Source organism: Theropithecus gelada, chromosome 8 (genome assembly GCF_003255815.1).
Source record: "Theropithecus gelada isolate Dixy chromosome 8, Tgel_1.0, whole genome shotgun sequence".
NCBI lineage: Eukaryota > Metazoa > Chordata > Mammalia > Primates > Cercopithecidae > Theropithecus > Theropithecus gelada.
In genome coordinates, this window is record NC_037676.1 from 56,396,167 (window position 1) to 56,468,255 (window position 72,089).

The following is a 72,089-nucleotide window of genomic DNA, read 5'->3' on the forward strand; positions in this document are numbered from 1 at the left end:
TTTTCACGATGGTTTTGACTCCTCTGGGCCCCTTGAATTTCCATACAAATTTGAGAATCACCTTGCCAATTTCTGCAAAAATGACAGCTTGCATTTTGATAAAAATTGCTTTAAATTTGTAGATCAATTCAGAGAATATGGCTATTTTAACAATACTAAGTCTTCTAGCCAGACATGGTGGCTCACTTCTGTAATTTCAGCACTTTGGGAGGCCAAAGTGGGAGGATCACTTGAACCCAGGGGTTTGAGACCAGCCTAGGTAACGTAGTGAAACCCTATCTTTACGAAAAAGTAAAAAATTAAAAATTAGCTGGTGGAACATGCCTATAGTCCCAGGTACCCAAGGGACAGGCGGAGGCTAAGGTGGATCCCTTGAGCCCTGGAGGTTGAGGCTGCAGTGAGCCATGATTGTGCCACTGCACTCCAGCTTGAGTGACAAAGTGAGACCATGTCTCAAAAAAAAAAAGTCTTCTAATCCGTGAACATGGGCTATCTCTTATCAGCATGTGGTTTTGTCTTTTATTCTAGTAATTTGGTGTATTACATTGATAGATTTTCAGATATTAAACCAACCTTGCATACCTGGGATAAATTCTACTTGGTCATAGTATATAATCCTCTTTTATATGTTGCTGAATTTGGATTGCTTGTATTTCGTTGAGTTTTGCATGTATCATTTAAAATATATTTGTAGTTTTTTGTGATGTCTTTGGTATCAGTGTTATACTAGGCAAATAGAATGATTTCAAAGTGTTTCCTCTTTTTTTTTTTGAAGAATTTTTGAAGAATTGGCATTAATTCTTCTTTAAATAGTTGGTATAATTCACCAGTGAAGTCATCTGATCCTTGGCTATTCTTTATTTGAAGTTTTGGATTAATAATTCTCTTTACTTGTTATACATCTTTTCAGATTTTCTATTCTTTTTTATTTCTTTTTTCTGTGATTTTCTACTCTTCTTGAGTCTATTTTTGTAGTTTGTGTCTTTCAAGTAATTTATCCATTTCAACTAGGTTATCTAATTTGTTGGCACACAGTTTTTCACAGTGTCCTCTTTATTTTTATTATTTTATTTGATTTTTGAGACAGAAATATGCTGTGTCACCCAGGCTGGAGTGCAGTGGCATGCATCTGGGATCACTGCAACCTCTGCCTCCTGGGTTCCAGCAATCCTTCTGCCTCAGCCTCCCGAGTAGCTGGGACTGCATGCATGCACCACCATGCCCAGATAATTTTTTGTATTTTTAGTAGAGATAGAGTTTCACTATGTTGGTTAGGCTGGTCACAGTGTTCTCTTAAACTCCTTTTATTTATTTTTTGTATTTCTTGAGACAGAGTCTCACTCTGGTTGCCCAGGCTGGAGTGCAGTGGTGCCATCTCAGCTCACTGCAGCCTCAACCTCCTGGACTCAGGTGATCCTCCCACTTTAGCTTCTCAAGTAGCTGGGACTACAGGCAAGCACTACCATGCCTTGCTAATTTTTTGTATTTTTAATAGAGGTGAGGTTTCACAGTGTGGCCCAGGCTGGTCTCAAACTCCTGGACTTAAGCAATCCACCAGCCTCGGCCTCTCATAGTGCTGGGATTACAGGTGTGAGCCACCATGCCAGGCCTCTTATAAGCCTTTTTTATTTTGGGTTGGGACTGTTATCTCATTCATTTCTGATTTAGTCGTTTGCTCTGGATGTGGTAAAAGATACCTTTTATATTACCATAAGAATATTTATAAACCAAAATTTAAAATATTTAAATTTTTTAAAATTTGAGAGAGAGTCTCGCTCTGTCACCCAAGCTGGAGTGCAGTGGTGTAATCTTGGCTCACTGCAACCTCTGCTTCCTGGGTTCAAGCGATTCTCCCGCCTTAGCTTCTCGAGTAGCTGGGATTGCAGGCACATGCCACCACCCCTGGCTAACTTTAGTATTTTTAGTAGAGACGGGGTTTCTCCATGTTAGCCAGGCTGGTCTTGAACTTCTGGCCTCAAGCAATCCGCCTGTCTCGGCCTTCCACAGTGCTGGAATTATAGGCATGAGTCACCATGCTCTCCCCAAAACATTTTTTTTTTGATGTAAAGAAACTTATATTTAAAATAAAAGTAGAATAGTAGATATACTATGTGCAAATGCCATAAATTGACATCTAGTCTGCCAACATAAGGATTCTATACTTTTTTCTTGTGTACTTTCTATAAGTCCTAAACCTTTTCCTTCACAGTGCCTTCTCATATCAAGTAGAGGTTTATGGTTATCTCTCTTCCCTGACTTCAATATTACATTGACATCAAATCATCACTCAACTGATTTTAAGATGAAAGACCACTGGTTTGGAGGGCTAAGATTTATAATGTAGCAGGTGTTATAAACTGCTGACTGTCTTAAATATAACGAGTGACTCTGGCCCAGAGAAATTCCTGGGGAGGCTAGGTCTCCCCAGGTTTATTGCTGCTTCCATGTGTAGGTGGAACAATTCTCAGGAGGGACTGGGTTATTGTTCTGTGTACAGAAGTTGCTGAAGGCAGAGGTAGAAATTTGCTGTCTTGTACAGGGAGATGTGACAGAGAATTTTAGGCCATAGCCCAGTCCAGCCAGCTGTAGCTCAGTGTTGCTGATAGTGAGCCTAGTTCCTCTCTGGAATCGCAGTGGTCAGAATAAAACGAACTCTCTGGCACTGGGAAGGGAGTTATTCTAATGCACACTTATTGCTTCTTATTAATGCCATATGTAGCATCTCTGCAATTTTATTGCATTAACCGGAGAATCAGAAAGTGTTAGCTGCTGCTGGATATTGTCTGAAGTTAGAGAAGCTGCCATTAATATTCCCCTTATGACTCCCCGCTGGCCCCTGCTGTCGAAGCTTCACTGTGGCTTCATTCTCAGGGCATGTGTCTGCCATTGCTGCCTGAGAGCTGATAGCCTGGGACACACTATTGCACACCAAGCGCCTTTGAGCGGGCACTTGTGTTTTTTTCAGAGCCTGACCCAATGGATCAGGCCAGTTCTCAAATGCTGAGTTGAAGGGGTGTCCAAGCCTTTTCCCTCATTGAGCCAGTAGTCTCTTGGTTACTTGTATGCAATAGTTATCGGGAGTGAAATGCTGACTTCTGCTTTGACAGACTAGAGTGAGGGACCCACGGAAGTCATGAGCAATGATCCCTGAGAAGCCTTCCAGCTCTGGAGCGCTCCAAATCATCCTCCTTTTCCCTCCAGTGGAAAAGTAGGTTTTGTTATCACAAAGTGAATGTAGCCGACTCAAAATAGGCAAGACTGCCACCTACTGACCAAATGGGAACATTTCTCAGGGTATTTCTAGTTTTGATCTTTGTTCTACAATTAATTGGGATAATTAGTTATTCATGAATTTATAATTCAACAGACCTGAAATACACACAGGACACAATGCTGGACACTGGAGATATTAAAGAAAAAATTTTTTTGAGACAGAGTCTCGCTCTTGCCCAGGCTGGAGTGCAATGGCACCATCTTGGCTCACTGCAACCTCCATCTCCGGGTTCAAGCGATTCTCTGGCCTCAGCCTCTTGAGTAGCTGGGATTACAGGCACGTGCCACCACGCCTGGCTAATTTTTGTATTTTTGTAGAGACGGGGTTTCTCCATGTTGGCCAGGCTTGTCTTGAACTTCTGACCTTGTGATCTGTTCACCTCGGCCTCCCAAAGTGCTGGGGTTACAGGAGTGAGCCACCGCACCTGGCCAGAAGATACGAAAATTAGAAGGGTAGAGTTATTGCCCCGTGGGCATACAGAGACCGGGAGAAGGGAACAGATAATTAACAGAACAAATCATTAAAATACAGTGTGGTGTTATTCTATAAGTAATCTGCCTCCCAACACTCTGGTTCACCCTCAATTTTAAAGGTATTGGAACCTAAATCTGGGTACCACAAACCCAAGTTCTTTATTGGTAGAAGTTGGTGACCAAAATAGAAAAAAAACAAAAAGAAAACACAACCAAACCAAAAGCAGTAACACTGCCTTTTACTATGATGTTCACTTGACCCTCTCAGAAACACTTTAAAGTTGGATCCCATCTGAAACCCCCCTCTCGGTTTTTAGATGTCGACTTTCCTAAGTCTCCTAAACTTGCATTTATAGTACCTCCTAGCATCTTAAGAATACAGAATAGGCAACCTCTTAAAAAGTCCCTTGCGACTATATATTATACATATGTATCTGAAAGCTGCATATAATTTAATAAAGAGAAGCCCAAAGAGGTGTGCACTCACAAGCTAGCATGGTAGCAAAGTGGTTTACAGTAAGAGTTTTGGAATGAGCTGGTCCTGGGTTTATGTTGCAAACTGGCCACTTACCCAAGAGGGCTATTAACACTCTAAGCCACAATGAGATACCATCTCACACCAGTCAGAATGGCTATGATTAAAATAAAAAAATAGGCCGGGTGCGGTGGCTCACACCTGTAATCCCAGCACTTTGGGAGGCCAAGGCAGTAGGATCACTTGAGGTCAGGAGTTTGACAGCAGCCTGGTCAACATAGTGAAACCCCATCTTTACTAAAAATACAACAATTTAGCCTGGTGTGATACCCTGCGCCTGTAATCCCAGCTACTCGAGAGGCTGAGGCAGGAGAATCGCTTGAACCCGGGAGGCAGAGGTTGCAGTGAGTCAAGATCGTGCCACTGCACTCCAGCCTGGGCGACAGAGCGAGACTCTGTCTGAAAAAAAACAAAAAAACCCCAAAAAACCACACACACACACACACACGAAAAAATTAGATGCTGGCAAGGTTGTGAAGAAAAGGGAATGCTTCTACACTGCTGGTGGGAATGTAAATTACTTCAGCCACTGTGGAAAGCAGTTTGGAGATTTCTCAAATAACTTAAAATAGAACTACCATTCAACCTAGCAATCCCATTACTGGGATACATAAATATCCCAAAGGAATATAAATCGTTCTATCATAAAGAAACACACACACATATGTTCATAGCAGCACTATTCACAACATCAAAGACATGAAATTAACCTAAGTGCCCATCAACGGTAGACTGCTTAAAGAAAATGTGGTTCATATACACCATGGAATACTATGCAGTCATAAAAAAAAAAAAGAATAGGCTGGGCACAGTGGGCAGATTACCTGGGTCCAGGGGTTGGAGACCAGCCTGGGCAACATGGCGAAACCCTGTCTCTACAAAAAAATACAGAAGTTAACTGGGTGTGGTGGAGCATGCCTGTAGTCCCAGCTACTTGGGAGGCTGAGGCAGGAGGATTGCCTGAACCGAGGAGGTTGCAGTGAACCATGATTGCACCACTGCACTCAAGCCTGGGTGACAGAGACACTGTCTCAAATAAATTAAAAAAAAAAAAAGAAAGGAAATCTATTTTTTTTCAGCAACATGGATAGAGCTAGAGGCCATTATCTTCAGCAAATTAATGCAGGAACAGGAAACCAAATACCGCATGTTCTCACTTATATGTGGGAGCTAAACATTGAGTACATGTGGACACAAAGAAGGGAACAGACACTGGTGTCTACTTGAGGCTGGAGGGTGAGAGGAAGGAGAAGATAGGAAAACTACCTATAGGGGATTATGCTGATGATCTGGGTGACAAAATTGTCTGTATACCAAACCCTCACAATACAGCAACATGTAATTTACCCACGTAACAAACCTGCATATGCACCCCTTGAACCTAAAATGAATGTCATAGGCCGGGTTTGGTGGCTCACGCCTGTAATCCCAGCACTTTGGGAGGCCGAGGTGGGTGGATTACCTGAGGTCAGGAGTTCAAGACCAGCCTGGGCAACATGATGAAACCCCATCTCTACTAAAAATACAAAAATTAGCTGGGTGTGGTGGCAGGCGCCTGTAATGCCAGGTACTTGGGAGGCTGAGGCAGGAGAATTGCTTGAACCTGGGAAACGGACGTTGCAGTGAGCCGAGGTCGCACCACTGTACTCCAGCCTGGGTGACAGAGACTCTGTCTAAAAAAAAAAAAGACTAAGGGTTGAACATTCAAGTAGATTGATTTTGGGCAATTGTTTTTTTAATAATAGTTAATCCAACATCACCAATTCATCTCAAGTAATCCCTTGTAGAAAGGGATAAAGTGAGTTTAATTTATGGATTGTCAGCATCTAACATGATCTTTACACATAACAAAAACTTTCTAATTCTTTTTAGGCAATTAGGCTTAATAGTCAAACTCACTACAATTTGCTACATATATATAAACTAAGTCCATGTTACTCAGAGTGGTTTATGAAAAGCAGCATTGGCACCTCCTGGGAGCTTGTTAGAAGTTAGAATTTCAGTTCTCACCCTTCAATTTCTGAACGAAGTTCTGCATTTTAACAAGATCCCCAGATGATTTCTGTGCAAAAGGTTGAAAAACTGATACAAGTCAAGGAGCCCATATTATTATTGCAGTACCACAACCAGAACACTAGGTGGAGTTATTGCTCCAAATTTTGGCTACTTCTTAAGGGTGTTTAGAACAGCCGCTGTAAGTTGTTTTGGAATTCTTTTTTTCCCATTGACATGACATTTTGCTATTTAAAGGAAGAGAAAACAAAGTTCAAAAAATGCTATTCTGGGCTGGGCGCGGTGGCTCACGCCTGTAATCCCAGCACTTTGGGAGGCCAAGGCGGGTGGATCAGCTGAGGTCAGGAGTTTGAGACCAGCCTGGCCAAGATAGTGAAACCCCATCTCTACTAAAAATACTAAAATTAGCTGGGCGTGGTGGCACGAGCCTGTTGTCCCAGCTACTCGGGAGGCTGACGCAGGAGAATCGCTTGAATCCGGGAAGTGGAGGTTGCAGTGAGCCGAGATTGTGACACTGCCCTCCAGCCTGGGCAATAAGAGTGAGATTCCGTCAAAAAAAGAAAGGAAAAAAAAAGCTCTTCTGATATATAGCTTATACCTGATGAATGATTGTGGAGAAAAAAATTAAAAATTTATTACAGTCTAAAAAGTTTTAGAAAGACTCAAACAATTATTTTAAAAGTCCAGGTAAATATTGAAGAATTAGATCACATTACTTGTATTGTAGATTGTGATGGAGCTGCAATAAAACTAAGTAAATTAAGTTGAAAAACTTTTGCTTTAAACTATGGACATGATGTGTGTGTGTGTGTGTGTGTGTATACTTTATTTCAGGAAGTACACTCATTAAAGAAATGTGAAAAATATAACAACAAGGATGGCGTCATGTTATAATGACATAAATAAACGATGTTGAATCTTTAACCTATTAAACATGATCATCAAAGACATCTAGTCAAGGTCATGGTAAAAATGAACTTCCTGCTTCTTTACTTTAGAATAAACAAAGAAATCTATAAATTGAGACTTCAAGCTTACAGCTACGGGAACTCCAAGGCGAGGGGCTAAGTGACAGGAGGGAGAACTGGCCACAGCTGCTCACCCTGCACTTTTGGGCTGCACCAAATCGCCACAGGCCTCACCCTCCTGGCTTTGTCTCCACACAGTGACAGCCCACTGACTCTTTTCACGGAGGGTGAAACCCAGTAAGCGTTCCTTGGAGCACTTTTATCCTCTCCGGCTGCAGGTTTTGGGAGCAGGCTTCGGGGAGAGGGTCCCAGCTTGTGTTGGGCCTAATGACCTTGGGAATTGGAGTTCCCTTTTTTCCACTGCACCAGCTTATAAGCTCGTGGTTCTCTTGAGTCTGCGTGGATGTCCGCCTGTTAGGTTACGGCTGTAAGGTGCAAAGACTGTGGATGCATGAAACACCCCAACAGGGAAATGAGAAATCTGGGAAAGTAGTCCATAATCATACAGAGTCTGCACAACCTTACCAAGAATGAAATCATAATTGCAGAATCCAGTGTGAGCGAGCGTGTGTGGAACTGGGTGCCCTCTTACACCATCGTTGGGACTATACTTGGCATATCCTTTTTGAGGGCAACTTTACAGTGTTTGTCAAAGTAAAAAATCCTTATATTTTGGCCCAAAATCATGTTCTAAGCTAACAATTGTTTTCTAAGGTTGGAAGTCTGACAAAATGGCCTGCAAATGGGGAGAGTTGGCAAGTGCCCCAAACTAATGCTCCCCCTGTGCACCTGACACCTGGGTCTATGCTATTCATTAGTTGATTATTTTTTTTTTTTTTTGAGATGGAGTTTCACTCTGGAAGTGCAGTGGCACGATCTTGGCTCACTGCAACCTCTGTCTCCTGGATTCAAGCAATTACCCTGTCTCAGCCTCTTGAGTAGCTGGGATTACAGGCACATGCCACCACGCCAGGCTAATTTTTGTATTTTTATTAGAGACGGTGTTTCACCATGTTGGCCAGGCTGGTCTTGAACTCCTGAACGCAAGGGATCTGCCCTGCTTGGCCTTCCAAAGTGCTGGGATTACAGGTGTGAGCCACCACCATGCCCAGCCATTTAAGTTGATTCTAACTGGAAATCAGTCACAGACATTGGCAGCTCAAGAGATAACTTTTTTTTCTTTTTTTTGCTCATGAGGCAACAGTGTTTTCTTTTAAAATTGAGACAGGGTCTTGCTATGTTGCCCAGGCTGGTCTTGAACTCCTGTGCTCAAGCAATCCTCCTGCCTTAGCTTTCTGAGTAGCTGGGATTACAGGCATGTGCCACTGCACCCAGTTATTTATTCTCATTTTATAGGTAAATCCAAAGGTAGCAGAACTTTGATCCCTATAGCCAGTGAGTTGCCAAATCCAGATTTCAAATAGTCTTAGAAATACCAAATTGTACTGAAAATAAACGCATGGACAAATGACTGATGGTGTTTAAGGGTTAAAATATTTTCTATTACTCAAAAAGGATTGTGAAATAAAGGCTTTTCCAGTTGAGCACACCAGCCTGGGCCAGCTGAGCCACACTGCCTTCTGTGGCTTTCTGATTACTCATGCAGCAGGAACTGGGAGACGGTGTCCTGGTCTTTGTTCCCACTCCCTATTCTGACAGCTCCTCCACGGGAAGAATCTTTTCCATCTCTAAATGAGCTCTTGCAGGGCGAGGACTGTGTACTGGGTGGCAAGGTCAGAAGCAGAACCCAGTGTTCCAAATCAGAACACAAAGAAAACTAACAAGGCTGTTTTTAGTTCCTAAGTACACTACATGATAACTGAGATAAATTTAAATCATTGGAAGTGGAGAAAATTGGGGAAAAAGTTATTTATTTATTTATTTATTTTCTATATGGAGTTTTGCTCTTGTTGCCCAGGCTGGAGTGCAACGGCGTGATCTCAGCTCACTGCAACCTACGCCTCCCGGGTTCAAGCGATTCTCCTGCCTCAGCCTCCTGAGTAGCTGGGATTACTGGTGCCCACCACCATGCTTGGCTAATTTTTGTATTTTTAGTAGAGACGGGGTTTCACCATGTTAGCCAGGCTGGTCTCAAACTCCTGACCTCAGGTGATCCACCCGCCTTGGCCTCTCAAAGTGCTGGGATTACAGGCATGAGTCACCGCGCATGGCTGGAAAGGTTATTTAGACACTTGCACTGAACCATAAGGAATATCCCTGTGTGCTGTGACTTCTTCGAGCTGGTCTGAATCCTAGCTATGTGGTTATGTACATTTCACTTTCATCAAGAGGACAGCCTGGCTGTCTGGCAGAACTAAAGAAAGATTATTTTGCTTATCTATTCCTCTCCCTCATAGCCCTCCCCAAATTATAAATTGCTTTTGAAAGCATGTAAATGGTGGAGTAGTTGAGCTCATTTTCCTTATCTTGCAGGTATGCATAAGCCCCGCTCATTCTACAAAAAAAAACGAAAATCTCAACTTTATAAAACACTCATAATTTACTACAGTATTTCTTCCAACACACACACATAACTGACATTTATTGAGTGCTTTCTGTGTGCCAGGCCTACGTCTAAGTTATTTATGTAAATTAACTCACCCCTTGCAGCCCTCTTCCTGGGGCTGGTAGGAATGCCTGTCTGTAGTCAGTGCTGAGATGGGGCTCAGTTCCAGGGAGCATCTTGTGGTCCTCCTGTGTGATCAGATGGCCGTCAGTCCCACGGTCATCCTTGTCCATGATGCACGCACTTAGTTTTCTTCTTGTTGGCATAAAAGGATGCCAGTCTCCGCTGTTTCAGATAACAGCCCCAGAAGGATCATTTGGAAGGGACTGTGGCTGTGTTCGGAAAGCTTCTTGACACCCCAGGTAAGGTCAAGGAAACAGCACACCAGAACTTGCAGAAGAGGTATCTTGAGGTTTGATGAAGGTCCAGGAGACAATGCTGCCGGTGTCCTGATGGCACAGACAGCAATGACGTTTCAGTGGAAACTCATGGACCACAATGACCAGACCGCAGGTGGTAGAATTTGGAATGCTGGATTCTGCTTCTGACCTTGACACCTAATACACGGTTCTCTCCCCATGAGACTTGGACTCTGAATTGAAAAAGATCTAGAACTATCCTAACTGGTTTTAAAAATTGTATGCTCCTTTTTGTGTGTATATAAGAATGACATTATTAGATACAGGTATCTAATAAAGTCTAATTAAAGTCTGTATCTAAATAAAGTCTAATTAAGGCTTTTTTTTTTTTTTTTTTAAGATAGAGTCTTGCTCTGTTGCCCAGGCTGGAGTGCAGTGGCGTGATCTTGGCTCACTGCAGCCTCAACCTCCTAGGCTCAGGTGATCTTCCCACCTCAGCCTCTTGAGTAGCTGGGGTTACAGGTGTGCACTACCATGCCCGGCTACTTTTTGTATTTTTAGTAGAGACGGGGGTTTCACCAAGTTGGCCAGGCTGGTCTTGAACTCCTGACCTCAAGTGATTTGTCTGCCTCGGCCTCTCAAAGTGCTGGTATTACAGGTGTGAGCCACCGTGCCCCGCCTAATTAAGGATTTTTAATGATATATAAGATAAAAATTTGAAGTGATGTGAAAGCATGTGTCATAGTTTAACTGGCAGTGTTTTTCTTCTTAGTGGCTCATAAAGTATTAGAACATCATAAAATTGACAGCACTTTAGATTTGTTGAAATATGGCATTTTAAAAGGTTTGTTTTGGAGATGAGGAAACCAAGGCACAGAGAGGTTAATCAACTTGCTCAAGGTTGCACAGCTATTCATAGTAAGTGATAGAACTAAGAAGTGAAGGCTGGGCGCCGTGGCTCACGCCTGTAATCCCAGCACTTTGGGAGGCCGAGGCGGGAGGATCATTTGAGGCGAGGAGTTCCAGACTAGCCTGGCCAACGTGGTGAAACCCCTTTTCTAGTAAAAATACAAAACTTAGCCTAGTGTGGTGGCGTGAGCCTGTAATCCCAGCTATTCGGGAGGTTGAGGCAAGAGAATCGTTTGAATCCAGGAGGCGGAGGTTGCCGTGGGCTAAGATCTTGCCACTGCACTCCAGCCTAAGTGACAGAGCGAGACTCCGTATAAAAAGAAAAGAAAAGAAAAGAAAAAAAAAAAGAACTAAGAAGTGAAGGAAACAGGCTGACCCTGGGGCCTGCACGCTGAGCTCGTGGGGGTGGGGGGAGGGAAGGGGGGGGGCCCGCGAGCATTACTCACTGGCTTCCGCTTCTGCTGTGATTTTGGCTGGACTCCTCCCACCTGGGCCACCGCGTTTCTTGCAGTTTTCTGAGTGCAATTCTCGCCTCTCTCCAGGTAGTCTGAGAAATGCAGGGCATACTTTTCTGCTTACATTCTCCAGGATCAGTTTTGCTGCTGCTGCGGAAGATACCAGGCGTACTGAATGGTGGCAGCAGGCAGGGCTGCATCGACTTCACCAGGACGGGGGTGAGAGCCGGGGCCTAAGCGGCGCCTCCGCGCTTGCGTTTTCCCGGAGCCTGTGGGCAGTGTGATGCCCGGGCCTCCCGCAGCCCCGCTGCGCCCGCACCACGCTTCGGGGCGATTCCCCATAGGCACAACGGTGACACTTCCTTAACCAGGCTAAGCTCCCGGGCTGTTGGGAAAGTTCATGCCTTCACAATACCCAGGCCGTGTTATTTGCCTTTAGAGCCCGTTTGAGTTTTCCTCTGGAGCACTTCAGACCCTTTAAAGTTTATTTTTATAATTATTTGATTTCTGTCTGCCGTCCTCGTTATGCCAAGTCCACCAAGACCCGGATCTGGGCTATTTTATGCCTGGCACCAAGTAAGTGCTCAGAAGCCATCTTGTTGACCTGAAATTTTCGAAGATGAGGGCCTCAGAGGCCACTGAGGGTAGAGTACTTTTAGAAAGGTTTACAGGCTGAGACCTGGCGCTGCACCCTGGTTACTACACTCCAGTTCCCAGTTGCTCCTCCAGGCTTGGGGGCTGCCTGGGTCCCCTTGTCTAGATCCTTCCAGAACATTCTGTAGGGAATAGAGCAGTGCCGGTTTATTCTACCTAAAGCATGCGTTTGCAGATTTCAATGTGCAGCGGTTTGGCGGGGTTAGAAGGCTGGCTAGGAGGAAGCGAGACAATGGGTGAAAGTCAAGTTTGAATCCAGGAATCCGGGGAAAGGAGACACCATGAGTGAAAGAAAACGGGGAGCAGCTTGGGAGTGGAGCCCCCGGCGGAGCGCGAGGAGTACGCCCGGTGTAGCATGGAGCCGCAGCCAGTCGCTGCTGCGAAGCCTGGTAGCTCTTGGCTCAGCCCCAAAACCTACAGTCTGTGCTGTGTGCCTTCGCCACAGACGGCGCTGCCTGGGCCGGGAGAGTCCTGGGGCTGTGGTGTGGGATGCAGGGATGGGAACCACGTCATTTTTGAGGGCTCAAGCCACAATCTGGATGAAGAGGGGTCTGGAATCATGTGTCTGTGGTGCCCGCTACTTCCGTTTTCATCACCCTTGGTCGGACGCGTTCCATGGCCTGTACTTTCATGCCCGCCTGAGGTGGGGTTGGGTCACCCACACTTGTGGCCTTGAAAGAAGCCCCTGCCAAATCCTCAGCGGGAGGCAGTGGAAGCGACCGTCATTCAACCAAATCTGTATTTCACCCAGAAAAGGTGAAATCGGTGCCAGTGTTGTGTTGCAAAGCCCTGCCCGTGATCCCAGTTCCCGTAGAAACAGGTCAAAATCAAGATGGAGATGGTGAAGTTCACGCCTCATACGCGGAAGCCGTTAGGAGAACTGTGATGAATCCAGCCCAGGCTCTGTCAGGGATGGTGCCAAAGATGCGTGTAACTCTGTGTTTGCTGCTTATACCGCTGGTCTCCTACTCGACCCTTAAGGGAGAGAGGGCCTGTGGGGCTGCAAGGAACAGGAATGGCCCTGCGAAGGCAGCCGCCTGCTCCAACTGCAGCTGGTCCTAGCTGCTGTGCCTTTTTTTTTTTTTTTTTTTTTTAAGTGAAACTGAGTCTGGCTCTGTTGCCCAGGGTGGAGCACAGTGGCACCATCTCAGCCCATTGCAACCTCTACCTCCCAGGTTCAAGTGATTCTCATGCCTCAGCATCCCGACTAGCTGAGATTACAGGCGTGTGCCACCATGCCCCACTAATTTTTGTATTTTTAGTACAGATGTGGTTTCAACATGTTGGCCAGACTGCTCTGGAACTCCTAACCTCGGGTGATCAGCTCACCTCAGCCTCCCAAATTGCTGGGATTACAGGCGTGAGCCACCACACCCGGTCAGTCGTTAACTCTTTACAGAAAGCCTGGTGAGGGCTCTAGGCCCCCCACGGTGGTGTGTGTGTGAGAGAACACACATACGTAGACACACACATACAGACACACACACAGACACACACACGAGCCTGGGAAAACTCAAGCCTAACCAAAGCATTAGGTCCTGTTTTACAAAAGGGAGAGGAGCTTATTAGTTCCTTGGGGAGACTGATCATATGAATGGGAAACATTGACCAAAGGGGACAAGAGAAAGTCATGAGGTCAAAGCCATCAGCTAGGAAGAAGGGGCAACCAGGTGTACGGGCAAGAGTCCTTGCTTAGAATATAGATGAGTTTAAAGCTCCTCTTGGATGGATTCTTCCTCTATTATGCTAACGAGACAGTTTTTTAAAATGTGCAAATGATAATACTAGCAACTTCTAAGAATGAGATTCTGTGGGTGAGAATCTATGATACTATTAAAACACAGGATAGGCTGGGCACAGTGACTCAACGCCTGTAATCCCAGCACTTTGGGAGGTCGAGGCGGGCAGATCACCTGAGATCGGGAGTTCGAGATCAGCCTGATCAGCACGGAGAAACCCTGTCTCTAGTAAAAATACAAAATTAGCCGGGTGTGGTGGCGTGTGCCTGTAATCCCAGCTACTCAGGAGGCTGAGGCAGGAGAATCACTTGAACCCGAGAGGCAGAGGTTGTGGTGAGCTGAGGTTGCGCAATTGCACTCCAGCCTGGGAACAAGAGGGAAACTCCGTCTCAAAAAAACAAAAACAAAAACAAAAATAAACAAAAAACCTGATAAATTAAGGAGTAGAATGTTTTATTTGAAAGATCGAGGAGGAAAGTCAAAGTTTTGCCAGCTGTGCTGTCTTTCCTTTGGTAATGGTGTCTGTGCGTGTTGGTGCTGGCTCCTCTTCCCTGAGGATCACGCCCTTACCTGATGCGAGAGGACTGTAGGTGTCTTAAGTGTGCACCAGCTCTGACGGTTGATCACTATGTGGTCTGGCTTTTCTCTTCTTCTTCTTTTTTTTTTTTTTTTTTTTTGAGACAGAATCTTGCTCTGTTGCCCAGGCTGGAGTGAGCCACCGCGCCTAGCCTGGCTTCTCTCTTCAATGACTTTCTTCCAAATGGTGCCTTTTGGAATGACTGTTGGGGAAGTAAAGGGCTGAGTGCATCGGCTTCCCGTGGGGGTTCTGTGACTGAGAAGTCCGTGTGCTAGGGAGGGAGCACAGCCCCACTTTCCTCTCAAACATGTTGCAAGATGCCTCAAGAGGCTTAAGGGCCTTATAATCATTGGGCAGCCTCATCCTTCACTTAGAACTGTGAATTGGCTTGCTTATTTGCCTTGTAAAGCCCATATGTTTATTTTACTTTATTTTACTCTGTCGCCCAGGCTGGAGTGCAGTGGCGCGATCTCGGCTCACTGCAAGCTCCGCCTCCTGGGTTCACGCCATTCTCCTGCCTCAGCCTCCTGAGTAGCTGGGACTACAGTCACCCGCCACCACGCCCGGCTAATTTTTTGTATTTTTAGTAGAGATGGGGTTTCACCATGTTAGCCAGGATGGTCTTGATCTCCTGACCTTGTGATCCGCGATCCACCTGCCTCAGCCTCCCAAAGTGCTGGGATTACAGGCGTGAACCACCGCACCCGGCCCCTAAAAAGCCCATATGTTTTCTTAAAATCATTTTCAGGTAAGCTTTTTCCATGGCTTTTCGTGATGATATAACATACTCAGAACCCACAGGCAAGTTCATTTTAAAAAAAGATGACCTCTTACAAATGGTTCTATTTCTTTCTCTGGCTATTTGGTGTCAAGATGACAAGTGGCTGGGAGGTGTGGGGTCTGTGTAGGAAGTCTCCCACATGGCCACACTGAGAATGTTTATTGTAGAAAGGGAACTTTTGCCCTGTGAAGTCACCTCCTCCGAGTCACCAGTAGCTTTCTGATATTCTATCACAGGAAATTCCTGGTGGTCCACAAAAGCAGTCTTCTGAGTGCAGCTGCAGAGACAGAGACAGAAAATAATTGCTGAATTTGACAGTAAGGTCTGGGGACCTGTGTTCAGGGGTGGCTAGCATCTGGGCTCTGTGAGCTGCAAACTGGGAGGCTCTTTGAACAATGTCAGAATAATCCAGGGAACAAAGGTCAACTGACCTCTCATTGTAATGCATGTAATGCAGAGAAAAAGGTATTGGAGGATGTCTTTTATGTTTCAATAACGTAGCTAGAAATTATATTTATATTTGGTTGGTTTGAAGCTGTAGTAACTAAATACCACCCTGCCCCATCTTACCTAGCACTTAATTATCAAAACATCAGCTTAAAAGTTTGGATATGGCAGTGGCATGCTTGAAGTATCAGATTTTGAATGAAAAACCATCTTCCATCTGTGATTTAAACGAAAAACATTAGTACACTCCAGATATGTCTGCATCAACTTCAAATCCCTGTGTGGCATAGGTCAAACCCCTTAATACTCTGGGCCTTAGTTGTCTTATCTGTAAATAAGGGAATTTCCTGAATCTTTACTCTTACAGATTTAAGATCCTGGCATTCTACGTTTTTCCATGTCCCTACCTAGGGAGGAGCAGGCACCATCTGGCACCCTGACTGGGTGGGGGACCTGGACATTGTGTCTCCAGGCTGTGCCCAGGACTTGTGGATTTCATGGTGCAAGCATTCTTTCCCTAGAGTATCTGCTGCTCTGACTTTGTAGTATAAGAATTAGAATGAACAGTGCAGTCTGAAAGATCAGTAGAGGTTGAAATAGAGATGAACTTCTCTAAAATAATGATAACTCTTCATCTGAGATTGTAGACTTTTAAAAATCCACTTCAATAGGTTTTTTTTTCCCCCTATGGAGTCCCATTCAACAAATCTAGGCTTTGAGTTAAATCTTTAATGTTTTCGATCGATAGGTTTGGTTTTTTTTTGTTTTTTTTTTTTTTGAGTGCCTTTAATGCACCAAGTCGCTTGCATGAGTTGGTCCACTGACAGAGGGTCTCTCCCTGACCAGCTCAGCCTCCACTTGTTCTTATTCCTGATGACGCCTTGACTTTTGGACTTTTTGTCCATTTTCGCATCACCCAGCTTTAGAGAGAATACCTTGAAGTTGGTTTAGTCAGAATCCCCCGCCATCGATACCTGGTCGCTGTTGATATCTAATCATTCTCAGTATCTTATCAGCTTCCTCACGCCCTACTATCCCACTGATGGCTGATCACCCTGGCCTGCCTTCAGCCTCTCATGTTGGTTCAGCCAGATTCCCTCTTACCTCTGATATTTCCTCTTAATAATTTTCCATCCACTGACCCTCACCCTGGTCCTTGGCTATAAAATCCTCACTTTCTCTTGCTGTGTTTGGAGTTGAGCACAGTCCTATTTAACTATTCTCCGGCTCTGGTCTTCTGTGAACCACCTTGAGGGCAACAATCTCATCTGATGTTTTAGAACTGCTGCAGTGGGATTAGCCTGAAGAATCCTTCTATGTCCCCGTTATTCTCTCTGCAGTAAGGTGGAAGGCCCAGGAGGGGCATGAATTCACAGGGGCCACGGCAGCGATGAAATTGGGAAGAGAGATTCAGTAGTCTTCGTGGCCTTCTGTTGGCAGCCTGCGTGTTCTAGCCATACAACTGGCGGCTGCTGCATACCTCCCACCAGCCACAACAATTCATGGAAATTAATAAATGCATTTATTGGGAGAGGTCATGGGTAAAACAGGAAAATCAGTCCCCCAGCTTCCCAGACAAATACTCTAGAATTGAGTTTCAATAGAAACCAACAGCCTCTTTCACAGCACTGAGTATTTATAGCAAACAGAAGTGGTTCAAATTCTTATGTAGTTCAGCAAGGTTAAGTACAGTTCTTGTGTTTGTTTAGGTAACAAATGTGTTTGGAGGAGGTTTCTGTCACAAAACAGCAAGTGCTAGAAATTCTGGGATGTGAGAAGACTGAGTCAATGAGCCTGGTTATCCATCTCTCGGACTGCAGTCATAGAAAACAATCATTTTTTGCTTAAAATTGGCATGCAGTTCAATGAGGCAAAAATTAGCCTTTTCAATGTATGGTCCTGGAAGAAGTGGATACCCACATGCAAAAGAATAGAATTGAACTTCTTTCTTACATACAAAATCAACTCAAAATAGATCATAGACCTAGATGAAAGAGCAAAAATTATTACATTCTTAGAAGAAAACCTAAGAGTAAATGTGACCTTGGATTAGTCAATGCTTAGTAATCACATCAGAAGTGCAAGAAACCAAGTAAAACATAGAAAGATAAGACTATATAAAAATTGAAACCTTTTGTGCTGCAAATGGTACATCAGGAAAATGAAAAGATAACCCAAAGAATGGGAGAAAATATTTGGAAATCATATATCTGATAAGAAACTGATATCCAGAATATATAAAGAGCTCTTACAAGTCAACAACAAAAAGATAAGTCATCCAGTTAAACAATGGGAAACGATTTGAGCAGCCAATTATCCAAAGAAGATATACAAATGGCCAATAAGCACATGGAAAGATGCTGCCCATCATTAGTTACTAGAGAGATGCAAATCAAAACCACAATGAGATGCCACTGCAAGCCCACTGGGATGGCGATATTAAAGAAAGACAATAACAAGTGTTGACCAGGATATGGAGAAATTGGAACCCTTGCACACTTTTGGTCAGCTGCTGTGGAAGGCAGTTTGGTAGTTTCTCAAAATGTTAACCATAGAGTTACCACATGTGTCCTGCAATTTCGTGACTACATATATGCCAAAGAAAATTAAAAACACATGTCCACGCAAAGACTTATACAAGAACGTTCTTAGTAGCATTATTCATAGTAGCCGACAAGTGGAAATAGCTCAAATGTCTATCGAATGATGAATGAATAGACAAAATGTGGTATATCCACCAGTACAGTGGAGTACAATTCAGCAATGAAGAGGAATGAAGTACTGATACGTGCTGTGACATGGATAAACCTTGAAAACAAGCTAAGTAAGTGAAGCTAGGCACAGAAGACCACATATTATATGGTTCTCTTTATCTGAATGTCCAGAATAGGCAAATCTATAGACATAGAAAGTAGATGAATGGCGGGATATAGTGGCTCACACCTGTGATCCCAGCACTTTGAGAGGCTGAGGCGGGCAGATCACTTGAGGCCAGGAGTTCGAGACCAGCCTGGCCAACATGGCAAAACCCCATCTCTACTAAAAATACAAAAATTATCTTGGCCTGGTGGCACACGCCGATACTCCCAGCTACTAGGGAGACTGAGGCAGGAGAATTGCTTGAACCCGGGAGGCAGAGGATGTGGTGAGCTGAGATCATGTGACTGCCTTCCAGCCTGGGTGAGAGGGAGACCCTGTCTCAAAAAAAAAAAAAAAAAAGAAAAGAAAAGAAAGAACAAAAAAGTAGTGAATGGTTTTCTAGGGCTGGTGTGTGTGTGTTTGCATGTGTGTGTATGTAGTTGTTGAGGGAGTCATTACCAGTGGGATTCTATTTGGGATGATGTGAATATCCTAAACTCAGATTGTGGTGATGGTGTTATACAACCCTGTGAATATACTTTGGGAATAAATTGTATACTGTAAGGGGGTGTTTTTATATCTCAATACATCTTTTAGAAGAATTGACACTTGGGTAGGTGGGTGATAAGACATTATGATGCCCTTACTAGGCCTGCTGCAACTCCCACTCCCCTTTTCTCCCTCTCACCAGATCCCGGTTCCCGACAGTCAAAGGGAGGCCTCGTCCATCTGGGCTGTGAGATAGGAAGGGAGCTGTTTCTCTACTCCTTCCTCTTACTTGTCTGATTTCCACAGACAGAAAAGAGACCAACAACAAAAAGTCCTTCAGGCTGTTTTTAGTTACAGAGAAAAGAAAAAGATAATCCATACACTGAAAAAATTACATACCTTTTATTGTGCTTTTCTCTGCAGAGCTTTACAGATGTTTTTAATACCTTGAAGAATCTTTTTATAAATTATAAATATTTCTGTATTAGAAATTGACAGTACTTATGATACTCTGCTTAGTTCCTTTTACATATTTAAAATACTCATATATATATATATATAATGTCTGTTAGCACATTATACTAAATAGACTTATTCTAAATAAGACTCCAAAGAATCTCACTTCCTTTGTTCTTGTATTTTTACTTATTTATTTTTGAGACAGGGTCTCACTCTGTCGCCCAGTCTGGAGTGCAGTGGTGTGATCTTGGCTCACTGCAACCTCTCCTTTCTGGGCTCGAGTGATTCTCCTACCTCAGCCTCCAGAGTAGGTGGGACTACAGGCGTGTGCCAACACACCCGGCTAACTTTCGCATAAAATTTTGTATTTTTGGTAGAGACAGGGTTTCACCATGTTGGCCAGGCTGGACTCGAACTCCTAGACTCAACTGATCCACCTGCCACAGCCTCCCAAAGTGCTGGGATTACAGGTGTGAGCCATCATGCCTGCTTTGTTCTTTGTAATAGAATTTCTTTTTTTGTCTTTCTTTTCCTTCCTTCCTTCCTTCCCTCCCTCCTTCCTTCTTTGTTTGTTTTTGAGATGGAGTCTTACTCTGTCATCCAGGCTGGAGTGCAGTGGTGCCATCTCAGGGCTCACTGCAACCTCCATCTCCTGGGTTCAAGTGATTCTCCTGCCTCAGCCTCCCGAGTAGTTGGGATTACAGGTGCCCACCACCATGCCCAGCTAATTTTTTATTTATAGTGGAGATGGGGTTTTGGCATGTTGGCTAGGGTGGTCTCGAACTCCTGACCTCACGTGATCCACCTGCCTCGGCCTCCCAAAGTGCTGGGATTACAGGCGTGAGTCACCATCCCTGGCCTTTAATAGAATTTCTTATGGTATCTTTTTTTAAATTAAAAAAAAGTTTGTGACTGGGCATGGTGGCCCACACCTGTAATCCCAGCACTTTGGGAGACAGAGGTGGGTGGATCATGAGGTCAGGAGATCGAGACCATCCTGGCTAACATGGTGAAACCCTGTCTCTACTAAAAATACAAAAAATTAGCTGGGCGTGGTGGCGAGTGCCTGTAGTCCCAGCTACTCAGGAGGCTGAGGCAGGAGAATGGCGTGAACCCAGGAGGCGGAGCTTGTAGTGAGCCGAGATCGTGCCACTGCACTCCAGCCTGGGCGACAGAGCGAGACTCTGTCTCAAAAAAAAAAAAAAAAAAAAGTTTGTGGGTACATAGTAGGTGTATATGTTTATGAGGCACATGAGATGTTTTGATATAGGAATGCAATGTGCATTGTTCCTTTGAGTGGCACATAACCAATTACATTCTTTAAGTTATTTTAAAGTGTACAATTAAGCTGTTATTGACAATAGTCACCCTGTTGTGCTATCAAATAGTAGGTCTTATTATTCTTTCTATTTCTTTTGGTATCCATCTTATGGAATCCTTTTGTTAACCGTAGCTGGTTGTGGTGGCCATGAGAAGGAATCTTTTAGGTTTTCTACTTGCAGAGAGTGTGGCTGAACATGGTTCTAGATGGTGAGTTCTGATATCTATCACTATATGGATGTAGAGGACACACTGCTCATGGCTGCTCCCCGAGAATGGTTGAATACAGCAGGGATTCTAAGATCTGTTCTTGGATATCTCTAACAGGTCACTTTGGCTCTAGGACCCTCCATTACCCTTGCTGAAACTTTTTCAGAGCTACGCTGTAGTCTCCATACTCCAGCCATCCAACCTTCCTCCCCTCACAGAATGGGAGACTGTGTTGCATGGGACACTGCCCTTCACTGCTCCTGGTGGATTGACTACACTGGATCCCTGACCCCTCTGAGGGCTACCAGTGGTGCTTCACCATTGTTGACACTCCATCAGGCTACTGCGTTATTGTTCTAGTCTAATTAGCCAACTCCTGTCAGACCACTGTAGCCTGTGAAACTGATCCATATCATGTGTCTGGTTTTCTGGACCATTTGCATTCTGACAATGAGGAGCAGTTTTTCAAAGGGGAGTCAACCGTGGCCTAATAATCAAGGTATTTGATGGAGTATTTATGTGTTCCTGATATGGTTTGGATGTTTGTCCCCTCCAAATCTTATGTTAACACATAATCCCCGAAGTTAGAGGTAGGGTCTGGTGGGAAGTGTTTGGATCATGGGGGCAGATCCTTCATGAATGGCTTGGTGCCATCCTTGCAGTAATGAGTGAGTTCTTGCTCCATGAGTTCATGCAAGATTTGAGTGTTTAAAAGAGCCTGGAGCTTCCTGCTGTCTCTCTTGCTGTCTCTCACCATGTGATACATGGGCTCCCCCTTTGCCTTCTGCCATGTTTTTAAGTTTCCTGAGTCCTCACCAGAAGGAGATGCTGGTGCCATGCTTCCTGTACAGCCTGCAGAACCATGAGCCAAATAAACCTCTTTTCTTTATAAATTACTCAGTTTCAGGCATTCTTCTGTAGCAATGCAAATGGACCAGCACAGTTTCCTACCATTCACAAGCTTCCTGTGTTGAATATTGAAACTGCCTCCTCAAAAACTGACTGAAAAATATTTCTCACTCTACTCTCTCACCATGTCCTGGTCCATCCACCATAGCGAGGCCGTTTGGTCACTGAATTTGGTTGTCTCCAGAAAGGAATTATCTTCTCTTGGCTGCTTCCATGGTAATGATCAGGACAAAAAATGTGAGAGTGATCATCAAGAAGTGTGAAGTGGATGGGCACAGTGGCTCATGCCTGTAATCCCGGCACTTTGAGAGGCCAAGGTGGGTGGATCATCTGAGGTCAGGAGTTTGAGCCCAGCCTGGCCAACAAAGCAAAACCCCATCTTTACCAAAAATACAAAAATTGGCTGGGCCTGGTGGTGCATACCTGTATTCCCACCTACTCAGGAAGCTGAGGCAGGAGAATTGCTTGAACCTGGGAGGTAGAGGTTGCAGTGAGCCAAGATCACACCACTGCACTCCATCCCGGGTGACAGAGGGAGACTCTGTCAAAAAAGAAAAAAGAAGTGTGAAGCCCAGCCTGTGCAACATGGTAAGACTATCTCTACAAAAAATTAAAAAATTAGCTAGGCATGGTGACATGCCAGGACATACTCCCAGCTACTTAGGAGGCTGAGGTGGGAGGATCACTTGAGCCTGGGAGGTTGAGGCTACAGTGAGCTATGATTGCACCTCTGTTCTGCAGCCTAGATGACAGAGCAAGAGCTTGTCTCAAAAAAAAAAAAAAGGAATGTGAAAAGTCTGAGGTTTTATCCTACTTGCAAGCTAACAAGTGAGCTTGCCATAGTTTCATGGGTGTTGGTAGAAGACATGAGACACTTGGCTCAGAGACAAAGGACTTTATGTCTCATGGCAAGGCAATAGCGGTAGCCAGAGTTTAGTATATTTACACCAGTTCCCCAAGCCCAGTTCCCCTGGGGTAATGTGATGGGGGGCAGATGAAATCTGAGCATTCATTAGGTTGTGTACAAGAAAGGAACCTCAAGCTTAAGAATCCCAAATCTCCATTAGTGGGAAATGAGTGTGTCTGATCTTTGCTCTAGAATAAAACATTATTACACTGAAAATTTAACAACACTCTCTTTACTCTAGAGGGAGACATGATTATCTTCCAAGGCTGTTTGCCAGACAAACATTCTGGAAAAAAGAGTCTAGAACATAGGGAGTCAGTATCTTTGACCTTAAAATGTGCAGGGAGAAGCCCTGGGGGATGGTCTTGCAACAAACCTATTTTGAAAATTTGGATTTCTGCTCTTATGAAAACTGGGGACAATGCTCTCTTCTTTCCTCAAGTGGCAGTTCCGAGTTTGCTTTGTGGGGGCACCCTCTGGGTAACAGCCCAGCCAAAAGGGAACCCCAGAGAATTCAAACTTTATTCTGGTTTAGCCACCTAGATTTTCTTATTGGAGTAACATGGCCTTAGGTCCTAAGAATAATGAACACATATTTGAATAGACTGCTTACCAAGTCCTCCTATGGGGGCACGTACAGACCAAAGTGGAGAAATAAGTGTTGTTGTGAGTTGTATTGTGTTCCCCTAAAACTCACATGTTGAAGCCCTAATCCCCAATGTGACTGTATTTGGAAATAGAACCCTTAGAGAGGTAATTAGGAACCCTAATCCAATAAAACTGGTGTCCTTAAAAGAAGGGGGGCAGACACCAGAGATTTCTCTCTCTCTCCACTCAAGCACAGAGGAAAGGTCATGTGAAGACACAGCAAGAAGCCACCATTTACAAGCTAGGAAGAGAGGTCTCACCAGAAACAACCCATGGCACCTTGATCTTGGACCTCCAGCTGCCAGAACTGTGAGAAATGAAATTTCTGTTGTGTAAGCCACTCATTCAGTTTGTGGCACTTTGTTATGGCAGCACAAGCAAACTAATAGAAGTGTTCTCTGTCCATTTAATAAAAGTTTCTTGTCCCTCTTGTACTTGACCCTTCCAAAGAAAGGTCTTGGTATGGGTAAGGGAATAATTGGACAGAGGGTGACGTTATAGCTACTGAAATGGACCTCAATGATTTTATGGTAGTAGAGGAAGAGGAACAACCCTGGTACTTGGAAAGGGAACCCCTTAGACCTCAGGAGGTACAGGGGAGTGAGCGATATTAGTGATCTTTCTCTGCAGCCTTTCTCAAAAAGGAAAATGACCCAGAGTAGCTCTCTTAAGCTATTGCAAGTACCTGAAATTTAAGAATTCTAGGTCTGCCATCCTCCTCCAGATTACTTTCACTGTGATTTGATTGCCATTCTCTTACACTTGCTGACAAATCTGCTGGAAGTAGCAAAGGCAGACTCTCCTTTGTCCCCTGCCTTCTCCACACCCATTCTCACAGCTGTGGCTCCGTCGTTCTGTGGGGTAAATGAACGCTCCTCCTCTGGTGTACTAGTCCACGTACAGACAGGACAAGTGGACTGTCTGCCCTTTAGGCCATCATTCCAAATCAAGGTCTAGACTCAATTATTTAAACTGAACCAGGAACCCTAGGTATATCAGCGGCCAGGAGGACACAATGGCATTGTCAGGTTTTTTTCACACAGATCCCGCTGTGCTCCCTGCTGAATGATGTAGGCTTCATTTGATGGCTGCACACAATTGTAAGTTCTCTTTCCAGGGGCACCACGTGCACCTTAATATTTGCTTTTAGTCTGGAAGCCACGTGTTAATTAGCCTTTCTCATGGTGACTTGTACCCCCGGGATGGCCATGTCTCTGACCCATGAGTCTTGTGTCTTTTGCCAACATCCATGAAGCAAGCCGTAACAGGCCAATTTATCAGCTTCTAAGTAGGGTCAAATATCAGATCTGCCAGTTTCCTGTGAGTAGGTGAGTAGTAAATGACCATTAAGTATTCCATAAATCATGGATTGGAGAGAGGGAAGGAAACAATTAGTACATATCTACAAGGACTTTCTTCTCTCACATGAAAAAATTAAAACCCCTTGGTCCTTATTGAGCGTTTAACATATTTTTCTTAAATTTCCCAAAGTACTTGAAACAAGTACAGAAGGTACTTGTTTGGTTAACACAGCCTGTTTGCCTGTGTTGCTTATATTTTCCCTCTGCATCTTTCTATGTTCCCCATTATTTCTTTGTCTCCTTTATTTCTCAGCACATGAACAGGCTCAAGGGTGATTGATACTTGCAGGAAGATTTTATTTTCAGGCTAGAATAGCATTCATAAAAGAATAAGGCTTTGAGGCCAGGCGCGGTAGCTCACGCCTGTAATCCTAGCACTTTGGGAGGCCGAGGTAGGCTGATCACCTGAGGTTGGGAGTTCGAGACCAGCCTGACCAATATGGAGAAAGCCCGTCTCTACTAAAAATTCAAAATTAGCTGGGTGTGGTGGCAGGCACCTGTAATCCCAGCTACTTAGGGGGCTGAGGCAGGGGAATCGCTTGAACCCAGGAGGTGGAGGTTGTGATAAACCGAGATTGTGCCATTGCACTCCAGCCTGGGCAACAAGAGTGAAACTCCGTCTCAAAAAAAAAAAAAAAAAAATGAAAAAAAGAAAATAAGGCTCTGAAACCCAACTGAGCCATGGTTGATCCAGGAAAAATGCAGATATGGCCTCTGCTGAGGACTGAATTCCCTTTTAGAGTGTTTTATTTTATTGTGGTAAATAAACATAACAAAAATTTATCATTTGACCATTTGGAGAGTATGATTAATTCATTGATATTAAGTACATTCACAGTGTTGTGCACCCATCACCACTATTCATTTTAGAAGTTTTTCATCACATCAAACAGAAACTCTACCCATTACACAGTAACTCCTCATTCTCCCCTCTCCCTAGGTCCCTAGTAACCACTATTCTACTTTATGTCTCTATGAATTTGCCTATTCTATATACCTCATACAGGTGGAATCACACCATAGTTGTCTTTTTTTGTGTCTGCTGATTTCACTTACCATAATATTTTCAAGCGTTATCCATGTTGTGGCATGTATTGAAATTTCATTCCTGTCTGCCTTTTGGCTACTATGAATAGTACATTGTCTCTCAGTATTTGTGGGTTCTGCATCCATGGATTCAACCAATCATGGATTAAAAAATACTTGGAATGGCCAGGAGCAGTGGCTCATGCCTGTAATCCCAGCACTTTAGGAGGCCGAGGCAGGTGGATCACCTGAGGTCAGGAGTTCGGGACCAGTCTGGCCAACATGGTGAAACCCCGTCTCTATTAAAAATACAAAATTAGTTGGGCATGGTGGTGTGCGCCTGTAATCCCAGCTACTTGGGAGGCTAAGGCATGAGAATCACTTGAACTTGGGAGGCAGAGGTTGCAGTGAGCCAAGATCACACCACTATACTCCAGCCTGGTCTGTGAAGTGAGACTCTGTCTCAAAAAAAAAAAAAAAAAAATTGGAAAAAAAAATACAACAATAAAATAATACAAATTTAAAAATACAGTATTAACATTGATTTACATAGCATTTATAGTATATTAGGTATTATAAGTAATCTAGAGATGATTTAAGGTATGTGGGAGGATATGCATAGGTTTATATAAATACTACACCATTTTTTCCCTTATGTCTACTGATTGCTTTCTCAAAACTACACCATTTTATATATGGGACTTGAGCATCCGCAGATTTGGGTATCCAAGGGGGGTCCTGGAACCAGTCCCCTATGGATCCTGAGGGATATTGGTGTACAAGTATCTGTTTCAGTCCCTGCTTTCAGTTCTTTTGAGTATATATTGAGGAGTGGAATTGCTGGATTATATAGCAATTTTATGTTTTGAATTTTAGAGGAACTGCCAAACTGTTTTCCACGGCAGCTGAACAATCTTACATTCCACCAGCAATGCATGAGGGTTCCAATTTCTCCACATCATCACCAATGCTTGTTATTTTCATGAAAAATAGCCATTCTAATTTGTGTGAAGTGGTATCTCACTGTGGTTTTGATTTGTATTTTCCAAATGACTGAGGCATGTATTTATTGGCCATTTGTTTGTCTTCTAGAAAAATATTCATTTTCATGGAAGAAAATCACCTTATTCTAATTAACTCACAAGGAATAAAATTGTAACAGCCAGTTTAAGGAGGGCACACAAACATTTGCCCAGCCCCAAATTCTACACCATCTTAATGAAATTCTACACAGTTAGAACACCCTCTTCCATTTCGATTCTGAAGCAAGGAAGCTACAAATGACACACGAGAGGTTTAACTGATGGTTATACTTTATATCTTTACTATCAATTATATTTTAATAGTGAATTAACTTGGCTATGAGAGCTGCTTTTCCATTTCTCCAATTTGAACTTCTTGATTAGGCCAATCTGTTTGCAAGTCTGCACTGTTTGAGAACTTCATTGAAAGCCCCACAGAGCGTGTTGATGTCATCTTGGTTCTGGGCACACTCCAAAAACTGTTTCATCTCATGGAAAAAAGGCTGCTGCTGCTATGCTGGCCGGGTTGCCTGAGGCTGCTGGTAAGTGATGTCAGGTTTTGCAGGTTCACCATTACTTCCTCCACTGAAGCTCCCAGTAAGGGCATAACCCAGTGTGTGCCCCACAGCACAGCCTACAGCCATGCCAGCTGCACTGGTTGCCACTTGGGTCATCAGACTTGGCTGCCGGGGCGCAGCAGCAGGAGAGCCAACTGCAGATGGGGGTGCCACTGCTGGCGGCTGAGCTGCTGGTGCTGGCCTGGGTGTAGCTGTCATCTGAGGTGCCCGGCTGGTGAGAGGAGCCCTGCAGGAGGTGCGGCTTCAGCTTGCACGTGGCGTCCTAGCTGCACGGCGGCTCAGCGTGTGGTAATACTCATTTTTGAATTGAGTTGTTCGTTTTTGTCATTGAGTTTTAGGAGTTGCTTATTCTGGATTTGAATCCCTTATCAGATGTATCATTTGCAAATATTTTCTTCATTCTATGGGTTTTCTTTTCACTCTGTTGATTGCGTCCTTTGATGCAAAAAGTTTTAAACTTTCATGAAAAGAACGGTTCTTTAATTTTTACTTTTGTTGACTGTGTTGTTGGTGTTGTATCCAAGAAATCATTGTCAAATCCAATCTCATGAAGATCTTCCCTTGTTTTTTCTAAGAGTTTATAGTTTTAGCTTTTAACTTTAGATCTTTGACTCATTTTGAGTTTAAAAAAGTATGATGTAAGGATCCAGCTTTACTTGTTTGCATGTGAATATTCAGTTTTTCTAGCACCATCGGTTGAGGAGAATGTCCTTTCTCCATTAAGTGGTCTTGGCACTGTTGTTGAAGATCATTTGACCCCATATTTCTGTGATTATTTCTGGGCTTTCTGTTCTTTTCCACTGGCTTATATAGCTGTTTTTATGCCAGTATCACTTTTTTTTTTTTTTTTTGAATACTGTAGCTTTGTAGTAAGTTTTGAAATTAGGAAATGTGCATCTTCCAATTTTGTTATTTTTCAAGAATGTTTTGGTTATTTAGGATCTCCTGAGATTTCCTATAACTTTTAGAATTGATTTTTCTATTTCTGCAAAACATGCCGTTGGTATTTTGACAGGAGTTTCACTGAATCTGTAGACTGCTTTGGGTGATTTTGTCCTCTTCACAATATTAAGATAAAATGGAAATGTCTTTCCATTAATTTATCTTCTTTGGTTTCTTTCAGTCATGTTTTGTAGTTTTCAACGTACCAATCTTTTCCCTTCTTAGTTAAATCTATTCCTAAGTACAGTTTACCCTTAAACAACATGAATTTGAGTTGCAAGGTTGATTTATACTCAGTTTTTGCGATAAAAGTTACAGCAAGTGTGCCTGCCTCTCCTGCCTCCCCTTCCACCTCCTCTACCTTTTCTACCTCTGCTACCCCGAGACAGCAAGACCAATCTTTTCTCTTCCTCCTCCTCTTCAGCCTACTCAATGTGAAGATGACAAAGATATGACTTTTGTGATAATCCGTTCCACTGAATGAATTGCAAATATATTTTTTCTTCCTTGTGATTTTATTTTGTTCTTATTTTTTCTTTCCCTCTTTTTGTAATTATCCAGACATTGTTGAGACTCCTTCTGATTTTTAAAATATCACTTTCTTTTCTCTATCTTACTTTATCCTAAGAATATAGTATATAATACATATAACATAAAATATGCATTAATTGACAGGTTGTTATTGGTAAATTTTCTGGTCAACAGTAGGCAATTAGTACTTAAGCATTTGGGGAGTCAAATGTTGTATGTGGACTTTTGACTATGCAGGAAGTTAACTGTATTTTATTCTTTTGGATATTATTATAAATGGAATGTTTTTCTTAATTTTCTTTTCAGATTATTCATTGCCAGTATATAGAAATGCAACTGATTTTTATGTGTTGATTTTATATCCTGCAATGTTGCTGAGTTCATTAGCTCTAAAGTTGTGTGTGTGTGTGTGTGTGTGTATGTGCACTTGCACAATCTCTAGGGTTTTCTACATAAAAGATCTTGCCCTCTGTGAACAGTGAGAATTAATTATCCTTTTTCCTTTCCAATTTAGATGACTTTTGTTCTTTTTCTTGCCTAAATGCTCTGGCTAGAATTTCTAATCCTATGTTGAATTGAAATAGTGAAAGCAGGCAGCCTTGTCCTATTAATGATTGTAGAGGAAAAGGTTTCATACTGTCTTTTTTTTTTTTTTTTGAGACGGAGTCTCACTCTGTTGCCCAGGCTAGAGTGCAGTGGCTGGATCTCAGCTCACTGCAAGCTCCGCCTCCCGGGTTTACACCATTCTCCTGCCTCAGCCTCCCGAGTAGCTGGGACTACAGGCGCCCACCACCTCGCCTGTCTAGTTTTTTGTATTTTTTTTTTTTTTAGTAGAGACGGGGTTTCACCGTGTTAGCCAGGATGGTCTCGATCTCCTGACCTCGTGATCCGCCCGTCTCGGCCTCCCAAAGTGCTGGGATTACAGGCTTGAGCCACCGCGCCCGGCCATACTGTCTTTTCACCATTGAATGGTCTTGGCACTCTTGTCAAAAATCAGTTGACCGTATATGCAAAGGTGTTTGGAGTATGATGTTAGCTGTGGGTTTTTCATATACGACCTTTATCATTTTGAGGAAGTTTCCTTCTATTCCTAGTATATTGAGCGTTTTTATTGTGAAAGGTGGTTGAATTTTTGTCAGGTGTTTTTCTGCATCAATTGAGTTGATCATGTGCGTTTCTCCCCTGAATTCTATTAATGTAGTGTATTACATTGATTTTTTTGTTGAAGCATTCTTTTTTCATTGTTCTTATTTCATTTTTTGCTTTTCTTACTATTTTAAATTGATAGATAATTGTACATATTAATGAGGTAAATTGTGACATTTTGATACATGTATACAATGTGTAATGATCAAATCATAGTAATTAGTATATTCATCATCTCAAAAATTTCCTTTTTTTGGAGTTGGGAACATTCGAAATCTACTCCTCTGGCTACTTGAAAATATACAATAAATTTTTGTTAGTTTTCCTATAGCATTATAGAACACTAGAACTTATTACTCCTATGTATAGCTGTACTTTTGTGTTCATTAACTGACCTTTGCTATCTATCCTCTGCTCCCACCTACCCTTCCCAGTCACTGGTGACTACTATTCTACTCTCTACTTCTATGAGATCAACTTTTTTTAGCTTTCACGTATGAGTGAGAACATGCAGTACTTATCTTTCTATGCCTGGCTTATTTCACCTAATAGTTTCCAAGCTCTCTTATATAGCCACTAATGACAGAATTTCATTCTTTTTTTATGACTAAATAGTATTCCATTGTGTAAATATATCACATTTTCTTTACACATTCATCTGTTTTAAAACTTTTAACTTTTATGGATATGTAATAGTTGTATGTATTTACATATTTATGGGGGTGCATGTGATATTTTGATACAAGTATCACAGTGTGTAATGATTAAATCAGGGTAATTAGGATAGCCATCATCTCAAGCATTTATCTTATGTTTCTTTGTGCTAGAAACATTCTTTTTTTTTTCTTTTTTGAGACAAGGCCTCAATCTGTTGCCCAGGCTGGAGTGCAGTGGCATCATCTCAGCTCACTGTTCTCTCAACCTCCCAGCTCAAAGGATGCCCCCAGTCCAGACTTCTGAGTAGCTGGGACTACAGGTGCACACCCCCATGCTCAGCTAATTTTTGTAATTTTCTTTTGTAGAGATGAGGTTTCACCATGTTGCCCAGGCTGGTCTTGAACTTCTGGGCTCAAGCAATCTGCCCACCTTGGCCTCCCAAAGTGCTGGGATTACAGGTGTGAGCCACTGTGCCAAACTGCTAGAACATTCTAATGCCACTCTTCCACTTATTTTGAAACATACAATAAATTATTATTAGCTATAGTCTCCCTCTTCTGCTACTGAACACTAGATCTCATTGCCTCTGTCTAACTATATTTTTGTACCCATTAACCAACCTCTGTATATTTCCTTCTCCTGACCACCCTTCCTAGCTTCTGAGAGTCATCATTCTACTCTCTGTCTCCATGCGTTGTTTTTTTTTGAGCTCCCACATATGAGTGAGAAATGTGATATTTGTCTTTCTGTGCCTGGCTTATTTCACTCAGCATAATGTCCTCTAGTTCCATTCATGTCATTGCAAATGACAGGATTTCATTTTTTTTTGGCTGTATAATACTCCATTATGTATATGTACCACATTTTCTTTATCCACTCACCCACTGACTATCCATCCATCTGTTGATGGAACTTAGGTTGATTCTACATCTTGGCTGCATATCTTGTGAATAGTACTGTAGTAAACATGGGGGTACAGATATCTTTTTCACATACCTATTTCTTTTCCTTTGGATACATACCCAGCAGTGGGATTGCTAGGTCACATGGTAGTTCTATTTTTAGTTTTTTGAGAAACCTCCATACTGTTTTCCATAGTGGCTATAATAATTTACATTCCCACCAACAGTGCGTAAGAATTGTCCTTTTTCTCCATCCTCACCAGCGCCGGTTTTTTTTTTTTTTTCAAATGGTGTCTCACTCTGTCACCCAGGCTGGAGTATAGTGGTGTGATCTCAGCTCACTGCAACCTCTGCCTCCAGGGTTCAAGCAATTCTCCTGCCTCAGCCTCCCAAGTAGCTGGGATTACAGGTGTGCACCACTATGCCCAGCTCTGTGTGTGTGTGTGTGTGTGTGTGTGTGTGTGTGTGTGTATTTTTAGTAGAGATTGGGTTTCACATGTTGGTCAGGCTGGTCACTCCTGACTTCAAATGATCTGCCTGCCTTGGCCTCCCAAAGTGCTGGGATTACAGACGTGAGCTACTGTGCCTGGCCTTTTTCTTCTTTTTGGCAACAATTCGAGCACCTGGGTCTTGGGGTGCAAGTTTGCTCTTCGTGGCAGGGTTAGATGTAGGTTGCCCACAGAGCCAGGATCTGTGACTCTATGGGCATCCCCTAGTAGCTCAGGCCCAGGGGCGGAATTGTTGCTGAGATTATACTCCTGGAGGGTAGGGTACATCCCTGGCCTGAGTTTGGGGAAGAAGGGATGCTCTGGAGGTTTGAGCCTGGGAAGCAGGGTATGGCTGCAATTTGGGAGTAGGGCTCAGTGATAACTCAGGTTCCACTGGATGAGGTACTATGTAGTAGTGATGCTAGGCCTTGAGATGGTCAGGGTTGGACGTATCCCAGACTCAGTGAGGCCAAGTGCAGTGGCAGCAAGTACCCCAGAATGGCAGAGCACAGCTATCATTTGGGCCCTGAGGAGTAGGGCAGAAGAAAGCACAGTGATGACTGTACTCCCCAGGAAGAGGGGCGTTTCAGCAGCTAACACTTTAGTGGGCTAGTCCAGCTCCAGGGAAGCAGAATACTAGATCCGTGTGGCCTGTAGGGCTGCGTGTCTCAGCTCAGCCATTGCTCCATTTCTCTGGGACACAGGATACTATTTCAGCTCAACCCTGGGATGTGGAGCTGCTCAGCTCAGCCAGGGCACCAATTCCTTAGGGGGCAATGTGCTACTTCAGCTCAGGCCTGGAAAGGCATGACTGTTCTGGGTGGTCCAGGAACCATTTCCCTGGAATGCAGGATGCCCTGCGGCTTAAGTACTGGGGTGTGTGTGTGACTGCTTTGGGTGGTCAGGGCACCACTTCCTAGGATGCAGGATGCTACTTCGACTTAGGTACCAGAGAAGCATGAGTGCCATACGTGTCCAAGATACTCTTTTCCCAGGAGACAGGGTACCCCTTCAGCTCTGACCTGAGGGACTGGGGAGGAGTAGGTGGAGGACCTTGGCCTCTGCTTGGTTCCATGGGGAAGAGTGTAATAGCTGCTAACAGCTGAGCTTGGGGATGTTGGGCCACTGGGCTGGAGTGGCTCAGTGGTGGCTTAGCCTCAAGGATGAAGGTGAGCTGTAGCTACTCACTCCCTGGACAAGACATTCTCCATCCATAGTTTCAAATCCAAGATGGCACAGCACAGTAGTATTGCAGGCCCCAGGAGGTGAAGCACAGTGTTGGTGCCCTCTCTAGTGGGACCACAGCTATGTGGACTCCAGGCAGTTCCCTCACTGGGCTTAGTTCCTGTGAGGACTGCAGGGGACCCCAGTGGTGAGGCCTGTAGGTGTCCAAGGTGTTCATGAAGGTTGCTGGGATCCTCTTTCTTACCTCATTGCCAAAGGAGAAGGTCCCTCCTGGTTCCCAGCCCATCCTGGTTAGGGAAGGGGATGGTGGAGGCCCAGTGTTTCCTTTGGTTCTCTGTGTGGCCATGCCAATTTTCTGTGCTCACCCGGATTTCTGTTACTCCTCTGATGCACAATGGCACTCTCCTTCAGTTATTTTTGTTGCAATGTCATCTCGTTTATTCATTGTTCTGGATGTCTTTGGGAGGGGGACAAGCACTAAAGGCTTCTGGTCAGCCATCTTGCTCCATTGAACCATTCTTGCTTTCTGGGATTAAATCCCACTTAGTCATGGTGTTTACTCCTTTCAATATGTTGCTGAATTTGGTTTGCTAATTTTTTTTGAGGATTTTTGCATTACAGTTTTCTTTTTTTGGCAACATCTTTGTCTGGCTTCAGTATCAGGGTCATGCTGGCCTCAGAGAATGACTTAAGATGTGTTACCTCCTCTTCAAGTTTTTGGAAGAGTTTCAGAAGGATTGGTGTTAATTCGTCATTAAGTATTTGGTATAGGCCAGGCATGGTGGCTAATGCTTGTAATCTCAGCATTTTGAGAGGCTAAGGTAGGAGGATCGCCTGAGCTCAGGAGTTCAAGACTAGCCTGGGCAATGTAGGGAGACAGTGTCTCTACAAAAGTTTTTTTAGAAACATTGGCTGGGCATGGTGGCATGTGCCTGTAGTCCTAGCTACTTGGGAGACTGAAGTGGGAGGATTGCTTGGGCCCAGGAGGTAAAGGCTGCAGTGAGCTGTGATCACACCACTGCACTCCAGCCTGTGTGACAGAGCAAGACCCTATCTCAGGAAAAAAAAAAAAAAAAGCATTTAGTGTAATTCACCAGTAAAACCATCTGTTCCTCAGCTTTTTGTTGTTGATATTGTTGAGAGGTTTTGATTATTAATTAAATCTCCTTACTAGTTATGTCTATTCAGATTTTCTAATTATTTATCAGTCAATTTTGATAGATCATGTGTTTTCAGGAATGTGTCCATGTCATCTAGCTTATCCAATTTTGAAGACTATGCTTGTTTAGCATAGTTTTTAAAGATAGTGATGAATTACAATGACATAAAATTTACCATCTTACCCATACATATATATTTTTGGAGACAGAGCTTCATTCTTGTTGCCCAGGCTGGAGTGCAGTGGCACAATCTTGGCTCACTGCAACCTCCGCCTCCTGGGTTCAAGTTATTCTCCTGCCTCAGCCTCCCAAGTAGCTGGGATTACAGGTGCTCACCACCACACCTGGCTAATTTTTGTATTTTTAGTAGAAATAGGGTTTCACCATGTTGGCCAGGCTGGTCTTGAACTCCTGACCTCAGGCGATCCACCCACCTTGGCCTCCCAAAGTGTTGGGATTATAGGCGTGAGCCACCGCACCCGGCCCATCTTACCCATTTCTAAATGTACAGTTCAGTGGCATTAAGTATACTTACTTTGTTGTGAACCATTACACCGTCCATCTCCAGAAGTCCTTCATCCTGCAAAACTGAACCTCTGTACCCATTAAACAATAATTTCCCATTTTCCCCTATATCCCTGGCAACCACCATTCTACTTTCTATCTCTATGAATTTGACTACTCCAGGTACCTCATGTAAGTGGTATCATCCACTATTTGTCCTTTTGTGACTGGCTTATTTCACTTAGCATAATGTCCTCAAGATTCATCCATGTTATAGCAAGTATCAGCCTTTCCTTCCTCTTTATGGCTGAATAATATTCCTTTGTATGTATAGACCACTTTTTCTGTGTCCATTCATCCATCAATGGACACTTGTGTTGCTCCCACCTTTTGGATATTAGCACAGTGTTTTCAGTTAAAAAAACCGGATTTTGAGAACGGTCTCTGTACTTGTGAGCTTTCGGACCTTGGGTAATTTAATTTGTGTACTGCTCAGTTTCCTCATCCTCAATAGGGGGATAATAATAGTGCCTGCATTGTAGAGTTATTGAGTTAAATGACTGTATTTGAAGTACTTAACATACAATGCCTCCATAACCATTTGTTACCATCAGCACAGTGGTGCCGGAGAGTTTGTTTTTAGAGTCAAATAGCCCTGTGTTCATCTAGTTATGTGACTAAGGGAAGTTATTTGAGTTACAGTTTCCTTATTTAAAAAATGGAAATAATAACACATTAATTATTTTATTTGACAAATGTTTGTTGATATCTACTCTCAATATCTGCATTATCCTATGAGATAGGATACAGGTGAACAAAACAGAAAAAGTAATCCATGCCCTCGTGGAACTTACATTCTAGTGGTATGAGAACTGAAACAGAAATAATTCCCAATTCATGTGTTAAACAATACTAGGAAATGGTGCTTGTTTATCAAGACTAACGGTTTACGTATCAAACCCTACAAGACCCTCATCTCAATCCTCCCACCAGTTCAAAGCTGGTATGTCATAAATCCTCTGATTCTAGCCAATTCTCCTCCTTACAAGATCATCCTTGGCATCACCTAACTGAAGCCTTAACCCCCCACAAAGACTCTGCTCTAACTTCTCATTTTGAAACACTACTAAGATTCTGTCAAAGTGGTCTGCTGCCTTATTGCAGGAAATCTCATAAACCCAGTTTTGATTGACTTACAGGTTTTTCTGGTGGTTGTTTGGGTAGTCAACAACAATAAACAAGTGTGTTAGTCTGTTTTCACGCTGCTGATAAAGACAAACCCGAGACTGGGCAATTTACAAAAGAAAGAGGTTTATTGGACTTACAGTTCTACATGCTGGGGAGGCCTCACAATCATGGTGGACAGCAAGGAGAAGCAAGTCACATCTTACATGGATGGCAGCAGGCAAAAAGAAAGCTTGCACAGGGAAACACCCCCTTATAGAACCATCAGATCTCATGAGACTTATTCACTCTCATGGGAACAGCATGGGAAAGACCTGCCCCCATGATTCAATTACCTCTCCCTGGGTCCATCCCACAACACATGGGAATTCAAGATGAGATTTGGGTGAAGACACAGCCAAACCATATCAACAAGATACATAAATTACAGAGTTTTGATAACAAGATGAGGGGAGAGGGCTCATGGGGAGGAGGCTTTGCAGGGCAGATTGTTTTATTTATTTGACTTCACTCTGAGTAAGGATGAGAAGCAATTGGAAGCCTTGAGCCAGAGAAGTGGCATGATCTGCTTTATCGTTTAGCAGGATGACTCTGGCATCCACGTTGATAAATGACTGAAGAGAGGAAAGGTGGGGAACCAGGAGGAGGACATGGTGGTTCTTTCTCATAATCCCAGCACTTTGGGAGGCTGAGGCAAGTGGATCACTTGAGCTCAGGAGTTCGAGACCAGCCTGGGCAACATGGCGAAAACCTACCTCTACAAATAATACAAAAATTAGCTGGGCATGGTGGCACACGCCTGTAGTCTCTGCTACTGGAGAGGCTGAGGTAGGAGGATCATCTGAGCCTAGGGAGGTTGTGGCTGCACTGAACTGTGATCATGCCACTGCACTCCAGCCTGGGTGACAGAGTATAACCCTGTCTCAAAACCAAACTAAACTAAACTAAACTGAAAGTGGGAGCCAGGGACCATTTAGGAGACTCAGACTGGGGTGGTAGGGATGGATCTGGGGAGAGGTGGTTGGACTCTCTTACCTATTTTGAAGATGGAACCAATGGAATTTGTCGATGGATCAGATGGGAGTGTGTGAGGAAGAAGCTCACCTATCTTACAGGATGTCATGAGCTTTCAACCTCACGGTGTTTGTAACCTGTCAGTGCTCAGTAAACAGCAACAATTTGAAGATTCTCACATGTTTCTCCTCTGCCTAGATCTGGGTCTTCCCACCTCTGTCACTTGCTAAACTGCCAAAGATGCCTCTTTCCCCAGGGGCACCTTCCTGATGCTCTCACTCAAGCTTAGGTGTCCTCCTTGTGACTCCATCATCAACTCTCCTTTACAAGCACCACATGTGGCCCCAGTTCTGTGGACTCTTGCAGGCCCTTACTTGTTTCTGTTCCTCTGCAGACTGCCCTCTCCATTAGGCTGGCCTTGTCCACCCTGCTCACTACTGAATACTCTGCACCCAGGACAAAGCCTGCAACACAGCTGGTGTCCAGCCCATGCTTGTTGATTATTATTAACATCTTTTTTTTTTTTTTTTTTTGAGACAGGGTCTGGCTTTGTCACCCGGGCTCTGGAGTGCAATGGTGTGATCTCAGCTCACTGCAACCTCTGCCTCCTGGGCTCAAGCGATTCTCATGTCTCAGCCTCCCAAGTAGCTGGGATTACAGGTGTGCGCCACCATGCCTGGCTAATATTTGTATTTTTAGTAGAGAAGGGGTTTTGCCATGTTGGTCAGGCTGGTCTTTAACTCCTGGCCTCAAATGATCTGCCTGCCTCAGCCTCCCAAAGTGCTGGGATTACAAGTGTGAGCCACTGTGCCCGACCTTAACATCTTAATAATCTGTAATGAGGGAAAAAGGGTAGTTCCTTTATCTCAAGCATGGAGTTTGGGTTCCACTCACAGAGGCTGTACTTACATTGAAAAACAAGGGAGAAATAGCTATAAACCATGACTAGCTGTGGGCAAAATTATGACGTAGCCAAAGTCTTATGGAGTTTTTGCATTAATTTTGATTTTTTTTTTTTTTTTTTAGATGGAGTCGCGCTCTGTCACCAAGCTGGAGTGCAGTGGTGCGATCTTGACTCACTGCAACCTCTGCCTCCCAGGTTCACGCTGTTCACCTGCCTCAGCCTCCCAAGTAGCTGGGACTACAGGCGCACGCCAGCACACCCAGCTAATTTTTGTAATTTTAGTAGAGATGGGGTTTCACCGTGTTCGCCAGGATGGTCTCAATCTCTTGACCTCGTGATCTGCCTGCCTTGGCCTCCCAAAGTGCTGGGATTACAGGCGTGAGCCACCGCGCCCGGCCTAATTTTGATATTTTTAAAACATTTAATTAAAATGTCATTTAATTACTGAGTTTTTGGGATCCCTGTCATTTTTGTGCCCTAGGAAAGAAAGTACCTCCCCACCTTCCCAGACCTGGCCCTGCTGGAGAGGCAGTAAGGGTTAGGAAGGTGCTGTGGAATGTGGGATTAGGTAAGCATGGCATTTTTCTGAGTGTTATATGAGGTGTTTTGAAGAGAAAGTCTTAAAGGTACCAAGGTGGATGTACAAGTCTGCTCAAGCTGCCATCACAAAATCCCTAAGACTAGATAGCCCAAACAATAGACACTTATTGTCTCATAGCTCTGGAGGCTAGAAATCCAAGGCCAAGGTGCCTGCAAGGTCGGTTTCTGGTGAGGCCTCTCTCCCTGGCTTGCAGATGTCCACCTTCTCACTGGGTGCTCACATGAACTCTCTTGTGTCCGCTTGGAGAAACAGTCCTGGTGCCAGTTCCTTTTCTTTTCTGAGACAGAGCCTCACTCTGTCACCTAGGCTGGAGTGCAGTGGTGTGATCATGACTCACTGCAGCCTCAAACTCCTGAGCTCAAGCAATTCTCCTACCTCAGCCTCCCAAGTAGCCAGGATCACAGGTGTGTGCCACCATGGCTGGCAAATTTTTTTTTTATCTTATAGAAACAGGGTCTCACTGTGTTGCCCAGGCTTCCTTTGCTTATAAGAACATCAGTTCTATTGCTTTGGGCACCCCCTTATGACCTCATTGAACCATAACTACCTTCCTAAAAGCCTGACCTCTGAATGCAGTCACATTGGGGGTAATGGTTTCAACATACATTATTTTGTGCTGGGGGCACAATTCAGTCCGCACCAGTGGGTACCCAGCCCCCATTCAGATCATGCTGCCTGGGGTAGGAGCTCAGTGCTGAGAGACGAACAGGTCAGGTTTGGATTTGGGCTCTTCTTCTAATTAGTTGTGTGATCTTGAGCTAATCACTTAACTTCTCTGAACCTCAGCTTCTCCAACTCTACAATTAGTCCATATTTCTTATCTCACAGGGAGATGGAGGGACTAATCTGAGATGCATATAAAAACCTTGAAGACAATTCTCAGTAAACTTTAGATTTCCTCCCTTTAGCAAACTAATTGGAATTCAGGAAGCAGCCACTGGCACTGTAGGTAGAAGGCAGTTCTGTTCATTGACTTCGGGCAGCTGCAGGGCTCGAGGGTGACATTACACGGAGGCTGTCTATGATTTTTCTAAGTTTCAGTGGCTGCACACCCTTATCCCACATAAGATTAGATTTTCACGCAGACATTGGGCAAGAGTCCCAGGCCTCACAGATATTTTCGGGTCAACCAGGAACTCTCCATTGCTGTCGAGTATGAGGGAAAGTGCCGAGTCATGGATTTGTTTCCTTCAGATTCTGTGTGGTTCTTATCATGTTCTTCAGGAAACATTAGCACACCCAGCTATTAATAATGATGATGGAATGAAATTTCTGACTAAATCCGGGGTGGAGGTGAGGGTCACCTGCCTGGCTAACCTATACTTGTATCTATCCAGGAAGGAAGGGAGCTATCTGGAGGCAGGCTAAGGAGATAGGAATGTTCAACATGCTGGGAATCCCTCGACTTCACGCAACAGGGCAACCCAAGCCTCCGAAGGTCGGACTTGGGTGGGAGGGATCAGTGTTGTCATTGGCACGTTTTCCCAATCAAGTCCAAAATCCCTTAGTAGGCAAAGAGTTGAGATAGGGAAACAGTACCTGGGGCCCCACTGATAGTGGGATGATGGTCCTCATCACAGTGCAGGATGGAATCTTTGTTTAGATTACCAGAGGACTGTACATACACCCTCAAAACAGATGAGGTATTTTCCCTGGGAACTTGCTGTAATTCTTACTCCCTTTGTTCCTCTTTTCCATGAAAGCATGAGGTTTCACTGATGAAGGCTCCTCCCTTCCGGCACCCCTTCTTCGGCCCTTGCCGCTGCTATGCCCCTTCAATTGCCCTAACAGTGTTGATGAGCAGAAATAGTGTCAGATCATGATGTCAGAAGTCATGTCAGATATCTGTTTGGTGCCTAGGACCTTCCAAGATTTATGGCTACCAGTAAATCACAAGAGAGATTTTGATTCTGTTTTTCCTCCCAGAAAGTGAAGGACAGCTCTGGCCTTACTGAGTAGTCTCTTTTAGGCAATTGCTGGCATTACTGGGCGCAGAAGCTCATTTGCTTCCCCACAACCTGAGTGGAAAACTTCACTCAGGCGCTGGAATATATGCTATGCTCCCATTGCCCAACAAATCCAGACCTAACTGACATAAGGGAATGTTCATTTCAACTATTATTGGTCCTTTCCCCTTATAACATTCATCCTTGAGAAGTTGTCACAACAGAATTAAATTTCCAACATTTAAATCAGGTTGATGATTAACTCAAGGAACCCAGAAAAAATTTGTTGCAATCTGTTATTGGAAATAGAGGAGTAACACCCTGCAGCTGACTGCAGCCATGGACTTGGGCAAGTCCTCAACATCTACAAGTGCACCAGCAATACAGAACCACAGGCCACAGGTGGCTGCTTCTTTTTTTTTTTTTTTTTTTTTTTTTGAGATGGAGTCTCACTCTGTTGCCCAGGCTGCAGTGCAGTGGCATGATCCTGGCTCACTGCAACCTCTGCCTCCTGCGTTCAACTGTCTTTCTTGTCTCAGCCTCCTGAGTAGCTGGGACTATAGGGGCCCACGACCACACCCAGATAATTTTTATATTTTTTAGTAGAGACATGGTTTTGCCATGTTGGCTAGGTTGGCCTTGAACTCCTGACCTCAGGTGATCCATCTGCCTCAGCCTCCCAGAGTGCTGGGATTACAGGTGTGAGCCACCACGCCTGGCCCACAGGTGGCTTCTTAAATTAAAACTTAAATTAGTTAAAATTAAAAATTCAGTTCCTTAGTTGCACTAGTCACAGTCAAGTGCCCAATAGCTACATGTGGCTGTGGCTACGGCATAGAGCAAGCAGATATAGAATGTTTCCATCGGCGCCTATTTCATCATCTGAGAGGGGAGTGACAGGGACCTCAGATGTCGCATGAGATGGTGCATGTAGAGACACGTTGCATATTATGAAGTGAAACACACGTTTTATTGTCAGCCTTGACTTGTCATTTGGATGGATGCAAAGTGGATTCCAGGTTCCTAATGAAAAGCTTTATGAAATAATCTGAATCTTTTGGTGTATCTGTTGAACAGTTTTCTAAGTCAGCCCTATTTTTTTTCCATTATAATCAGCAGTGCTGAGAACCCACCTTTTCTGAGCAGAAAGAGGGTGAAATTCTTGTCCACTCTAAATGCTGGATTCCCACTGTCCTCAATCAATCAACACCTCTTCCTGGATAAGCTCAGGGACTCCTTTTGACCCCAACTCCCAGCCTCCAGTTCTACAGCAGCATAGTACCTTCGGGAGGGCGTAAAGCTATCCTCCCTCGGCCCCTGCTGTCATACATAGACGCTGTCCCCTTCTCTCCACATCCCAGCCGTGGCTGCCCTCTCAGCCCCTCCATTCTGATGATGGGCAACATGAAGATGTTAAGGACCCTTGGCAAACTCCAGGGTTTCTTTACAATTAGTAATCCTTTCTGATGATCTGAAAGTGTGTTAGCACACTTCTCCCAGTGCTCAACAGCATGAAAGGCTGTGTTCTCTCCTGCCCAGAACAACAGGATCTCCTTTCCCTCCCTTAACACCCCTCCATCACCATCACCACAAGTTCCTGCTCTCCGCACGCTTGTCCTGGGAATCAAGCAGTGGAGACGTATGCTGGAAGAGAAGGAGCTTGGGCCTGAGGTAGATGTGGGCTGGCTCTCACCTCTGTCATGGCTTAGCTTGTGACTTTGGCAAGTTACTCGACTTCCTTGAAGCAAGTGTTTGTCTGTTTTCTTTCATTTGCATAAATGAGGGTAATAGCATCCACTTTGCAAAACTGTGGTAAGAACAAAATGAGCTATGGGCTAAAATGCTTAGGGCAGTGCAGTGCCGGGCATGCGGCATTTGGCATACAGCTGGTGCCACAGAAATCAGTAGTTGTGTTTATTCAAGAGCCATCCTCAGTTCTGGCGGAACATGGTGTTTACCCTTTCCCTTGTAAGACAATGAAAGGATCTCAGACACTTCATTGTCTAAACATTGTTGGATGGGACTAAACAGCTTCAAGTGAATGTGCCAGCTACAACAAGCATATTGCAGCAAATACTCTTCTTTATCCCCATAAAGCCATTCCCTCTTCTTTACCTTTATAACAGAATCCAGATTTTGTTTAGGTGTCTGGTGTCCAGGGCTCCCTCTCCAGGTCCAAAGAAATGTTACTCTTTATTGGTCCAAACAATTGGGTTAATATTCTCCTTGCTGGTGATTCATGTAAAAATGGTCCTGTGATGTACTTGTGGTAAGTGAGACACAGAGGAAGTGGGGGAGGGGTAGTTTCTCTCCTGCCCATAAAAATAAAAGAAAAACAATTGGAGACATTGGCCCCTCTTCTTTCACCCAGAGTGGTTGTGCCCCTGTGGAATGACTGAACCTGTGGCCCTCTTGTGTCACGAGGGGACAAGTTTGAAGACCAAGGCCAACATGCTCAGATGGCAGAGCGTAAAGATGGAAAGAACCTGGCTCCATGAAGTCCTCAAGCTGTTATATTAACCGGCCCTAGAATCATCCTATTTCCAGACTTTTGGTGAGATAATAAATTTATTTTATTTAAAAAATCAATTAAAAGTAGGTTTTTTCTGTTATTTATAGTTGACAGTCTCCTAAATGATTTCTAATACAAATAACCGACATGTTTGCATTTTAGTTATTTCTATATGTCTCTTATATTTTCTGCTTAACCCTCTGCTCTTTTTTTTTTTTTGAGACAGAGTCTTGCTCTTCTTGCCTAGGCTGGAGTGCAGTGGCGTGATCTCGGCTCACTGCAACCTCCACCCCCTGGGTTCAAATGATCCTCCTGTCTCAGCCTCCAGAGTAGCTGGGATTACAGGCATCCGTCACCACGCCTGGCTAATTTTTATACTTTTATTAGAGACAGAGTTTCACCATGTTGGCCAGGCTGGTCTCGAACTCTTGACCTCAGGTGATCTGCCCGCCTTGGCCTCCCAAAGTGCTGGGATTTCAGGCATAAGCCACCGCACCCGGCCAACCCTCTGTTCTTCTTAGATGGTATGCTGTATCTTTCCCCCTTGTTCAATCCCCTAACACCTGGTTCACCATCTTGCACATAGAAAGCACTAAAATGGAATTTATAAATAAATATGAAAGTGAAATATGGCCCTTGAAATGACAGCTTGCTTCCAACAGAGGTTCCACCGCAAGATTTTAAGATAGAGGGTTGGTGGTGAGAGGAGACCTGAAGACGATCAGTACTGCGACAGAGTCGAGCTTCTGTTCTATGTGTGGTATATCCTTCTTCTGGGAGCTTTGACATCAAAATTTGATATTACCATCGACTCTTTTCTTATTGTCAGCTCCTCATATCCGAAGAGTTGCCAAGTTCTGGCCATATTACTTTGACTCTTCAGCTTATCCAAAGTAAGTAGAGAAATCTGGGGGAAAACTGTTTTATACTGTCCGAGCAAATGACATTGGTCTGAGACAGAAAGGCCATGTAATTCTTTTGAACAGCAACTGTGTCTTTTCAAGGGGGGAAGTCTACTGGGAAAGCCACATGAAGATAAAAAAGCTGTTTAGGTTGGGCAGGGTGGCTCATGCTCATAATCTCAGTGCTTTGGGAGGCTGAGGCAGGAGGATCGCTTGAACTCAGGAGCTGAGGGCAGCAGTGAGGTACAACTGTACCTCTGCACTCCAGCCCAGGCAACAGAAGGGGACCCCACAGCTTTTTTCCAAAAAAGCTGCTTGGAGAATGGATGGAAAAACACGAAGTCACCATATAAATTGGCTCCAAGTCCCCAGTCCTCTAGACGTCGTCCTCTGGTGTGAAGCCCTCTGCCCTCCTGACTGCTGGAGACCGGTGTCCCCTTCTCTCCACATCCCAGCCATGGCTGCCCTCTCAGCCCCTCCATTCTGATGATGGGCAACATGAAGATGTTAAGGACCCTCGGCAAACTCTAGGTTTTCTTTACAATCAGTAATCCTTTCTGATGATCTGAAAATGTGTTAGCACACTTCTCCCAGTGCTCAACAGCATGAAAGGTTGTGTTCTCTCCTGCCCCGAACAACAGGATCTCCTTTCCCCCACTTAACAGCTGTCCATCACCATTCTTCCCAGTGCGCTGCTGGGCAGTGAGCTTCTTAACAGAGCTGCCCCCGGGAGAAATGTTCCAGCTGGGACAAGTGACATTCTGTTGAAGTGGGGACTTGTGCACCTGCAGAGGCCTGAGAAGCTGTGAGTCCACACTGAGCTCTGTCATCTTCATTCCCAGCCATCTCCCCTGGGGGGCTGTTCTCATATGAACAAAGTAGGCAGGGTTTTCAGGATGAAGCCTCACTGGGATGCTGTAAGTGATTCCATCTCCGTATTGAGAAATTTTGTGTCTTCCATCCAGATTTGAGAAAAAAGAAGTAAGAGGAAGAAAGAAGTGTACCATGAGGGGAATAAAAGAGAAAACAAGTCAGGGAAAAGTGCTTGGTGAAAAAAATGGAGTAGAAAGACAAAATGGGCTGGGCGCGATGGCTCACACTTGTAATCCCAGCACTTTGGGAGGCTGAGGCGGGCAGATCATTTGAACTCAGGTGTTTGAGACCAGCCTGGGCAACATGGCGAGAACTTGTGTCTGCAAAAAGTACAAAAATTAGCAGGGCATGGCAGTGTGTGCCTATAATCCTAGCTACTCGGAAGGCTAAGGCAGTTGGATCACTTGAGCCTGGGGCGGTCGAGGCTGCAGTGAGCCGTGATCATGCTACTGCCCTCCAGCCTGGATGACAAAGTGAGACCCTGTCTCAACAAAACAAAACTATTGGTAAGAGGCTTAAACAAGAAGACAGAAATAACCACAAACAACTCTGAGACCAAAAAGTAGTTCACATATAAAAAGAAAGTCAAAATGGTACATGAAATATAACAAAAAAAGTTAGGGATAAACCAAAGTAAAGAAGACAGTGGTGTAATCTGAGAAGATGGGCACATGTCAACCTGGCTGCTTTTACGAAAATCCTTTCCTAGTCCTTTTTAAGAATGATGAGGCTGGGTGCGGTGGCTTACGCCTGTAATCCCAGCACTTTGGGAGGCCGAGGTGGGCGGATCATAAGGTCAGGAGATCGAGACCATCCTGGCTAACACGGTGAAACCCCGTCTATACTAAAAAAAATATTAAAAAATTTAGCTGGGCGTGATGGCGGGCGCCTGTAGTCCCAGCTACTCGAGAGGCTGAGGCAGGAGAATGGCGTGAACCCGGGAGGTGGAGCTTGCAGTGAGCCAAGTTCACGCCACTGCACTCCAGCCTGGGCAACAGAGCGAGATTCCGTGTAAAAAAAAAAAAAAAAAAAAAGAATGATCTATTGCCTGGTAAATATTTTTGTAAGTTTTTTGGACATACTACAAATAGAGTGAAATAGCTTTCTTATTGTTTAACTGGTAGTCACATGCTGTGCCTTTTATGGGCCTTTTCTTTATAGAACCTAGAATTTTAGTTGTGAAAAGGCGGCTGGAGAATACCTATTGTATAATCATTTTAGAGAAAAGGAATCCCCAGTCTGGAACAGTGACTTTCCCGGTGTTGTGTGGCTGGTGACCCAGGAGAGCCAGGACCCCGCCCTGCCTGAGCTGGGACTCCGGGCTGCCCCAGCACCCACCCAGGCTCCCGCTCTCTCTCTAGGCCTCCCAATCTGCAGACCTACTCCTGTCTCCCCACCTAGCAAAAGTGATTACTACTGTGGCTCTTTCTTAAGAGTCTTGTGAATTTAAATTAGTACTTAAAAATTACTAAATAACATTCTAACATGAATATAAATTAGTATTAAAACAATTACAAAATAACATTGTAACATGTTACAATGCAATACCTAATTTTTTTTCTTTTTTTTCTTTTTCTTTGGAGATGGAGTCTCACTCTGTTGCCCAGGCTGGGTAGAGTGCAGTGGCACGATCCCAGCTCACTGCAACTTCCGCCTTCCAGGTTCAAGCAATTCTCCTGCCTCAGCCTCCCAAGTAGCTGGGATTACAGGCGCCCACCACCACGTCAGGCTAATTTTTATATTTTTAGTAGAGACAGGGTTTCACCATTTGGCCAGGCTGGTCTCGAACTCCTGACCTCCAGTAATCCACCCGCCTTAGCCTCCTGAAGTGCTGGGATTACAAGCGTGAGGCACCACACCCGGCCAATACCTAATATTTATATAGAAATTTTACCAGGTGCTAGGTATTGTGCTCAGGGTTTTACATATACTAACTTTTAATCCTTAAGTAACAATATAATATGTTAATGGTTGAAGGCTGACGGCTAATATTTATAGAAGTTTTACCATGGGCCATGTATCGCGCTGTTGGCGGTTGAATTGTCGCCCGCCGCCCCCCATTCATATGTTGAATTCTCACCCCTTTGTACCTCAGAATGTGACCTTATTTGGAAACAAAATTGTTATTAATTAATGTAAGTCCTAATCCAATGTGACTGATGTCATCATAAAAAGGGGAAATTCAACACAGAGACCGGGGGAAGATGACAGGAAGACAGGGAGACAGTGGGCATTTTCAGCCAAGGAGAGTGGCCTGGAACACACCTTTCTCTCCCAGCCCCGGCAACACCAGCCCTGACAACACCTGGATCTCAGGCTGTGAGACAACACATTTCTGTTGTTTAAGCCACCTAGTCTGTGGTACTTTGTTTTGGCAACCCTGGCAAATTAATATACCTGCTAAGCGCTTTACAAGTATTAACTCATTTAATCCTTACAATCCAACCTATGCGATATGGAAAATGGAAGAAAAAAGTTAAACACCACTGGAAGGAAGCAATCATCCTGATCCAGAATGTGTAACATTCCATAAGACAAATGATGTGGTTTCTCCAACAAAACAGTGATATGATTAAAAAAAAAAAAAAGGGACAATAACCACATCCAATATCCAGACCCTGTTTGTGTTCTGATGCGACTAAACCAACTGTAAAAATACATCTTTGAGACAACTGGGGAAATTGGCTTTGGACTCAATATGACATGATGTTAAAGAATGGTTGTTAATTTTGCTAGGTGTGACAGTGGCATGGTGGTCACGTTTAAAAAAATGCAATCCTAATTATCAACGATGAGTGAAATGGCATGATGCCTGACAATTTTTTCAAGGAATCTAGAAAAGCGTTTGGGACCAGGTGATGTATACATGGCAGCTTACTATTCCGCTTACTTTCAAAAATATGCTCTAAAACTTTAACTCATAGAAGCAGAGGGTAGAACAGTGGTTACCAGGGGCTTTGAGAAAGGGGAAATGAGTGGGGAGGTGTTGTTCAAAGGGTCCAAACTTTCAGTTATAGGATGAACAAGGTCTGGGGCTCTAATGTACAGCACGGGTGGTAATGGATGTGTTAAATTAATTTGATTGTGGTAATCATTATACAGTGCGTATGTATATCAAAACATGTTGTACACTCTGAATATATATAATCCTTATTTGTCAATTAAATATTTTAAAATAAAAAAGCACACTAAAAACAAATTTGAAAGCTTCCATAAAAAAATGAGAAAACCTATGGGATTTTTTTATTGCTATTTTACAGATGTGGAAACCAGGGATCAGAGAGGTCTGGTAAGTGCCTTGAAAGAGCTGAGACCAGTCAGTCTGAATTCAAAATGTAATTCCAAAAGGCATTTTTAAATATTAATATTTAACGGCGAAGTTATAACGCTCACCTATCCATTCTACACCAATCCTCTGTGATATGCAGGGGCGACATCATCCCCACTTCAGAAGTGGTAGCAGAAGTTTAGAGAGGTCAGGTATTCACTAAAGAATGCCGAAACCAAGAGTGGAACCCAGGTTTCTCGACTTCTGGTAAAATGCTGACAGCAGACCCTGTGGGCCAATGGCATCACATTTAAGAGGAAGGATTTAGGGACAGGACTTCTGGGTTGCGGTCCCCCTTGGTCAGCTTGCTTAGCTCTGCGGGCCTCAAATATCCCATATGTGGATTGGACAACACCACCCCTTCTGCTGCGCCAGCCTCCCAGGGCCCCTTGAGGTGCAGAGAGACTTGGTGAAGAGGTTGGCTAACTGCAAGAATGCTGCAGAAATGCTACTAGCCTTTTCTATCTAAGCAGTAGTGTTTATCAGTTGGTGTGAAGAGGAAAATGTGGCTAGTGGGCCCTCAGGAGAGGCAATTTTGGGGGCAAAATGGAGCAGAGGGAGTTTCTTACCATGCCATCAGATTTATACTCATCAGACTTCAACTGCTTGAGATAAAATTCAGGGCATAGGTTGGATCTACTGAGGCCAGTCCTGGGAGGCGCTTGGTGTTCCTGACCTTTCTCTTGGCACTGGGGTTGTGGATGGTACACTTTTAGCCCGAACTTCTCAGAAGCAGCCTGCATTATCCATTAGGGCCTGTCCATCCAGTTCAAGTTCACAGTGATAAATCTCACAGCCCCTGAGGGTCCTCACAAAGGTGGGTGTGGTGTGCTGATAGCAGGCATGATTAAGTGCTTTCCTGTGTCAAATATAGCTGTAATATACTACAAACAGGCAGTCAGGCTTTATACAAACTGATCTGGCTGCTATCAGCTGCTCTGACATTTTATACTAATACTTAAAATAAATCTAGAAACAGGAAAGAAAGTACAGAATTATTGTTTTAAGCAGCCTGTGAGAGCTTATCTTCAAAGTGGCAGAGGTTCTATTGTATTTAGAGAAACTGCTCACTCCTTGGGCATGAAGTTTGTTGCAGGGACTCTGGGCTGCCTTGAGCAGTTTCCCACGTGAGTGCTGACGGCTGCCTCCAGGCAGAGCACTCACCCCGGCCCAGGGGCTCCATCCCTGCTCCTTGCTCCTTGCTCCTTGCTCCAGGGAAGACCTTCCAGTGCACCTGAAGCCCCAAACACACTTTAAAAGGCAATTTAGAATTCCCCCTTAAAACAAACAAAAACATCACATTTTCCCTCGTCAATATTGGTCTTGCCTTTGCATGTGGTGTCTCTGCCCTTGTATGTTTCACAGCTGAAAACAAAAGGAGGCTCCTGACTTTCTGGCGTTTCTTTCTGGACTGAGAGACCAAAGGAGAGGTGCCCAGGAAATAGAGATCTAAGACTTTTAAAAACAACATGCCGTACGCGGTGGCTCACGCCTGTAATCCCAGCACTTTGGGAGGCCGAGGCAGGCGGATCACCTGAGGTCAGGAGTTTGAGAACAGCCTGACCAATATGATGAAACCTCGTCTCTACTAAAAATACAAAAATTAGCCGGGTGTGGTGGTGCGCGCCTGTAATCCCAGCTAATTGGGAGACTGAGACAGGAGAATCACTTAAACCCAGGAGGCGGAGGCTGCAGTGAGCTAAGATCATACCACTGCACTCCAGCCTGGGCAACCAAAAAAAGAAAAACAAACAAAAAAAGAACGCAGAAATCACGAAACTCCTCTAGGAATTCTCAACTCTGGCAACACCTTGGTCACTCAGCGGGGCTTTTTAAAAATACTGATGCCCAAGATCTACCACCAGAGTCCCGCTTAATTGTTCTAGGATTTTCGAGGGGTGAGGATTGGGGCATTGGCATGTTTATAAACCTCCCTAGGTGATTCTAATGGGTAGCAGAGTGGAGAAACAGCCATTTATTCATATGGTTCATTAGACAGATGGCAGGAAGGAGTGGCTGCCGCCTCCCACAGAGTATGAGGACGGGACCAGGGCTCTCCAGCCCCCTTTCAGGAATCTGCATTAGACACTATGATTTATTGGTGCTCTAACCGAGATAAATCTAAGAAGGCACTGGATGCTAAGTACTTAATGCTACTTGCAGTCACGGTTGGTTTCTTCCTCAGCTTTATCTCATAATTTAAATTAGTTTTTTTCTACCAACATAATCAAAGGATCTTATTTTTTTGTGCCATTTCTGTAAAATGCCTTTATTTCTCGGATCATCCTTCCTCACTCAAAACAATTTTGTGTAGATTTGAGTCATGGAAGACTTTAGAGATATTGACGCTCACGTTCACTTTGTAAAACTGAACCAACAAATAAAAATGACCTGGCTGGGATAGCACAGAGAACTGAGTTAAATTGGTGGCTGCCTTCAGTGCCACTTCTGGTATTTATTATTTGTAAGAATGAGGAAGCCAGTTACTCCCTCTGCTCTGATGCCTGCATTTTTGGTGGATGTTTTCAAAACATTTTAAATCAACTACATGATACATGCAGAACATGATTATGGAGATTATATATTTGGAATTCTCTGGGATAGTCTTATTTTATTTTATTTTTCAGACAGAGTTTCCCTCTGTTGCCCAGGCTGGAGTGCAGTGGCGTGATCTCGGCTCACTGCAACCTCTGCCTCCCGGGTTCAAGTGATCCTCCTGCCTCAGTCTCCTGAGTAGCTGGGATTACAGGCGTATGCCAGTGCGCCTAGCTAATTTTTGTGTTTTTAGTAGAGATGGGGTTTCACCATATTGGTCAGGCTGGTCTCGAACTTCTGACCTCCAGTGATGTGTCTGCCTCGGCTTCCTAAAGTGCTGAGATTATAGGCATGAATCACTGCACCCAGCTGTCTTATTTTATTTTTATGTTTATTTCTTTATTTACAGATTGGGGTGGGGTTCCCTGTGTTACTCAGGCCAATCTCAAACTCCTGGCCCCAAGGGATCCTGAGTAGCTGTGATTACAGGTGGTAGCCATGCTGCCCAGCTTGATAGTCCTATTTTACATATCCTATCTTTATATTCACATAAAATAAAAAGGACCCAGAAATTTGACTACTTTGATATCCAAATGATATCTCCCAGACTATAGCACAAATTTGATAAAATGCACAATCAGCTGTTGTGTTTCAGCTCCTGGTTTGGAGAAGATGATCAGTTTACAGACCTTCTGTGATGCTGATGGAGCCTGCCCGGGGCTCTAAGATGCAGGCATGGGCCCTTGCTCCTGCTCTCTGATCTGTGCCTCACACATGGGGACAGTGGCTCCTGAGGCCAGGGCTACAGTGCAGCATGTAGCCCTCAAGGCTATCAGTCTTGTCAGCTTGTCCTGGCTAGCAGATCTTGAAGGGCAGCAGGAGATGCCGACAAGGCTGCTTTTGCAAGCCATCACCCGCTCTTCGTTCTTCACGCCTTTGGTCATGAAGCCTTCCCCACTCCCTGACTTCCCACATCACATCCTCTACTATCTCAGTTCCACACACTGTGTGCTCTGGATGCTTGCTGTGTATCCACAGGCCTGCACACTCTGCAGTCTCCCTCCTGGCTGCCTTGACAGCCTCTTCAATACCTTTCCTGCTTCACCCTTGCTATCTTCCTACTCCACTATCCATCCACCTGCAGCATCTGGTCATGTTCCTCCTGACTAAAAAACAGACAATTCCTGACTGGACGTGGTGGCTTATGCCTGTAATCCTAGCACTTTGGGAGGCCGAGGTGGGCAGATCACTTGAGGACAGAAGTTCGAGACCAGCCTGGCCAACATGGCCCAACCCTGTCTCTACTAAAAATACAAAAATTAGCCAGGCATGGTGGCGCATGCCTGTAGTCCCAGCTACTCGAGAGGCTGAGGCAGGAGAATGGCTTGAACCTGGAAAGTGGAGGTTGCAGTGTGCCAAGATTGTGCCACTGCACTCCTGCCTCCAGCCTGGACAACAGAGCGAGACTCCATCCAGAAACAAACAAACAAACAAACCAGACAATTCCTTAGGGGCCCCACTGTCTCTTTAACATACTTCCTGATGCCACCCCCCAGCCTCATTGCCTGCCTTCCTTTGTGCTCCCTCTGCCCGCCAGGCCACGGGCTGCACTCGGGACCATGGATGGCTGTGTCCCGACTCCAGAGGTCCTGATTTCATTAATCTGGGTGCCACAGGAGCTTGGGGATTTTATTGTGCAGCCAAGGTGGAGAAGCTCTGCCTAGCCTTTGTGAACTGCTCACTGTGGCCCAAGCTTGCGTGCTTTCTTATCTCCTGGCCTTCGCATGGGCTGCTCTTTCACCCTGGATGTCCTTTCCCACCTACTTTTTTTGGCTACCTGTCCACAGAACTCAAGGAGGAGGCTATCAAAGAGTTCAGTGTTAGCTGTGGGGCAGGGCAGACCAAAGGGAGGTTCAAGGGAGATTCCACGCTTTCAGGACCAGTAAATCATCATTTTGTAAGAATATGAGAGGAAGGGCGTTACGTGGAAGACTGAGGGCTACCCTCCCCCATGGAAAATGGACTTTGTCTTTTCATTGTGGCTGGCTGTGGTTCCAGACCATGTCCTCTAATACAAAGAAAGATTGGAAATGTGATGCTTTGGGGACCTTGGAGGCCATTCCCTTTGTGAACTTGTGTCCTTACACATTCTTGGCATAGCTTGCTTGCTTACTTGCAACTTTCTCCCACCTCTACATATTACAGAGAGGTGGGGGCCTCAGGTCTCCGAGTCTGATTTGCCAAGTTGGGACTAGAAGGGGTGAAGGCAAGGAGGGGTTGTTAAAACCTCTTCAGGAACTGCACCAATCACGAAGATCGCTCCCCTAAGATAGGAATACAAATTGGCTTTGATCACTCCATTCTATTTGTATAACCGATAGAGAGCGGTTCAGTTGATTAGTCAAAGCAGCTTGAAACTGATCATTTCCTTCAACCATCTAATTCTATTTTATGCTCCCCCTTCCCCCACAAACATCCTTAACATTATCTTATTCTGAATTGTACAAGAACTTACAGATTTTATCTTAGAGGACTATCAAATACATATCAACAAAAACCCAAGTTCATGTAACTAAAGGAGAATTTTAGGTCAGTCCCAAAGTGAGCTCTGTGTAACAATCTATTGCTACGTGCAATCCCGGGTGCTCACAGAATGGGTGGAATTCAAACACCTGTGGCTATTAGACACCATAAATACTAGCAATGAACATAAGCCCTGGATTCACTCAAATCCCAGCTCTGCTGTTTACTAGTGTGTGACCCGAGCATGTTCCTAGCCTCTCAGTACCCCTTTTTCCTTGTCTCAGAAACGGATAGGATAATAGTGTCTATCTCAGAGGTTGGTGTGAGATTTAACTAAGTGCCTTGTGAAGTGCTTTCTTAGCTCTTTATAGGCACTTAATAAATGTTAACTTTAAAAAAAGTGGCCAGGATTTTGTTTTTTCTGGCAGAGTCTTCATCTTGATGTTAGAAATGCCACCTTTTTTTTTTTTTTTTTTTTTTTTTAAGAGAGATTAGACTAAATAGTTCTCATAAATCAAAGATGACACAAGAGGCCGGGTGCGATGGCTCATGCCTGTAATCTCAGTCCTTTGAGAGGCTGAGGAGGGAGGATTGCTTGAGCACAGGAGTTCAAGACCAACCTGGGTAACATAGCAAGACCACGTCTCTACAGAAAAATTAATAAATTAGCCAGGCATGGTGCCCTGTGCCTGTAATCCCAGCTACTTGGGAGGCTGAGGTGGGAGGATCACTTGAGCCCAGGAGTTCAAGGCTTCAGTAAACAATGATCGGCCGGGCGCGGTGGCTCAAGCCTGTAATCCCAGCACTTTGGGAGGCCAAGGCGGGCGGATCACGAGGTCAGGAGATGGAGACCATCCTGGCTAAAGCAGTGAAACCCCGTCTCTACTAAAAAAAATACAAAAAAACTAGCTGGGCGAGGTGGCGGGCGCCTGTAGTCCCAGCTACTCGGGAGGCTGATGCAGGAGAATGGCATGAACCCGGGAGGCGGAGCTTGCAGTGAGCCGAGATCGCGCCCCTGCACTCCAGCCTGGGCGACAGAGCGAGACTCTGTCTCAAAAAAAAAAAAAAAAAAAAAGCAACAACAATGATCATGGCACTGCCCTCCAGCCTGGGCCACAGAGCAAGACTCTATCTCAAAAACAAACGAAACAGTGATGGCACAAGACAGAAAGTCTCCTGTCCAAGTCTAAGACCTGGTGTCACGTGGACTCTCTGCTTTACCAACATGACCCTGGCAACATGCATTTTACACCCAGGAGTGACAGCAGTGGTCCAGCAGCTCTGGCATGAGCTGGCTTAGTGACAGAGCTGTGATTGGCTCTTTAGGTACCCGGCTTCCCATCTACACTGGGCATGACTTCCGTGCTCACACTAGACCCGGTGCTACCTTACCCAATATCATCTTTTATCATCCCCTGGGGCCTCGAATTAACTGGATGTCGGAAACATTGATCATTTCTGAAAAGACAAATTTGTAACAGAAACCCAGGGGAACTTTTTCCTAAGGATCCTTTGCTGTTCCCCATCCTAACAACCCTGCTGGTAAAGGATGAGGGCAATGACTCCGTGGTGGAAAACAGAGACCCATGCATCAGAAAGGAAAATTATCACAGTTGTTTCTAAAGAATAGATCTCTAAGTTCACAGGATTTAACCAAACAGGTATTCTTTCTTAGTTCAAATGAAACACTGAGCATTTAAAGCTTGTAGCATCAGGTGTGGTGGAGAGCATTGTCTCTTGTGGTTTACTGAGAGGGTAAAAGCTCTTGTAATTAACTTAGTGCCAAGCAAGCAGCATGATCAGAGCTAGATAACATTCAAACAAGGTCCATCAAAAGAGAGGAAGTCACCAAAAGAAGTCGGTAACTAAGATATTTAGGGTTAGTGTTATACACACCAGTATGTTCCCCATCCCCCAAGGTTTTTCTTCTCTTTAATCAACTCATTATAGGAAGTGCTGGAAGGCGACCAGGCACGTACCTGCACTGGGTCACTCCCTGTACCTGCACTGGGTCACTCCCTGTACCTGCACGGGGTCACCACCCAGCTCTGGGGTTTGGACACATTGTCAGACAACGGTAGGTTTGAATGCCACTTGTCTTTAATCTCGTCATCACACTGATAGCCTCCTAGCAGCAACCATCAGCGTGGTAACTACATGTAATTCAGACCTCACCTGGGAGGTGAGTGGAGCTTGGGTGACAACACTGAACAACTCCCGCACCCTTCACAGCACCCTTCACGGTCTGAATTTCCCCAAGTGCCTTTGAGGTTACTTCAGTTTCAGGCTTTACAGGCAGAGGGAGGGGCACAGGCATAGTGATGACGTTGTTCACAGACAGGCATTGATTAGGTGGCCCCTAACACTGGGGGTCGATCTGTCCAGGTTTAGGGGGTTGCTTTGCTGTGATGCCACCTGCAGGGTTGGGACAATGCTTAGGAAAGCTGAGACCTGCAACCCTAAACTGAACAGAACCTACACAGATAACCTTTGGGAAGATCCTTAACCTGACTCCCTTCATACCTGCAAGAAACCACTGTAAGATTAGGAAATGTAATTACATCTGATAAAGTGATTGCCACGACATTGTTTGAAGACAGGGCTTTATCAGCCCTATTGTGTGAAGATTAATAGAGATCTGGATCTCCCTCTAGCCACTGGTCTCACACCTCCAACAGAATGAAATTTGATTATATTAGAATGTTTATATAGTAACTCCATCTTCCTTAGACTTTCAACGCTTTATAATTTATTCCCTTTGTAATACACTAGCCTGGGAGCCCACAAATAACCTCCAGTAGCCTGGGACCCCGGGACTAGTGATGCGTTGACTGGCTTCACATTCTCCAGCGCTTGCTCTGTGGAGCTCTCCCTGGAGCATGTGCCTTGCAAAGCACTGACTTCATTACATTACAATTCTGTTTCTCTGGCTCTCTCCCCACTGGGCTGGAAGACCCTTGAAAGACAGGCACTTGCTTATTTTGTGTTCCCCGAGAGTCTAGCATGGATTTTATTTTCTAAGAGTCAGTCCCCACATACCGGCTCAGAGAAACCTGGGCTTTTCTCACTGGGGAATATTGGAAAGGTGGGTGAGGGTGGAGCAGATCAGAGGAATCCATGAGACCCCAGGAGGATGGGTTGACTATTTACTAAAACCCTGGAGGGGAGGAAGAGGACAGGCAGGTGGGGTAGAGCAGAGGAGAACATTCCGATACCTGAAAGATGTTCACTCCAGTGCTGAACTGGAAGGGAACATCTCATCCAAACTTCTTATTTCATCAGTGGGGAAAGAGAGTTTGAACAAGGTCACACAGAAAGATTACATCACGAGGAACGTTCCAGGTGACATTTAGCCATGACTACCACCTAAATGTCCACCATGCTTACAGAGACAGCATACATATTTCTATTCTTTTTAGTTTTTTTTTTTTTTTTTTTTTGTGATGGGATCTCACTGTATTACCCAGTTTGGAGGGCTGTGGGTATTCACAGGTGCGGTCATAGCTCACTGCAGCCTTGGACTCCTGAGCTCAAGCAATCCTCCCGCCTCAGCCTCTGAGTAGTGGTGAGTGCCACTAGGCCTGGCCATGTTTCTATTATTTTATAATTAGATAGGGAAGAAGATAACATTTTAATGAATCAGGGGATTGGGTCTAGATCTCAAGAATTGGGACTCAAAGAGTCTTAAAAACACGTGACATAGCTGGACACCTAAAAAACAGACACTTTCAGTTAAGATCATACCACAACTTAGAAAATGCCACCTTAGTCTCGTTTCTCCAAAACTGGGTTTTACTGAATGGGCCTAACAGGAGAGGTGTTTACTGTGGCTTGTTTACCAACCAAGGCTCCACCTCCCTCAGCCTATTTCCACCTTTTACCCAGACCTTAGACTTAGAAGGGTCCCTGCTGGGCTTGAGTAAGCAATCAGCATGTCCCCAGCGCCCCACCCCAACGAGGAAAGGAAGAAATACAACTTTCGTAAATATGGAAAGAAGCTCTCAGTCAGTGTAAAAGGGAGAAGCTGGCCAGGTGTGATGGCTCACATGTGTAATCCCAGCACTTTGGGAGGCTGAGGCGGGCGGATCACGAGGTCAGGCCATCGTGGTCAACATGGTGAAACCCCGTCTCTACTGAAAAAAAAAAACAAAAAACAAAAATTAGCTGGGTGTGGTGGCACACACCTGTAGTCCCAGCTATTCGGTTGGCTGAGGCAGGAGAATCGCTTGAACCTGGGAAGTGGAGGTTGCAGTGAGCTGAGATTGCACCACTGCACTCCAGCCTGGTGACAGAGCAAGACTCTGTCTAAAAAAAAAAAAGGAGAGGCCAAGAAGAGGTGCAGCTATCAGTAACAGCCCGGAAAGACCTAGGCTATGGCACATGCTCAGTACCATCCTTCCCTCCATACCTGGTCACCAACACAAAATACAGATAACTTACTTGCATAAAGTATGCCCACCTACATAGGTCTCTTTGCTCCTCAACGACATTCCAGAGAGAAAAATAAGACAGGTATTGCTCCTATTCTGTAGACAGAAGAAGAGACCACAGAGGGGTTGAGCAGCTGGCCTTGGGTCACCCACAAAAGGTGAATGTCAGGGCTGGTGTTCTTTTCTTCCAGTTACACTTTATGGGTTCCTGTCCAGACATAGGAGTACTTGTTAGACACTACAAGTACTTAGACACCTTCTCGAAGGGGTCAGCCTAAGAGACCCAGTTTTTCCCTTCTGAGGGCCCCCACCTCAGAGGCTTTCTTGTCTCAGGGCATCAGGACCAAGATCTGTCTGTATCAAGGTCCTCTGACCCAAGGAGGAAGGGAAAAGCAGAGAACTTGATCACAGAGCACATTGGCAACCACCACATTTTCCTTCTTGGAAACATCTGGGTTTTCGTTTCCCTGCTGCTCTGTAGAAAACACCCAACTATGTAAAACCTCCGGGTTAGAAGTCACCACCAGCTCCATGTAGGAGGTGAGATGTGAAATAGATGATTTTCACGTAATTTTCCATCATCCCAGGGCCTTCTTAGTAACTGTCTCCAGTTGGCTGGTTATTCAATCCTGGTGCAGACAGTGCCAATACAAAGATGTCATGTGACCCAGAAATCCGTGTGCAGCATGAACCCTTTTTAGCCATAGAGTTTCTGTTGTTTTAATCCAGAGACTTAAAAATCCACTTAGTGATTAATAACCATTCCTGGCTTATGTACAGCAAAACAATCTCTTGCAATTGAAGTTGGCCTTTATATTCCCTTTAGAATGAAAGTATCAAACCATCCACTGATATGCTTAAAAGTCATAAGAGCATATTCCACGTGTATAGAGTGTCCTTGTAGTTCCAAAGCTGCCTTTGCAGGGAGGCAGTAGGTCTGGCTTGGCAGTTCCAAAGATAGTTTTTCCTGGGCCTTCTCTCTTGAAACAGGAGCCATAGTTTTTATATATACTTAATAAAAATCAGAGAAAAGACAAGAGATTTCCAGCCTCCCCAAATCAGATGGAGGAGCCTATAAACCATCCTTACTTACACGGCCAGCGTGGTGGCAGCCCAGGCAGTGAGAGGAACCATCTTCAGGGGGACAGACCTGAAGACTGAAAATGAAGGGAAAATGTGGAAAACTGGGATTTAACCAACTCGCCCTTGCATCTGCCACAATGGGACATTGTTAGTCCTGGGCTTCATGAAACAATAGACTTCGATAGGACATAATACCCATTCAGAAGTCAGCTTTACATCCTAGCTCTTGGGCCACTGAGCTCCCTTTGAATTTGCAACTGCTGCACACAATGTGTGTGTTACAGATTATTTGGCCTAAATCTCTTCCTGTTCTCCCTCCCCCATGACTTAACTTCTGCTCTACTCTTCCAGTAAGTCCAGGAGGGCTTTTCTTTCTGGAAATATTGGGAATTTGCCACAGGGCTCTCCACTGCTGAAATTCACAGCACTGCTTTTCCTGGCCATTTCAAAATGAGATGAACACATCGCATGAATGGATTTTAAGCACACATTCGTTCAGATGGGTCTGTACCCCAAATTCTCCAAGACTGTAATCCATCCCCAGGCCAAATCACTGTGTGAATAATCTACTATTTGTTAATGAAGGACCACACTCATTTTTAATAGTGGAATGCATTGTAAATAAAAACCACTGAAGCCTTCATAATTTTTTCAAATAATATAACCCACCAAAAAGAAAAGTGAAAAAGAATAAAAGCATGCGCATAAAAAGGCTTGTTGTAGCATAAACCTGAATAGAATGTTAATATCCAGTGTTATACAACTTTTACAACATGATCTATCCTAGAGTCATTTTATAGGATAACATGAGAGCTGTACTGGCAAAAAAAATTATGTTGCATAAAAAAGTAGAATATAAAACTATAAGAAACCATTTCTGCATAGGGACAAATGCTGCAAAGTAATAACTAAAAACAAAAATAGTTGTAATAAGAATGTTTGCAGGATTTGGGAGAGTATGGCTCCTTACAGTCTTTATTTTATTTTATTTTAAATTTTTAAAATGTTATGTTTATATAGAGACGGGATTTCAACATGTTGCCGAGGCTGGTCTCGAAGTCCTGAGCTCAAGTGATCTGCCTGCCTCGGCCTCCCAAAGTGCTGGAATTACATGCATGAGCCACCGTGTTCGGCTTACTTTTTATTTTTATGGGTACACAGTAGGTGTATATATTTATGGGGTATATGAGATATTTGGATATAGCCATGCAATGTGTAATTATCACATCAGAGTAAATGGGGTATCTATCCCTTATAGCGTTTATCATTCTTTGTGTTACAAACATTCCAATTACACTGTTTTACTTATTTTAAAATGTACAATACATTATTGTTGACTGTAGACACCTTTTGTGCTATAAAATACTAGATCTTATTTATTCTAAGTTTTTATTTTTCAAACTTTACATTTATTTATTTATTTTTTGAGATGGAGTTTCTCTCTTGTCACCCAGGCTGGAGTGCAATGGCACGATTTCAGCTCACTGCAACCTCTGCCTCCTGGATTCAAGCAATTCTCCTGCCTCAGCCTCTGGAGTAGCTGGATTACAGGTTCGTGCCACCATGCCTGGCTAATTTTTATATTTTTAGTAAAGACGGGGTTTTGTCATGTTGGCCAGGCTAGTCTCGAACTCCTGACCTCAGGTAATCTGCCCGCCTTGGGCCTGTTGGGATTACAAGCATGAGCCACTGCACCTGGCCACATTTTTACGTTTAAAATCATTTTGTTAAGGAGAACTTTCCAACAATAACAGGACAATTCCTGTGGGAATGACAATTCGTTCCATGGATCTGTATGTGGTATATTGCATGGAGATACTTTGTCTTACAAGTTACATTTGCCTGTGGTGTATTCTCAGTGATGGTCAGAACTGTGGGTTATGTTCTGGCTTTGAAGTAGTCTCAAGGATGCCTGGAGTGTGCAGTGAGGGGCCCTGGAACCAGGCTACCTTTTTTCCTTCCTGTGAAGTTGTTATAAAGTGGAAAGGAGAAAGTTAACAGGAGTCAGTCCATCCCAGTTAATGCCTTACAAGCACAACCTCCTATCCAAAGAGAGTTTGACACTCATTTCAGAGAAGGGGTAACTGGGATTCAGATGTTAATTAAAATGCCCAAGGTCACCCAGTGAGTAAATAGATAGGATCTGAGTGTGAGCCCAGGGGTAGGATCCAGGGGCCTTATTCTTTCCTAGGACACCACTATACCCTGAAAATGTGTTTACTAAGAGCAGCCTTCCTATTTCGCAAATGGCATGTAACTTCACTAGACCAGAGAGGACTCCTTTAACAGCGCATTCCCCAGCCCCAGGGCTGTGCCAGCCTGAGTACTAATCAAGGGTGCTTGCTATTCTAAGAACTTCACATGCATCCTCCTTTAGTCTTCACAATTTAGCTGTCCTCATTTTATAGTAGAAACTGAGGCCAGGAGAAGTTAGCAACTTGTGCTGAGTTATATAGATTGTAAATGGCAGAGCCAAGATTTGAATGTTTGAAAGCAGAATACCACAGGTACTAAAAAATACCTGTAAAATACATTTTCTGCATTTCTTAAATCTAAGGCAAATCAGAGGAGAAAGGTATAATAAAGAAACATTAAAAATATATATACTTCCAGCCAGACGTGATGGTTCACGCCTGTAATCCCAGCATTTTAGGAGGCCAAGGCAGGCAGATTACCTGAGGCAGGCGAATTACCTGAGGTCAAGAGTTCGAGACCAGCCTGACCAACATGGTGAAACCCTGTCTCTACTAAAAATTCACAAATTAGTCAGACCTGGTGATGGGCGCCTGTAATCCCAGCTACTTGAGAGGCTGAAGCAGGGAGAATTGCTTGAACCCGGGAGGCGGAGGTTGCAGTGAGCGAGATTATGCCACTGCACTCCAGCCTGGGCAACAGAGGGAGACTCCATCTAAATATATATACTTCCTTAGTTTTTTCAGCTCTGTTTCACCAAAGAAGGTGTTAAAGAGTGGACTGTCCAAGGGAAGTACCTGGAACTTATCAGGGAAATAAGCTAATGGTGGCTTTCCTTGAGATTCAAATTTACCTACTGTAGCTTTGCCAGTGACCACTAGCAATGCAAGGTTAACCCTCCCTCAACTTTTCCCTGAGAAAAACGAATTCTCGTGTTTCCCTCTTCATGTAGCTGTTACCTCTTTAAAGTAGAATGTCTTGTTTTACTTTTAAATGAAAAGAACCGGAGTCTATGCAGAGACATTTAAACTTTTGCATGTGACCTGCAGTTGGAATCTGTCTTCTATATGACCCTTATAAACATAAACAAACACACAGTTGAAGCCACAGTTTCATAAGACACAGTCTATCCTTATCCACTCCAATATGTTTTTATTTTATAGTAAAATGATTCTGTTTATAACTCTAAATTGATTGCAGGACCCATGGATTGAAAACTCAAGTTAGGAACCTTAACTTCAGGTTCTTACAGACAAGGTTTAGAGCTGTGCCCCCCAAATACACATCTCTAGAGCTATCCCCTCCACTTTCACTTGATCTTAGCCAAAAGGCCGAGAAGCGATGCCCCTCCACTTTCATATCTACTGGCTGTTTATTACATTGGTTAAGATGGGCTCAGCTCTGGAACTGTCCTACCATAACTTATTTTTTTTTTTTTTTTTTTTTTGAGACGGAGTCTCGCTGTGCTCCCAGGCTGGAGTGCAGTGGCGTGATCTCGGCTCACTGCAAGCTCCGCCTCCCGGGTTCACGCCATTCTCCCGCCTCAGCCTCCCAAGTAGCTGAGACTACAGGCGCCCGCCACCACGCCCGGCTAGTTTTTTGTATTTTTAGTAGAGACGGGGTTTCACCATGTTAGCCAGGATAGTCTCGATCTCCTGACCTCGTGATCCACCCGCCTCGGCCTCCCAAAGTGCTGGGATTACAGGCTTGAGCCACCGCGCCCGGCCTCTACCATAACTTATATCTTTGACTGCTTCACCAGGTTGGGTGAGAACCTTCTGCAGTTGCAGAGTGTGTGACTCCTTTCTCTTCTCTCTCTATCAAACACTCAGTGAGACTAGCTGGTCTTTGAGCTTGTTGGATATAATAAGGTACAAGGATCCTGGTAGAACCCAGAGCTGTTTGAAGGCACAAGTCCTATGTTCAGGGATATGGGGAAACAAAGAAACTGTGAGAACGTGAGTCCAGACTTTTTATGAGCTAGGACACTCACTTGTCTCTGGCCTGCTACAAGGAAGAAGAGTGGAAACTCTCCTTGGATGGAAGCAGGAAGCATTCATCCCATCGACTAGTGCTCTTATGTCCTGCAGGGGGATGGGTGCCTCTCAATTGCCTTGTCTCTAGGGAGTACCTGCTTATGAGGGAAAGTTTCCTTCATTGTAGAGATACACAGAACATTTGCTAAGTAATGAGTTGGTTTGTTGACCATGAGAATTTCCTGGTCCCAAACCTGGGTTATATATGAGAAAGCTGAAGTTTGGGGATAACTCTCCAAGGTCCTGTCTTGGTAGAACCATGGGTTCTTTCACTACCTGTGCTCCCTATACTCCGTGGATTCTCTGCTTCTCCTGATTCTACACATTATCTCCTTAAGAATGCAACAGTGTCAATAATGGATCCCACCATATGTTTAATACATAAGCTTATGTGGTTCTAGCTATTTTTGAGTAAGGAAGGAAAGAAGAGGCGTGCAATTTGGGTATGAGACGCATACATGTAACATTGTCAACTCGTCTGCAAAATACAGAATGTGAAGCTTTCCAACCTTCTGCCTTCCAGGCAGAATCGATCACTTTTACTTTTTCATTGTTTCTGGGCAGAATACCCAGCTCCATGGCCCACTGTTTGATTTTAAAATGGGGCCATAGAATTTGTACTTACAGGATAAGAAACAGAATATTTGTAATAAGCCATGTCCCAGAAAACTCGTTCATTCATTCATTCATTCATTCATTGTACAAACATGCTTTGTGCACCTACGAAACATTACTAGTTATCAGGAAATGCAAATTAAAACCACAATAAAGTATACCTCATGCCCATTAAGAATGAAAATGCCAAATGTTGGCCCAGCAATTCCCAAGAACTGTGAACACCTATGTCCACAAAAAAACACGTACAAGAATGTGCATAACAGCTTCATTCATTATAGCCCCAAGCTAGAGACAACCCAATGGCCAGCAACAAGAGAATGGATAAACAAATGGTAGTTTAATCACACAATGATTCAACTAGACAACAATGAAAACGAATGCGCTACATCTATAAGCACAGCAGGGACAAATATCTTAAATATTGAAGGAAATTAAAATATTTTAGCTTATAATACATATTTTTGACATGTTTTGAGATGACTGTTCAGAGAGCCAACAGAGGAGCCCTCAAAACTGTTTTTCAAGGGGATGATTTACATCTGTAGCAAATCTGCACTGAGGCAGCCAGGCCTTCTCTTGTCTGGACCCAGGAAAGATTATCTGAGAGTCTGATATTTTTTTAATTTATTTATTTATTTTTGAGATGGAGTCTCGCTCTGTCATCCAGGCTGGAGTGCAGTGGTGTGATCTCGGCTGACTGTAAACTCTGCCTCCGGGTTCAAATGATGCTCCTGCCTCAGCCTCCTGAGTAGCTGGGATTACAGGCCCCCCCACCCCCCACAGCCGTGGCCAGCTAATTTCTCTATTTTTAGTACAGAGGGGGTTTCACCATGTTGGCCAGGCTGGTCTCGAACTCCTGACCTCAGGTGATCCTCCCTCTTTGGCCTCCCAAAGTGCTGGGATTACAGGCATGAGCCACCTTGTTCGGCTGAATCTGATTTTTTTGTTTTGTTTTGTTTTTGTTTTTTTGGTTTTTTTTTGTTTTTTTTTTTTTGAGACGGAGTCTCGCTCTGTAGCCCAGGCTGGAGTGCAGTGGCCAGATCTCAGCTCACTGCAAGCTCCGCCTCCCGGGTTTACGCCATTCTCCGGCCTCAGCCTCCCGAGTAGCTGGGACTACAGGCACCCGCCACCTCGCCCGGCTAGTTTTTTGTATTTCTTAGTAGAGACGGGGTTTCACCGTGTTAGCCAGGATGGTCTCGATCTCCTGACCTCGTGATCCACCCGTCTCGGCCTCCCAAAGTGCTGGGATTACAGGCTTGAGCCACCGCGCCCGGCCGTGAATCTGATATTTTTAAAGATCTGAAAGAAACATTTACCATCTGTTCTCTTTGAGGGCTACTACTTCTGTGGTTTTATTTGTGTAACAAGACCACCTTTGCTAGCCAGGTCTCCTTTTCTCTCCCTCTCATAATCTGTCTTGCCAAAATAACCTGATATTCCACAATAACCTGTTTTTGGCTATGCTCTGGGCCCCATTCCTTCTGTAACCTCGGGGTGGCCTGTAATCTTCTGCACCCCATTGGGAGTTGAGGGAATTACCCTGTTCTCTCCTATGTGTGCATTTTTCCTTGGCCCTTACAGCATCAAGTTAAGCTAAGAAACCAGATACAAAACAATATATAAGGCCTGATTTCATATATATAAAGGTCAAAAAGAGACAAAAACAAATCAAAAGTGATCAAAATCAGCACAGTGGCAGCCTGGTGAGGGAGGCTGGATGAAAGGAGCCAGAGGGAACTTTCCGTACCGAAGAGAAACATTCTATGTCTTGATTTGGGTCTTGATTTGGGAGTACACAGCGTGTACTCCTGCAAAACCCATCAGCCTGTACAGTTAAGATATGTGCATTTTATTGTATGTAAAATTTACCTTAATAAAAGTAAATTGGGTCTTTGAGAACAAGTAGAGGTTTTGAGGTTCGCAAGAGGGAAAGATAATTTAAGGTGGAGGGAACTACTGAACAAAGACTGGCAAATGTGTGTGTTGTTTTTGTTTATTTGTTTGTTTGTTTGGTTTGAGACTGAGTCTCGCTCTGTTGCCTAGGCTGGAACGCAGTAGCGTGATCTTGGCTCTCTGCAACCTCTGCCTCCTGGGTTTAAGACAAACAAACAAAAGTTTACTAATAGATGCAGAAATTTTGATTTCATATGATTTTTGTGTGTCAAAAATATTACTTTTTTTTTTTGTTTTTTGAGACAGAGTCTCACTCTGTCACCCAGGCTGGAGTGCAGTGGCACAATCTCGACTCACTGCAACCTCTGCCTCCTAGGTTCAAGTGATTCTCCTGCCTCAGCCTCCTGAGTAGCTGGGATTACAGGCACCCGCCACCACGCCCAGCTAATTTTTGTATTTTTAGTAGAGAGAGGGTTTGGCCATGTTGGCCAGGCTGGTTTCAAACTCCTGGCCTCAGGTGATCCACCCTCCTCGGCCTCCCAAAGCGCTGGGATTACAGGCGTGAGCCACCGTGCCTGGCCTTCTTTTGATTTTTTCAACCATTGGAAAAACACAAGAACTGTTCCTGTGTTGTGGGTGATACACTGACCAGATCTGTCCTGTGGATCTTAGTGTGCTGACCCTTGGCCTAGGGTATACATCAGCTGGGCCAGTGATATTTTAACTATTATTACTTGCTGGATAAGCACGATGCTGGCCCCAGCAAAGGTGGTGCGTAGTGACTGGAAAGAGACGACTGCCTGGGGAGATGTTTCCAGGGTGGAGTTGATAGGATTTGGGTGAGAACTCGGAAGAAGGTGGAGTCAGAGAGAATTCTAATTTGGGAAACTGGATGGATAATTAATACAGAATTCACCTAAATTAGGAGGAGAAATTGAACAAGCAGGGAGATTTGAGGGGAGACTAATAAGGTCAGATTTGGGTGTGTTAGGTTTGATGTGACTGTAGGACAATCATGTGGACGTGCTCAAAGGCAGCTGGAGGTAGAACATGCTCAGGAACGTGGGTCATAGGGGGCCGGGCGAGAGCAGCCTGGAAATACCGATGTGAGAGTCAAAAGCATGTCAAGCATAGGTGAAGCCAGAAATCGCAAACATACAAATACTGGGTTTAATTAAACCTAAAACATTTTATGTACTCTCTAAGAAATAATAAAGATGGAATATTGACACACGATCACTTCCAAGACACAGAGACCATCATGCACAACCCAGCTTTATTCTTCTGTCTAGAGACACTCCTGGCCAGGTGCAGTGCCTCACACCTGCAATCTCAGCACTTTGGGAGGCTCAGGCAGGAGGGTTGCTTGAGACCAGGAATTTGAGACCAGCCTGGGCAACATAGTGAGATCCCGTCTCTACAAAAAAATTAAAACAAAAATTACCCGAGTGTGGTGGTGCACTCCTGTAGTTGCAGTTACTCTGGAGGCTGAGGTGGGAGGATTGCTTGAGCCCAGGAGGTCGAGGCTGCAGAGAGGCATGATGGTGCCACCACACTCCATCTGGGGTGACAGATTGAGACTCTGTCTCAAGAAAAAAAAAAAAAAAGAGATGCTCATTAAAAAAAGAGATAGAAAAAAACACAGCAGGCAAATCCATATAAAAATAAGGCAGATTTAGCAACATAAATATTAAACAAATAGATTTTGTAACCAAAAGTATAAAAGTATAAGACAGATCAAAGATGGGCATTTCTTGTTTTCATCATCGCCACTGCTGTTAACATCATCATCGTAGATAATTTCTTTGAGAACGTATAATGTGTCAGAGGCTAGTGTCAGCTCCGGACACGTTATGCCACTTGATCTCTGAGCCACCCCAGAAGGTGGCAGTCACCTGGATCTCCATTTTAGAGATGAAGCCACTGATGCCCAGTGAGTGGTAGGAGCTGCCACAGAGCCGTGAGTGGCAGAGCCGCATAAACGCAGGCATTGGCCCAGCTAGTGCTGTCATCCATGGGCCTTCAACAATATGGACCAGCAGGACTAGTGACCACGAAAATCCAAGTGTCATCGATATTTTATTTTATTTTATTTTTTTGAGATGGAGTTTTGCTCTTGTTGCCCAGGCTGGAGTGCAATGCCATGATCTCAGCTCACTGCAACCTCCACCTCCTGAGTTCAACCGATTCTCCTGCCTCAGCCTCCGGAGTAGCTGGTATTACAGGCATGTGCCACCAAGCCTGGCTAATTTTGATTTTTTTTTTTTTTTTTTTTTGAGGTGGAGTCTCTCTGTCTCCCAGGCTGGAGTGCAGTGGGCGATCTCGGCTCACTGCAAGCTCCGCCTCCCTGGTTCACGCCATTCTCCCGCCTCAGCCTCCCGAGTAGCTGGGACTACAGGCACCCGCCGGCACGCCCGGCTAATTTTTTGTATTTTTAGTAGAGACGGGATTTCACTGTGTTAGCCAGGATGGTCTCGATCTCCTGACCTTGTGATCCACCCGCCTCGGCCTCCCAAAGTGCTGGGATTATAGGCATGAACCACCGCGCCTGGCCTAGTTTTGAATTTTTAATAGAGACAGGGTTTCTCCATGTTGGTCAGGCTGACCTCGAACTCCTGACCTCAAATGATCTGCCCGCCTCAGCCTCCCAAAGTGCTGGGATTACAGGTGTGAGCCACCGTGCCCGGCCAAAGTGTCATAGATCTTTATGTGCTCCGTCACATACATTTGGAAAATAAAAAGCAAAAATGGCTAAGAACATGAAGAAAATGGACAAAGTTCTAATTATTCGGAGAGACCAACATATATCTTAATAGGCAAATTAGTTAGATAAAAAAATTAAAACTGTGGAGAAGTGGAAAAATTCATATGCTTGATATAACAGATGTACAGTATACGGAAGATTTTTTTTTGTTTGTTTTTTGAGATGGAGTCTTGCTGTCGCCCAGGCTGGAGTGCAATGGCATGACCTCGGCTCACTGCAACCTCTGCCTCCCAGGTTCAAACAATCCTCCTGCCTCAGCCTCCCGAGTAGCTGGGACTACAGGCGTGTGCCACCATGTTTGGCTAATTTTTGTATGTTTAGTAGAGATGGGATTTTGCCATGTTGGCCAGGCTGGTCTCTAACTCTTGACCTCAGGTGATCCATCCACCTCAGCCTCCCAAAGTGCTGGGATTACAGGCATGAGCCACTGTTCCTGGCCAGGAAGACATTCTTGACCCCAAAGCAGAAACCATTCAGGTCACAATTAAGTAATGGTGCAACGAAGTTAGAAATGAGCAATAAAAGCAAGTTAAGAGAAAGAAAGAAAAACCCAATCACTAGGACATTTTAAAAATATACTCTTAAGGCTGGGCATGGTGGCTCAAGCCTGTAATCCCAGCACTTTGGGAGGTTGAGGCAGGTGGACTACCTGAGGTCAGGAATTCAAGACCAGCCTGACCAACATGGTGAAACTCTGTCTCCACTAAAAATACAAAAATTAGCCAGGTGTGGTGGCACGCGCCTGTAGTCCCAGCTACTCAGGAGGCTGAGGCAGGAGAATCGCTTGAATCCGGGAGGTGGAGATTGCAGTGAGCTGAGATTGTACCACTGAAGTCCAACTTGGGCAACAGAGTGAGCCTCCGTCTCAAAAAAAAAAAAAAAAAGGAGAAACAAACGAACAAAAATACTCTTGAATCCCTCTTGGGTCAACAAGAAATTTTAAAATGCAATTTAGGCCGGGCGCGGTGGCTCACGCCTGTAATCCCTGCACTTTGGGAGGCCGAGGCGGGCGGATCACGAGGTCAGGAGATCGAGACCATCCTGGCTAACACGGTGAAACCCCGTCTCTACTAAAATACAAAAAATTAGCCGGGCGCGGTGGCGGGCGCCTGTAGTCCCAGCTACTCGGGAGGCTGAGGCAGGAGAATGACGCGAACCCGGGAGGCGGAGCTTGCAGTGAGCCGAGATGGTGCCACTGCACTCCAGCCTGGGCGACAGAGTGAAGACTCCGCCTCAAAAAAAAAAAAAAAAAAAAAAAAAAAAAATGCAATTTAAACAATTTACAAATGAATAATAAAGAGTGCTTTAATATTAAATTTCAACCAAAGCAGCTCCAGAGGAAATTGTTTTGGTTTCAAATTCAATTGGTGGAAAACAATAAACATCTAAAATGGGCAAACGATCTAGAAAAAGGACAACAAAGGACAGAGGAATGAGGAACTGCTATAGCTATAAGCGGAAATTAATGAATAGAGAAGACAAGTAGATGATCAATACAAGTTCAAAAAGAATATAAATATTTGACAATTTTGATTAAGAAACAAATGAGAGAAGACATTAGACAACAGCAGTAGAAATAAGACAGGAAACAAATACAGATAATGAATAAATTATAAAATTATTTAAGATACTAAGTGCAGTAGGTCGAAGAGTATTTCCCCTCCCCAAATTCATGTCCACCTGGAAGCTATACATGTCACCTTATTTTGGAAAGAGGATCTTTGCAAGATGTTATCAAGTTAAGATAAGGTCATACTAAATTAGAGTGGCCCTAAATCCAATGTGACTGGTGTCCTTAAAAGAAGAGAGAAATTTGGACAACGCACACACACACACATCAGCATGTGGAGACAGACACAGGGGTGGAAGTGATGTGACGAGTCTATAAGCCAAGGAACATCAAGGATACCGCCAAGCACTGGAAGCTACAGAGAAACGTGGAGAAGATTGTTTTTCAGAGCCTCTAAGGGGCGCCTCGGTTTTGGACTTCTAGCCTCCAGAATTGTGAGAGAATGAATTTCTGTTGTTTTAAGCCACCCAATTTGTTATGACAGCCCCAGGAAGCAAATACACTATGTAAAATTTTATGCCAATAAATTTGAAAACCTAGATGAAATGTGTGATCACCCAGGAAAATTAACTCATGGAAAGGTAAAAAGCTTGAAATGGTGATCAAGTATCAACCCCCACCAAAAGATTTAGCCTGCATAGTTTTTGGATAGAATCTAGCTAATCTGTAAAGGGTAAATGACCCCCATGTTATATAAAATATTTCAACGCATGGGAAAAAATGAGACGCTTTTAAATTCTTCCAACAAGGCTAACATATCCTGATATTAAAAGAAGGGAAGGAGAACACATAAAAATAAAACTGTAGGAATTTTTTTTTTTTTTTGAGACAGAGTCTTCCTCTGTAGCCCAGGCTGGAGTGCAGTGGTGCAATCTTGGCTCACTGCAACCTCCACCTCCCGGGTTCCGGTTCACGCAATTCTCCTGCCTCAGCCTCCTGAGTAACTAGGATTACAGGCACGCACCACCATGCCCAGCTAATTTTTGTATTTTTAGTGGAGACGGGGTTTCACCATGTTGGCCAGGCTGGTCTTGAACTCCTGACCTCGTGATCTGCCTGCCTTGGCCTCCCAAAGCACTGAAATTATAGGCGTGGGCCGCCACGCCTGGCCAACTGCAGGAATATCTTATTTATAGGTGGTAAATTTCTAAGCAAAATCCTAGTAAATCCAATCATGTGATGTAAATAAAATATACGGTATGGCCTGAGTGTGTGAGGCGAAGGCAACATGAAGAAATTTAGTCATGGAATTGAAGGGAAAAACAGCCTAATCATTTCAATAGGTTTTGCTATAAAAGTGTTTGATAAAACTCAGCCTGCAGTTCTGAAACAAGCAAATAACAAACAGCAAAAAATAGTAATTTGGCAATACAGAAAAGCTGACCTACCCAGATAAGAGACATCTATGACAGAATCGCTAAGGTGAAGATAGAGATAAGAAAAGAATGCTGCTCTTGCCGCCGTATTCAATATTTATTCTGGAGGTTCTGGTCAAGACAAAGGCATGAGATACAAGTTTTTGCAGACATCAACTGCAAGATGGTTAGAACTAATAAGAGTTCTGCACAATAGGTGAACTCAAGGCCAACACTATAGCTTTGTTATATAGCAGCGATGATTGATTATAAAATATTATTTAAAAGTTCCATTAATAATATCCACAGACTTGTAAAATACTAAAAAGAAAGCTAAAAAGTGCATAAGACTTACGTGAAGAATGAACAAAATTTTACTGGTGGAAGGAAAAGAAGGTTTAAATTTATATGAAGAGAAATACCATGACAGGTATTTAAATACATAACAGACATTAAATAGTGATATTAAATAAATGGCAGATATTTAAGTATATGGAGAGAAATACCACCCACGGTGGAAGCTACAACATATCTTCCACCACCGTCGGCGGCTCTCTCTATGAAGAAAAAACACAGCATATTTGAAATTAGGCTATTTCTGGAAACAGTAGAAGTTACCATTTATTAAATGCTAACTATATGCCAAATACTCTAAAATTTTATTTCAATTAAACTCACATAAGCCTCAATTTTCTCATCTGTGACATGGGATAAAAAGCCCATCCTGAAGAGCTGTGAGATTTAAAAGGGCAAACACATTAAAACAACAACTCGTGGCCGGGCACGGTGGCTTACGCCTGTAATTCTAGTAATTTGGGAGGCCCGAGGTGG

At 44.1% G+C, this 72,089-nt stretch overlaps 1 pseudogene; it reads right to left on the reverse strand.

Annotated features, from left to right (window-relative positions):
- Positions 1 to 27,206: 27,206 nt before the first annotated feature.
- On the reverse strand, positions 27,207 to 44,887 carry LOC112630159 (annotated as a pseudogene).
- Positions 44,888 to 72,089: the final 27,202 nt, after the last annotated feature.